Source organism: Pinus tabuliformis, chromosome X, assembly GCF_031772625.1.
Source record: "Pinus tabuliformis cultivar Carrire ecotype Pingquan chromosome X, CPIR1, whole genome shotgun sequence".
Classification (NCBI taxonomy): Eukaryota; Viridiplantae; Streptophyta; class Pinopsida; order Pinales; family Pinaceae; genus Pinus; species Pinus tabuliformis.
This window is the reverse complement of record NC_142308.1, coordinates 954,700,048-954,772,136: the sequence shown is the minus strand read 5'-3', so window position 1 is coordinate 954,772,136 and position 72,089 is coordinate 954,700,048.

Below are 72,089 nucleotides of genomic sequence, written 5' to 3'. Positions count from 1 at the left end.
TCTTCTCCAAATTTCAAAATTTTCCCTAAATTTTAGATAGGTTGAACTATATAACCATGAATTTCTAAAATACATGCCTTTATATGCTCTAATAGGAATTTGATTCAAATATTTGAACTATCATCCCATTATCACTAGTTTTAAAATATTTTCCCCAATTACTCTCCTTGAGGAACTCTATTAAACATTTACTCTATAAATTGGAGCTTCTTCATTTGTATAGAAAAATGTTTGGCCCAAACGACCCTAGTGATGTAACATGTAGCTTGGGTACCAATTCGTAATGTATCCAAGCACCCTTATACACTATTGAGGTAGTGGAATATACCAAATTTCTTCCTACTAACTTCAAAGTATCTATGATATCAAATTTTCACATGCCCCACCATTTAGTTGGGTGGAAATTTTCATTCTTATAACTATGATACCATTATATCCTCATTGTCTTATCATTATATGGATTAATGCATGCAAATAAGATAATGTAGCCTCATGTAGACATAATCGCTCATTCATATAACAATAACACCATAAATACAAATACCAACTTAAACATACAAAATGATATTCAATTAATAGCATAGGCATCATTAAATTCATCATAATTAAAATAAATCATGAACACTTATCTTCATGGGAATCTATCGCCAATTAGTTATATACAAAGAACATTCCACCCTCGTGCTAAGGCTATGTGTCTATAAGGATAAACTCTTCCTATAGAAAGCTCTTGTAGGATCCAAAGATGTAGGCTGACATTTTCAACCCTATATGTATTTTTTTCTAAATATATTACACTAGTTTATGTAAACAATTTCCAATACACCACTTCCCATTCCTTACATATAATCAATAAGTTATAGACTAACTTTGATAATAATATGAAATGATAGTAACGACTTCCAGTATTCTGCCTTCCATCCATTTATATATGGCTAAGAATTTATTATATAAACATTGTATGATAACATTATGAGTTTATACATGAACATTAGTCCTTAGAATATATGCATTGAAGATAACATAATGTTTACGTCAATAAATCACCTTAAAGTACCGTTCACCCTAGTGAGTGTAGAATCTTCGCAATGTAGGTTGGTCATGATACTGGTTCCTAGCTTGAAGTTACTCCAATGACCAATCCTTTTGCAATTCCCAATGAACTAGATTGAATTTGATGACCCACTTAGTTTTCAACCCTACTATTGTCATGATACTCTTCTTCCCTTTGTCCCCCCCCTCCCCCGAGTCACAGTGGGGTTGTAGGAAGGAGAAGAGATCAATACTAGCTTATAGGAATTGGGCCATAGCTCCGATCTCTCCAAACCAATAACTTCCTACCAACCATACTATAAAACAAGTACTCAATATCTAAGTTTCATAATCCCAAGATTACATTATCACAAGTTCCCACAAGAATATATATAATTTCATTACGACTCTAATCCAGCATTAGGGAGCTAAAAGATTCCCCCTTCATAAGAGTGTGTTCCTTTTATAGAGTATTTTAGGTGAGGATTAGATGTGACACTTGTTTTCACATACAAAAATGCTTAATTCCATAAATTTTATTATTCACCAAGGCATATGTCTTCTCCACAAATTGTCTCTCATGTAATTTCCCATTATTTTATTGAAAATAAAGATTTTCTCTCACCCAAGAGTCGCATGTTCCTAAATTTACTCCTAGTTGCTCCCTTATGCCCTTTTCCCCTTAACTTTTGTAATTTATTTTAGTTAACTCGTTATCTAGCATGATTCCAAGTTAGTATTAGCTACTTCCCTACATTTTTCCATCTTAAAATTAGTTTCCTTTTCAAGGATTCTCTCAACTAGGCGAGGCTCTGATAATTTTAATTTCTTTGAGCTATTTATTCAAATATTTTAATTTTTTCACATGTATATTTATATTTCAGTTGTTAGGTCCCTATAATAATAGTGTAGCCACCATATTATTATTGTATGCACCATAAAAACCCACTTATAACGTTATTGTTGTGCCCTTACATTATTATTGTTATGTAGGCCCTAATTATATTTCGACCCTTTAAATTCCTATATATACCAAAGAGGGCTTGTCATTTGAATCATCAAAGAATTTTCCATTTATGTGATGTAAAAGGAGGTTTCCCCCTCAAAGTGGATTATCATCAAGTCATTTATCTATATTTTATTTTCTTTCTGTTCTATTTTGATATGGATACATAAAATTTTGTATAAGAGCTCTTGATCCTAGGGTTTTGCTACTTCAAACGGGTCATCATGGATTTTTCATTATAATTTTTTTCGTATGAAGCTTCAGACAGTGAAATTGTTACCACATGGATGTGAAATCTTGATGAACATTTGGTTAAAATTTCAAACCTTGGTTTGTTATATTTTTGGAGGTATGTCCTATTAGAGTCAGTTAGTTTATTAGTAGTCAAATGTCTTCGAAAATTCATAATTTTGCTGTCATGGAAAAGGTCAAACTCATAAAAATTTTCACTATCATGAGTTCGACTAGCTGCTACTTGGAAAGCCATCATGAACTTGGTCATCACTTAGTCATAAAACTTTTAATCATTAATGGGAAGGGGTGTTTGAGTTTTTGAGAGGCGTCATTATGATTTTTGAGTCAGGGTTTTGAGGGTTTGTTAGGGTGTTCACCTGAACATGTGTTTACAGTCAAAGGAATGATGCCTAAGTAGCATGGTCACAAATATCACAATCTTCACCCTCTTCTAATATAACTTATTTCCCTCATTTCCTATTCCCTATTTTTTTCCTTAGCCCTACTAATCCTATTCCCTTATCCTCTTATTCTTTCCAACTTTCCCTATTCATGGTATCCTTTATTCCTATTTTAGGCCTAAATCCCCTTTTATCCTAAGCCTAAGTCCCCTTTTACCCTAGGCCTAAATTTGCTTGCTAAGACATCATTTCGTATGATGAGTAAACCTCACCCACATACACCATACATAAACGTTGGTCATCATACCCACATCATTTTCCTAGATCTTGTCATGCTCCCAAATTCAAATATGATTGCTTTTCAGGTGGAGTTCCGATTACACACCATGTTTAATTACATTAGCAGAGATTAGGAATCATTTTCAAATCGCTTCAGGAGGCCACCATTTTCATTGTTTTTGATCACAGGCGAATGTATTGGTTCATTGTGTAGGAGATCTGAAGACTAGTTACACATTGAAGGCAAATTACAAAGAATTTCAGAAATTGTGTTGCATTGTTTCTATGCAGAGCGCTACACAACCATTGCGCAGTGTGTCCCTAATCTACCAGAGCTCACACAAATCAGTCTCAACATTATGGGAGGTAGGATTCAGTTACCTAGTCTGTGAATTTATTGTTCAACACTTTGATTAAGCATAGTAAAGCTCTTGTTGCATTTTCTTTAAAAAACTTCACTACGCACACCCTGCCTGTCAACCACACATACAGTCAAATTTCTAGCTTGAAGTCGTGTCTTGTTAATGAGAAAAGATATCCATCATGCAACTTTGAGTGGTCAAGGAAATTTGTAAAGTGAAATAGAGTGTTTTCTTACTCTTCTTGAACATTAGAAACCTACTCTGTCATCACTATCTAATACTGCTGTTTAGTGAAGTTTGCATTGTCACAGTTGTTGAGTCTTTCAATCTCTGACCTGTACACATAACCTCTCATAAAGTTTGAATTGAACTTTTCAGGTGTTAGGGTTAATGGCTCCCACTACTAGTAGAAAAGGAGGGGATATTGTACGCATTGAGCCCAACACCCTAAACCTAATTAACTCCTCCCCAGCCATTAAGGTCACTTTCGAGAATGCTGGTTGCATTTCATTCTGTCAGAAAGTCCAGAAAGTGGTTCATAATACAAGATTGGCTAGCCTCTTCACCCTGAACCTCCATGATAACAAAGTCAAATTAGGGAATGTGGAAATAATTGTCACAGAAAAACTCATTGCAGATGCCACAAGTCTCCCATAGCAGGTGAAAAATGTTTCAAAGGATATGAGATTTATATTTCAACTTTCAAATAGTTTGTCGAGCCTAAGTTCAGTGATAAGTTTTCTACAACTTTCCCCACCATCTACCTCTAGGACCATTACAATGAACTGTTAAAAGTTATCCATAGGTATTTCACGTGTGAGGGTAGATTCAACAGGGTGTACCAGCATCATTTGAGACTTCTATGACACTTCACAGGGAAAAAAAAAACCTATGAACTTACCCTTCTTCTTATTCAAAACTATGGAAAGGATGGTAACCATATGTCTAGTATTTTTCATTTCTCCCTCATTAAAATTTTGGTCAAGTTTGCAGTTGATAAGAAGAAGATTCATTGGTTTGAATTTCTATCTAGCATTGGTTTACTACCTCATACATAGTCTTCATCACTAAAAATTTGTGAGGAGGAAGAGGTTCATGAAACACATGGGAAGAAGGTTACTCACATAGTGAAAGAGACCAAGATAGTTGAAGAAAAGGATGAAAAACCCAACAAAAGGTTCACAGGTAAACTTGGCAAGCAGGGTAAGAAGCAGATTTCGAAAGGCAAAGAGAAAACTCAAGAAACCAAGGTTCAGGTGGCATCATCTCAGACCACCAAGTTTCAGGTTAAGGTAGAAGAAATAGTCAAGAATGAAGAGTTCTTGTTGAGGCCTAGGACTAGGTCAAGGGCTAGGAAGAATGCTGAGGGGTAAGACCCTCAGGCAGTTGTTGAAATTTTTGAGGATAAAAGGGAAGAAAAACAAGAGGACAATAAAGAAGAAGAAGTGAAGCAAGATGAACCAATCCAGTATGAACAAGGAGAGGACCCAAAGAAATATGATAAAGATACCATACAATATGAGGAATAAGAACCTAAGATGATCATGATGAAATAAGCCCTTTCCAAATATCAAATGAAGATAACATCCTTGAAGAAGAAAAACATAGAATTGAAACAAACACCTCAACGAGCAACTGAGAGTGTAGAGATACCTCCCAAAACTGTTGCTAAAGGTAAAGGTAAACATGTCTCATTTGCTAAATAGGCCAAAGAGATTGGAGTGGAGTCTAGTGGGCCCAAAACTAGAGCAGCCAAGTCAAAACTTAGTTATGTGCAACAAATGAAAAAGGTGGCTCAAGCACCTGGTAAGCCACTTTTTGACTGGTGGAAAGAGTATCAGAGATATCCAGAAGAAATCGAGGAGAGTCAAGAGTAGGTTAAGAGGTTCAGGAAAGATAATCAGAATTACAAGAGATCTATGCAACATATTCTTGAGAACTGTGACGTTTGTGAGGCATCCAAAGCCCTTGATGGAGGTAATTTTTTTTGAAATGGTCCATTCCTATAAGAAGACAGTGTAAAAACCTCTATGTCAAGAATGTAGTATTGAATGAAAAGTTGAGGAGCATGAAAAAGAGTTTGGACAAGGCATGGGGATTGGTTATGAAGTATAAGGAGGTAGCCAAAGCACCTTCATCTGGAAGAGTGCCAAGGTTGAGATCTAAGGCTATGACTGAAGCAAAAACTACCCTGCCACTACCCACTGAGAAAAATGACCTCACACCTCAAGCTTCCACTAGCAAGACCTTTAGCAAAAGGAAGAGGAGATAATAGGTCCTTGCTTGAATTCTGAAATTTTGTTTTTTTTGTTTTTGTTTTTGTTTTTTGTTTTTGTTTTTGTTTTTGTTTTGTTTTGTTTCGAATTCAAGTTGCAGATGTTGTTTTGATCAGGGTAATGGTATGGTTCTGATGTTTGGGGTCGCTTATAGTAGCATGATAGAGTTTTTTAAAGACTAGAGGCCACTTAAGAGGCAGTTTTGGAAAATGTACTACACAGACCCTACCTACACACTTGCACAGGTATTGGGAAGAAGGTAATTGTCACGGTTTAAAGGTATGAACATGTAGCAGGTGTGGAAGCCAACTCATACCTTCAGTTTCCAGCCACTTGCCATCTTTGGAAGCAAAAAGTGCCATCATAGTTGCTACGTAGCTGCTACGCAACCATCGCACAATCAATAATCAACTTTTATACCTTTTATTGTTTCATTTCATGATGATGTTCTTCAAAGATAGGATTGCTTTCACAAAGTTTAGTTTTTGTATTAAGATAAATCCAAAGATACTTTTATGTTTTTGGTTTTTGAGGAAAAGGAATTAAACAACAACTTTCCTCTTTTTGGTTTTGGATTGATCCACTGTTTGGATCAATGATGCAGTGAATCTAGACACTTATTATGTTTTGTCTATGGTCTATTTAAACTGGTAAATACATATGAAATAGGTTGTTGTTGGTTTCAATATTGCTCTAAGCTATTGTAGTCATATGTTGTGATCTTTATTAATGAATATGCTTTGATGCTGAAGATATTCCAGTTACATTGCAAAGATTATTGTGGTATGAATGCTTCAAAATTGTTATTCTCTAGTTTATCTGTAATCTTATTTATGTTTTCTTCCTAGTCTGCTTTAAAGGTGTAATGGAACAACTATACTAGAATTCATTTCATATGCTCTTGTTTAGCTGCACCGAAATATTTTAGTTGCAAATGGAATGTTTATGCCTTTGAATGCTCAGTTTCTTTCCTCTTGTTAATCATTCATTGAAGTTGCAGTAACGAAAATGTCATTTGTTCTGCTATTGTAGATGAGTGTTTTGTTTTCATATTCCACTATACTACAAACTGTTTACCCATTTCGAAGTTGTACTAGTCAAGCCTTTGTATATGAAGTTGGTTGGGAAATGCATAGGCATGATGAATCAGGGAGGTCATGATCACATGCATTAGTTTTTTTAGAATCCTTTACCAACCCCCAATCAAGAAATCAAACACTTTTCAGATCTGGTCTCTGCTAGAGTTTGTGCTTCAAAGTTTTTATCTCTAAGTTTTCTGAGTGAGGGAGCCCCCTTAGGTTGAAGAAGACCAATCTATCAACCAAAAGATGTCAGTGGTTACCATCATGCTCCTTTTCCTTCAGCCTAAAAGGAAATCATGGAGTGCTAACATGTCCAATGAAGTTAGGGTTTTGGTATGCTCCAGAATTTAGTCTCGGACAAGTTTCTTGGGGAAAATCATCATAAATTTCTCTTCAAGCATCAAATTTGAATTCTGTAAAAAGTGGCAGAAATTGCATGGACTGCAGTTTTTCAGGTATGGGTTTTAGGGCCGAAGGTTGAAACAATGATATGTGGCATCCCATACAAATTTGATCTACTGAACTAGTCCATAATAAAGTCATTGTGGGAGATTTGGCATAAATTTACCTTGAAGAATCCAATCTCAGTATCACTTGTGGTGTTGGGAAGAAGACACACATATATACCTTAGGATGAAATTTCAGACCTTGGGAAGATAAAATTGCAGAGATACAGTAGTTTCAAGGTCAGCCATATCAAAAAACTCAAAATCAAGCTCTTAAAAGGTGTGAATTTTTAAATTTTCATATTGTTTGTTTGAAAAGTCAATTTTAAGTGATCCAAATAGCACAATGAAGCATATATATCATTAATCAGTTCCAAAATTCCTCCAAAAGAAACAAATTCTACACCCATTAAGTCCTCAGAAATATCTATTATGATGCATGAAGAAGAGGAATAAATGCAACATGATATATCAAAATTATGAGACCAAGTGCAACAAATTTCACTCTCATAAAGATAAACCAAAGATGAATTTAAAGTGATGATGAATGTTTTAAAATAAGACATAAAATGGGAGTCACATGGAAGGTTTAAAAGCAGATATGGAAGGTATGAAGGATGGTTTAAAAGTAGAAATGGAAGGTTTGAAGGAAGGTTTGATAAAGTTGCTACAAGAAATGTGTCCTAATGGTGACAAGGCATTCCATGAAACTCATGATGAGGCAAAAAGGAATGTGAATCATGATTTTAGAGACTCTAACTTTGGGTTAAAGACCAACCATAATCCAAAGATTGATATGAGGATTTTTTATGGCAAGGATCTAGTAACATGGATACTAGAGATGGAGCAGTGCTTTGATATACATGATGTGAAACACACACAAAAGGTATGCATTGCATCTTTATATTTAGAACCCAATTAGTTTGTATGGTATCAATGGATTTGTTCTTGTATAACACTTGTCACTTGGGAAATTTTTACGGAAGAATTGATATCACATTATGAGGATACAAAGAGCAACGCCTTCTTTAGCCAAGTGATAAATCTCAAGCAAAAGGGTTTAGTCGGGGAGCACATTGAGGACTTCCAAAGATTGAATATCAAGATAAATAATATTCCAAAGGAGCATCTGACTGATGTCTTCGTAGGGAATTTAAAGGATACAATTCAACATGGGCCTTTGGGAACCTAAGTCATGCAGAATGCATTCAAGGTGGAAAGAAAAGTTGAAAGCAAAATTATGGAAACAAGGAGGTCTACTACTCACAACTATAAAGATGGAAGTGTTGTTGCTCCTAACCTTCCACAACCTTCAAGATTGATGCCACAAAAATTGGAGGAAAAAAGTAAAAGAGGGCTTTCTTATAGTTGTGATAGAAAATATGCTAAAGGTCATAAGTGTGATGAGAAGAAATTATTTTACATAGATTGTGAAGAAGAGGAAGAAAAGGAACAAGAAACATAAAAAGAAGAAGATATACACCAGGAACCATGCCCATGGTTGAAAAATAAGAAATGAATCCAACCATATTTTGTAATACATTGGCAAGAATTACCACTCCTAAAACTCTCAAGATAGAAGGATATATCAATATTAAAAGTGTAATAGTATTGGTTGATTCATGTAGTAACCATAATTTTATTCATTGTAAGTTAGCCAAGGATTTGAATTTCTTTCTGTATCCAACACCAGAGTATCAAGTGATGGTGGCAGATGGATGACTATAAATTGCTTAGGGAAGTGCCATAATATCAATCTAACAATGTGGGAATATGTATTGAACTTTACATTGTGTGCCATTCCTATGTGTGGTGTTGATGTTGTATTGGGAGTTCATTGGTTATAATATTTGTGGAAGATAGATTTTAACTATCAAGAAATTTTCTAAAATTTTTCTGGGAAGAAAAGGAGATTGAATTAAGGGGTATCATAGGGAAAATTGGGAATATAATTAGCTCTAATGGCATGAGAAATCTTTTGAATAAGGAACGAGGGGTAATTTCACAATTATTCTCTCTAGATGTTCAAAAATATAAATCATCTATTTCTCCAGATCTCCGAAAAGTCCTAGAAAATCATTCCAAGGTATTTGAGACTCCCAAAGGTCTTCCACCTATTCACAATCGTGCTATTCACTTGATTCGAGGAAGTGTTCCTCCAATCTTACATATATCCCTATGCCCAAAAGAGTGAAATTGAACGTATGGTTGCAGAAATGCTAGAGGCAGATATAATGCAACCTAGTAAAAGTTATTTATCTTCTCCAGTAGTATTGGTACACAAGAAGGATGGATCATGGTGTATGTGTCTGAATTATATGCAGCTAAATGAGCTCACTATTAAAGATAATTTCCCATTCCTGTCATTGATGAATGTTTGGATGAACTACAAGGAGCAATTTACTTAAGTAGGTTGGATATTTATTCAGGATATCATAAAATTAGAATGAAGACATAAGACATTCAGAAAACAACATTAAGATCTCATGAAGGTCATTATGAATTTTTGGTCATGTCTTTTGGCCTTATTAACGGACCTTCCACATTTCAAGGTTTAATGAATTCCACTTTCAAAACCTTCCTTCGAAAATATGAGTTAGTATTTTTTGATGATATACTAATTTGCTGAAAGCCTTGGAAAGATCATGTTCAACATGTTGATAAGGTGCTCAAACTATTGAAGGAGAAACAATTATATGAAAAACCCTCCAAGTGTTTCTTTGGGTTACAGGAAGTGGAATATTTGGGTCATACTATATCTCATGAGGGTGTTAAGGTAGACCTTAACAAAATCAAATCCATAAAGGAATGGAAAATCCCCACAACCTTAAGGCACCTTCGAGGATTTCTCATGTTAATAGGGTATTATCACAAGTTTGTTAAAGATTATGGGAAAATAGTAGCACCTATAACAACATTACATAATAAAGATGCATTCTTTTGGACTCCAAAAGAAACTAAGGCCTTTGAATATATTAAAGAGACAATGCATCGAGCATTAGCCTTAACTACACCAAACTTCACAAAAACATTTATTGTGGAATGTGATGCCTCAAGAAATGGAATGGTGTTATTTTAATGTAGGAAGGAAGACCTATTTCTTTCGAAAGTTTTCCAATCAAGGGAAAATATTTATACAACTTTTTTATGAGAAGGAAATATTGGAAATAATACATTCCATGAATCAATAGCGCCCTTTCTTAATGGGAATACACTTCAAGGTAAAAAAAAATCATGATAGCCTTAAATACTTCTTGGAACAAAGATTATCTTTACAAAAGAAACAAAAATGGGTCACAAAGATGTTGGGTTATGAATTTGAAATCATCTACACAAAGGGGAAACAAAATTTTATGCACTCTCATGAAGGGATGAGAATGTGGAGGAATTGATATGTTTCATTTCTATTATCCAACACGATTAGATAACTAAAGCGAGGGATGAATGGAAGAATGACGAAGAGGTGTGGACATGCATTCAAAAGTTGAAGTAAGATCTGAGTGCATCTCATATATTTATCGAGAAAAATGATTCATTGTGGTACAAAGATCATTTATATCTATGTAGGAACTCCTAGCTCAAACAAAATGTTCTTTTGGAATTGCACGCTTCTCCTATAGGAGGGAACTTAGGATTTTTAAAAACTTACCACGGGTTCAAGAAGGAATTCTTTTGAGATGGCCTTAAATATGATATTCAAAATTTTGTGGTAGAATGTTTGGTTTTCCAACAAAATAAATCTGAGACAATTAAGACCTCAGGTTTTTTTACAACCAATAGCCATTCCAAGTCAGCATTGGGAGGAGGTCTTAATGGATTTTATTACAAGTTTACAAAAGTTCGAAGAAAATAATATCATCATGGTGGTAGTTGATAGACTTACTATGTATGCACACTTTTTTGCACTATCTCATCCTTTCAAAGCTAGTATAGTCACTACTTCATTTGCGGAAACAATTGAAAAGCTATATGGAAACCTAAAGATTATTGGAAGTGATAGAGATCCCATTTTCATTGGAAATTTTTGGACAAAATTATTTTATTCTCTTGGTACTCAATTAGCTCATAGCTCATATTATCATTGTAAATCTATTGAGAAAACTAAGATGTTGGAAACATTTGAGCACTACTAGGGGGGGGGATCAATAGTGTGACTTATTATAAATTTTTATCTTTTATTACTTCTCAACTAAATCACACACTTGTAATTGCAACAACTCACAATATGTTAGTAGCATATGATTAAATAATAAACATGTAAACATATAAGCAACATATAGTAAGAGAAAACCATCAAATCACAACCGCAAAAATCATCATCACGCATGAGACACAATATTTCTGGTGGAAACCCTTATGGGAGAAAAACCACCCTTGTTGATGTTTCTCTTCTCTGAATATCTATTATGTCAAGAAATTTGTCTTTTACATAGTTATTTGACTCCGATCATCATGGAGATTCGACCTCATATACAATATTCCAACACCAATCAACCAGGAGACTCGATTCTACTTATCAACTCAAAAGAATCTATTCTCTATTCATGGATCTATGGAATACCATCCACTGAAGGCCACCATAATCAACGATCCCCACCCAGCTCCGATTGGACTATCCAACTCTGATTGGCTGGAGAATTTTTTTCTATCACTGAAGCTTCGATATCATTGCTCCACTCTCATGAAGTCATTTCTCCTACACACTATGTGGAACTCATTTCATCTATTTTCAAATTGGATGCAAGATGCTCCGCTCAACAAGAATCCAGTTTTGCAATCCAAGTTTCAGCAATAAGACACCATCAATAAACCAAACAAAAATACTACCACAAACATGCTCCCAACACAAGAAAAATAGTGTCTCAAATGAAACCATCCATAATACAATCAACCAGTAGCATAAAATATACTCCATATCCTCCAAATAAACTTTGCTATAGTGGCCACAAATATGATCTGAAAACTGATGTTCTGCTTCAGAATTATGCTACAAAACTACCATCTACACTCATACATTAAAGGTTCTACACTCAATTGATTCTGAAGAATTCCTTCTCTATGCAGCCTTCACTCATTCACTCTCACATTGAGCCAACCATCACACAACTCCAAAGTGGTGTATATCAAATATGCTGGGAAAAATTCATCTTTGGGATGGGATCAAAGGTGCACAAAGTTGACAAAATTAAGCCATCATCATCACTACTTGTGCAAAGTCGAATTACTTCGGAAGTGCGCGAGGAATGTAGAGAAAATTTTGTTTTAAGCCACAGTCGTAGGCACACCACTAGATGATTTTGGCTATAGTATTTTGGATAAGCCTGTGAAAATTTTACTGGAGCCTTTCAATCACATGAATAAGCCTAGATGGGAGAAACTAGGGTAGAGCATAAAGAAAAAAATGGAACTTTAGTTTAGAACCTCTGCCATATTTTGGATCACCTTCTCCAACATCTAAACTCTCTTCCAAACCTCTTCCAAGTCCCGTGACATCTCTGTAAATAGGCAAAACATGTCTCCCAAGTGCCACTGTCCAAAAACAAGGTTGGCAAGAGTGCCAACAAGTCCTTCACTCACCTCAAACACCTACACAAGCTACAACACCTTTGAGCATACTTACAACACACTATAGCACATCTCCATAATCATCATAGGGTCAAGACACCACTGAAACAAGGTCATCTCCATGAACACAAGCATGAATACCTAGATGAAAACCTAGTATGCCAACTCATCAAGTGTGTCATCATCTCCATCACATCTAGATCTGCATCATCCATCTGCAGCAACAACCTCTACCTGTTGCAACATCAACAATGCCTCCATTCAATGCATAACAAGGCAGCAACATCAATACACATTCCAACACAAGACAACTCAAGGCAACATGTCCATGAACACCATGCTACCAAAAAGCTACATCAATTCCATCATCCAACCATGAGTGTGAAATCATATGGTTGACATCAATGCCAACATAATCATCTCAATGCCAACTCAACTAGCTACAACAACGCTAGAAGGAGGGCATCCAAACATCAACTAGACTACATAGGGTTAACATAAATGCCAACATGAGCTAGTTGCCATCTTGAACCAATGCCAACATCAACTAGCTGGAAGCATGCGAACCATAATTCAAACAATCTCCCCCTTTGGCATTGATAGCGACCACACACAAACTCTATACCAACATCCTCTATCACTCCCCTTTTGACATCAATGGAAAAGGTTCAAGTCCATCTGATAAGGTAGTAAACTTGAAGCACAAATACTGGATCAACTAACGTGGCTGAAAAGTAATGCATATCAAACAATAACCATACTCTCCACATTAGCAACAAGCAAAACATATAACCAATCAACATTTAGAGCAACATATTCAATCAAACACCTCTAGTAGCAACAACAATATGCCAACATGAGGCAACCGTACAAGCATTAATGAACAACAATATGCACAGATATCCTCATGAAGCACCAACCAAAACTTTTCCATAGCAACTACATAGCATCAACATCAATGGCCACCAAAAACCATCATAACATAGCATGAGGCACACCATGAACACTTCCAAGCGGACCATAATGCCAACAATGTATGGTTGAAGTAAACAAGAGAAAACAATGCCCCCCCTGAACCCATGCCATCTCTAAAATCATCTCCAACCTGCAATGAATCACTTCTGCTACAAACAATGATTCCTTTTGACAAATAGAAGCACCATATAGACTAAGACTCCATAATACCATGGCAAAATGACATATAAAATTGTATATGCATGGCTATAACAACGACATAAGACATGATGCATGCTCTTATATGACCATAACATTACCTCATTACTCATGAATAGATGACCCAAACATAACACAATACAAGTACGTAATGTCATGATCATTTTTACATGGATATTACAATGAATTACATATCTTCTATGATCATCTCATATGGACCAATGACCCAAAAATATGACATAACATGATTGTTACAATATCATTAGCCCATACATGTGGCTAGAAAATAACTCCATGAAAATCCTCCATAACATGCCTATCAACATAATGACTCAAACCACTAATGACTGGACCCTCTACCAACATAAAATGATGAATCAATGATAAGTACATGGTTGTAATAAACCGCATACAACAACCTATACATGGTTGGTCCATGTCTCAAATCATGATATGTATGTCATTGCCACAATGTCCTCATGATGGGGTGGTTGAAAAATGATCAATAAATGTTGCAACAAGGTTGATATACATGTATTTTCCACTCATACACAATAAATACATTAGTGGTGTTATAGGCCATTTTGTCACCTCTGGTCAATAGAGCTACAAACTGGAAAATGACAATCATGAGGGATAGGATGAGAATGGTTTCATTTTTACACAAGAAAAGCATGGGAAACTATGCTTGAAATTGGTTTCATTTTTACATAAGATTGAAACAGAGAAAAAATATGCTTGAAATAAGTTTGCATGCCCCTAACATAATGATACAATTTGAGGTACATCGTGGAGAATGATCTGATACACTTATGTAGTTTCCCATGTTTCAAGCTTGTGTAAAAATGAAACCATTCTCATCCTATCCCTCATGATTTCCATTTTCATCAGCCTTTTTCTACCATATGAGCTTTGGTTTTTTCATTCCATCGTCACCATTTGCTTCGCTGATCATACAATTTCACTTGGTTGTTTTACCCTTTCTTGAGGGACAACTGTGATGAGTGGTCTTATTAGCCATCCTCTTGAGCTCTACGTGTTTTGAGAAGTTCCATCATGATGAGAACCAGTTGCTACCCTTTATACCACTTGTTCCTCCAGGAGGATTTCTCTTTCAATTCTTTTCAGACTCCCAAAATATGAAAAGATTGCCAAGCACTTGTCTTTTTGAACTCGTTAAAGTAAATGAAAATGTGTATACTCAGTATAAGTTTAACCCTTTTTCAAACTGATCTAGACTATTCACGAAAAAGGAATACCTTAGTCAAACATGGCTAAGAGGTTCTCCTAAGATTTTTTTTTTTGCCTTTTCAGACTCAAGAGACTATCTATGAAAATGAACCTTTGGAGTTTTCTTTTTCGCCTCTTTTTCAAACTATCTAAACACGAAAAAGGATTTGAGTTATACCTTCACTAGACTCATAAAAACATCAAACGTCAATGGACTCATCAAGCATGACAGGACCGAACCACTCCTTCTCAGGTTTCGTTAAAAATACTCGGAGGGATTCATCCAAATGATAAACTTGCAGATCAAGCATATGTTATCCTCCTCAAGATTGTTAAAAAATAAAGAGTTACTGACCATAAATGGTTGGGGAAATTGGGAAAATAGGGTACTCAACCTATTAATAGTAGCTAGTTTCTATTAAACACCACACTCTTCCACTTCATCTCTGTGGTTGTTGGGTTGGGAAATTTGTTTGTCTTTTGGTTCATCACACCATTTCAAAGCCTCCATTTTCAGTTTTCGGTCAACGTTGCCAACTCCATTCAGTGTCACCGACGTGTTCAAGAGAAGTCATTCAGTTGATTTCATGTCTATCGTTCATGAACCAATTCCACATCAAAGTTATTTTGTCTCAAATCATGTTGTTTTGTGTTGTTGATGGGTGATATATTAAGGCCCTCCTGCGACAGGTCGATTCCTGTCGAAATCAGCTCATTCTCCAGGAAGTTGAGTTAGAAACTCTTCCTTCAGTACTGTTGGCCCGTTAATATGTCATTATTATTATCACTTTTTAACACCTATTTCATCCATTTCTACTCTTCTTTATCATGTCATTTATCATGGTTTATCATATAATTCCATCTTATAATTATTTATGCTCTTATGGATAAATATTATTTCTTCTTCTTTATTTTAATAAATTGATCATTATGCATGATTTTACCAATGATGGTTTATTAATAAATTTGTTGTAACATCACTCACCATTTTAGCCTCCAAGATATTTTCCAGATTGAAGATTTGATCTCCAGCTCATCACTAAATGTGCCAACTCAGAAATTTGCTAGAATAAGCAGTGACAATTTTTTATTGAATGGTTCGGACAAATGGAGAAGAATATGGAAAATACAAAACATGGGTTTTGTCCAGAACAGACCAAATTAGTTTTGTAGTAAGCCATTTTTTCAAATTCGTTCTGTATTAAGAGAAACGGAAGGTTCTCTGAAGACATTTTTCTCATATTCGCTGTTGTGGCCGTTTTCTAAATTATCTCAGTTGCAATACCAAATTCGACCTATTCCTGTTGAATGCTGATGGGAAGAGATTTCAGATATGATCTTGTTTATCAATTTATTGAGAACAATCCAATTTTGTAATGAGAATCATATTGTAATCATATCTATTGTAACTTCTCTCTGCTCTTTGTGTATTTAAATGAGAACAGAGATCAGAGAAGGGGATTCATGATGGATGATTAGAGAGAGAATTAGATGGATCATTATATTAGAGATAGATAGGATATGATAGGAGGAATGGGAGAATTAATATTGAAATTGTAACTTTCATCATCGACTCTCGTTGTTGAAGCAGAGCACAAACTTGCTGTAGCGATTATGAAATGATGAATATATAAAAACAGTTGCAGTTCCTTCGCATCTCCTGAAGTAATCATGTAGTATTCACCGGTGGCTAAGGGCCTGGCCCTGGTAGATCCACTTGCTATTTGTACCATTACTTTACAATTCCAGTCGTGTGATGGTTTGATTTACTTTTCATTTCCTTGAATTGAATTGCTTTACAATTTCTTTTTCCTTTACATTTCCTTGAAATCGTTTTATGGCATAAAACTGTAATTGAATAGCGTTGCCATTTTCTTCCATCATAACAAGATTATTATTCATTACAACTTAAATTGTTATGCTGTTCATTTTGGTTATAAAGCTTCGCTATTCACTTCAGATTCTGTCGTGCATTATAGGTTGCTGCTTATTTAGTATTGTTTCTCATTTCTATTAATTTCGTAGTGCTGTTCATTTCCATTTAGTATTGCTGTTCATTTAGCTTTGTGGTTCATTTCCATTTAGCGTTGTTGTTCATCTTCAATAATTTAGTATTACTGTTCCTTTCCATTAATATTTCATTTCTGTAAGATGAGCTTTGTTGTTCAATTCATTTCTGCTAAAGTTAAGCTTTGCTGTTCAGTTTTTCAATAGACTTAGTCGCTGTTCTTTTCTGCAAGGATTTGATTTCATCTTTTAATTGATATTGCAGCAAGTGTGTTTTAGTAAGCATTTCCAATTGAATTGCCATTTCCAGTTATTTTCTTTAGTGTGGATTGAAAGATCAACAACTGTAAAGAACATTGACTATCGTTGTCTAAGTTCTCATATTGGAGATCTTTCCTATGATTGATTTTCATTTGCATCAATTTACAAGGGAGAGAGTTATCATTATTGAGTCCTCGACTGATGATTGTTTGAGTGAATGATTTAGTTACAGAACATTTTAGTCTCTTGTTGTTCCAATTAGATTTTGTTTCCAGCATTCATTTATCTTTGCATTTTAAAGCACTATACTGCAAAACATTACTCTTCAGCAAGTGACCGCCTCAGACTGAGTACACTCTTGAAATAAAAAATCGTCCCTGGGTTGACAATTAATGTGAAGATAATTAGGAGTTAAAAAGACACCTTTTATCACTCAATAATTTAGGTGTATTTTTTGTTGTTCCTTTTAAGGAACAACACTTTTTGCATGCATTTTTTCGTTGTTTCTTTTAAGGAACAACACTTTTTTTGGGTGTACTTTTTGTTGTTCCTTTTAAGGAACATCACTTTTTTACAAGCATTTTTTTGCTGTTCCTTTTAAGGAACAACACTGTTTTTGGGTGTATTTTTTGCTGTTCCTTTTAAGGAACAACACTTTTTGCTGTTCTTTTTAAGGAACAACACTTTTTCGCATGTATTTTTTTGTTGTTCCTCTTAAGGAACAACATTTTTTTGGGGTGTATTTTTTGTTGTTCCGTTTAAGGAACATCACTTTTTCGCATGCATTTTTTGTTGTTCCTTAAGAGGAACAACACTTTTTTTGGGTGTATTTTTTGTTGTTCCTTTTAAGGAACAACACTTTTCCGCATGCATTTTTTTGCTATTCCTTTTAAGGAACAACACTTTTTTTGGGTGTATTTTTTTGCTGTTCCCTATAGGGAACAACACTTTTTCACGTGCATTTTTTCGTTGTTCCCTACAGGGAACAACACTTTTTCATGTGTATTTTTGCTGTTGGCGTGCATTTCCTTTGTTGTTCCCTACAAGGAACAACACTTTTTTGAGTGTTTTTGTTGTTCCTTCAAAGGAGCAACACTTTGGGAGTATTTTCAAGAACAACTCTTCCTTCTTCTTGTGGGATTATTCCTAGTTTATCTCAACCACATTTTACTGATTCCTTTTCATGGCATGAAGTACACTACTTTTATGAGGATAAGAATTATGGATTCTATTGAAGCGAATTAATATCATTCACATTATGATCTTTAACATGACAACTCCTTGATGATAGATTATTTTCAAAAGGGACACAATTATTTATATAATACTTTATTGAATCGTTTTCTATTGTACATGATACTGATTGATCATCTTAATACCATGTTGGTTCCACCCTTCCTAGTTATAATCTTCTCTGTCTGTATTAAATGAGATTATGGGTATATTTTTTTTCTATTGACATGTTCAACTTCTTCCACCATCCCTGCTCTTAAGGAGTACTGAGCCTCCCTCTTTTTATCATAAAAATGTGTAATAACAACAAAATTTTGTTCGCAGATGGAGGATAGGGGGTCTCATTATGGCCACCACACCAGGGTTATGATCCATTGGATAGCGAAATTATCCTTGGAACAGGAGGTCTCATCACGAGCCGACCTGATCACTTTTGCTACATCCTAGTGAATGGCAGTGTGGTTATCTGGTTACCACGCGAGTACACTGATCTCTTCTGTAGAAGAACACTGGAACTCTCCATTTATAAATTGAGGATCTTGGCTCATATGGGTTAAAAAGCAACCCTGCCGAGGCTATGGACGCCTGTTGGCATCAGAGGATTTGCTTATGGTATTGAAGTTATATCTTATCATCAATTATTACTATAATACCCTTTTCTTATTTTCTCTTTTTATCGGAGAAGTTATTTCCTCAATTTTTTTCCCTGTTTTGAACCTTTACGCATGAGAAATTATTTTCAGATCAATCGCATCATTTTCAACTAGAATACCGTCAGCAAAGCATCTTTTTGGCATATTGTTGTCCTTTTTCTTTTTTGCATAACTTATCATCAATCCAAAGCGTCCTATCTCTTATTCATAGCTATGTTTACACACTCTGCTCTCATTATAACCATACCTCTTTCCGTCCTATTATTGATATGTGTACTTTGCTTCATTTACTGTTGTATTGTTCATTCCCTTGCCTTGTCGTCAGCATAACACCTTTCATAGGCTTTATGGTAATGGAATCCCTTTTCCAATTGGAAGGGGAATGTATGCATTATGGGATAGCATGCGATATTATTACTGCACTCTGCCATAACTTGTTGATTTGACAAAATATTAGTATTGCATGTATACAAAAGCTTTTCTGATTGAAATTTTGCATGCATTTTATCTGTTGCTATTCAAAACTAACATTGTGGATTCAAGAACATTGTATGCAAAATAGTGATTTGTTTACAAGAGAACAACAAGTATTGGGGGGGGGACTCTATTCGAAACATGACCACACTATTGCAACTAACAGAAGAGGCTCGAGCAACTCGCGAACGCGAACAATTGTTCAGACATGATGTGCTTCCCTAGATTCCACTTTTTGCATCACTTTCAGCATCAACTCAGCCTACATCAGCTTCAACAAATGCCCGTCCATACATGTCATTCTACATTTTTTTCTAGAGGTAAAACTTGAGGTAAAATAGCATAATTTTCTAATTTATTACGAATTTAGGAGAATTTGATGAAAATCCATTGAGCATTATTTATCATCATTCATTCCACAGTTTTACCACTTCCCATTTTTCAGAGACATATCATCTTTCAGTTTGGGGGAGTGTTTCTTTCATTCATTTCTTTCTTATGACCATGTCATTAATATTCTTTATCATCCATTGATATTCTTATTCATTCTCAACACCTCCCTTATTCCTTGTTGTTTTACGCCAAGCATAGAATTCAACAGATAGTAGCGACCACCTCAATTTGTTTTCTAGCATTGCATGAGGACATGCTAATTCTTCAGTTTGGGGGAGGAATTGCTACGCATGATATATGTTTTCTACTTTCTTTCTCATTTAAGGCATACAATTTCATTTTTATACAGTGCATAAATTGATTTCCATATATTTTTAAAACTATGAACTCAATTCTTGTGATTCCTGGAAAACACAAACGTATCATTAAAATACACAAACCCAGATAATTTCAAGTTAAATTAGTTCATAAAATTTCGAAAATCATGCACTATCACCTACAACCATTTTTTTTATATCTCATGATCCGTGCATCAAAACGATCTGATTTTTGGATCATAGAAGCATTAATATATTATAAATCTACTTGCAAAATTTCAGCAAAATCTAGTTTGTAGTTTTTGAGAAAATGGTTAATGAAGTTTGTTGTTACTTATATCATATTTTGCTGCAACTTCATATACACATAAGTTGAACGTCAATGAAAAAATTGTTACGCCTTCATCAACATTACTAAAATTGAATATTCATTATTTGAGGAAGAATTCATTTGTTCCATCCATTTCATGAGTTGGGATGAACAATTTTTTATTGCTTGGTTAACACAGAGTCTTTGGGTTGCATGAGGACATGCAATATATTCAGTTTTGGGTTGCATGAGGACATGCAATATATTCAGTTTGGGGGTATGTTGGGCCGTTAATATGTCATTATTATTATCACTTTTTAACACCTATTTCATCCATTTCTACTCTTCTTTATCATGTCATTTATCATGGTTTATCATATAATTTCATCTTATAATTATTTATGCTCTTATGGATAAATGTTATTTCTTCTCCTTTATTTTTAATAAATTGATCATTATGCATGATTTTACCAATGATGGTTTATTAATAAATTGTTTGTAACATCACTCACCATTTTAGCCTCCAAGATATTTTCTAGATTGAAGATTTGATCTCCAGCTCATCACTAAATGTGCCAACTCAGAAATTCGCTGGAATAAGCAGTGACAGTTTTGTATTGAATGGTTTAGGCAAATGGAGAAGAATCTGGAAAATATGAAACATGGGTTTTGTCCAGAACAGACCAAATTAGTTTTGTAGTAAGCCGTTTTCCCAAATTCGTTCCGTATTAAGAGAAACGGAAGTTATCTGAAGACGTTTTTCTCAAATTCATTGTTGTGGCCATTTTCCAAATTATCTCAGTTGCAATACCAAATTTGACCTATTCCTGTTGAACGCTAATGGGAAGAGATTTCAGATATGATATTGTTTATCAATTTGTTGAGAACAATCCAATTTTGTAATGAGAATCATATTGTAATTATATCTATTGTAACTTCTCTCTCTGCTCTCTGTGTATTTAAATGAGAATAGAGATCAGAGAAGGGGATTCATGATGGATGATTAGAGAGAGAATTAGATGGATCATTAGATTAGAGATAGATAGGATAGGATAGGAGGAATGGGAGAATTACTATTGAAAGTGTAACTTTCATCATCGACTCTCGCTGCTGAAGCAGAGCACGAACTTGCTATAACAATGATGCAATGATGAATATATAAAAACAATTGCAGTTCCTTCGCATCTCCTGAAGTAATCCTGTGGTATTCACCAGCGGCTAAGCGCCCGGACCTGGTGGATCCACTTGCTATTTGTACCATTACTTTACAATTCCAGTCCAATGATGGTTTGATTTATTTTTAATTTCCTTGAATTGCATTGCTTTACAATTTCCTGTTCCTTTACATTTCCTTGAAATCGTTTTATGGCATAAAATTGTAATTGAATCGCATTGCCATTTTCTTCCATCATAACAAGATTATTATTCATTACAACTTAAATTGTTATGCTGTTCATTTTGGTTATAAAGCTTCGCTGTTCACTTCAGATTCTGCCATGCATTACAGGTTGCTGCTTATTTAGTATTGCTGCTCATTTCTATTAATTTCGTAGTGTTGTTCATTTAGCTTTGCGGTTCATTTCCATTTAGCATTGTTGTTCATCTTCAATAATTTAGTATTACTGTTCCTTTCCATTAATATTTCATTTCTGTAGGATGACCTTTGATGTTCAATTCATTTCCGCTAAAGTTAAGATTTGCTGTTTAGTTTTTCAATAGACTTAGTCGTTGTTATTTTTTGCAAGGATTTGATTTCATCTTTTAATTGATATTGCAACAAGTGCGTTTCAGTAAGAATTTCCAATTGAATTTCCTTTTCCAGTTATTTGCTTTAGTGTGGATTGAAAGATCAACAACCGTAAAGAACATTGACTATAGCTATCTAAGTTCTCATATTGGAGATCTTGCCTATGATTGATTTTCATTTGCATCAGTTTACAAGGGAGAGAGTTATCATTACTGAGTCCTCGACTGATGATTGGTTGAGTGAATGATTTAGTTACAGAAAATTTCATTCTCTTGTTGTTCCAATTAGATTTTGTTTCCAACATTCATTTATCTTTGCATTTTAAAGCACTATACTGCAAAACATTACTCTTGAGCAAGTGACCGCCTCAAACTAAGTACACTCTTGAAATAAAAAAATCACCCCTGGGTTGAAAATTAATGTGAAGATGATTAGGAGTTAAAAAGACACCTTTTATCACTCAACAAGTACCTTGGGACTTGCAATCATCAAAGGCAAGTTTCCTCACTCTTGGTGATAGGTTTTCATCATTGGCCTTCGACTAGAAGATTCTATGTGGTGTTCGACTTCAACTCATTCATTCACACCATATGGATTGTACTGCAGTAACTTGATTTTCATTAACATCATTGATGGTTTCTATCGCATATGTTAATGAATTACATCATTGGACGATAATCAGGCGATGTATTCCATGTTCGACTTCAACTCCTTTATTTGCATGGATAGACTTGTATGTTGGACGATCGAGTGAACGAGATAGAAGAACTCAGATCTAGTTCCATCCATCCGGGGATGCGATTTTAGGATTAATGCAAGATTACAAATCATGATGGCTATGATCATATGCTCAGTCATCCAATCATGGGTCCACCCTTTGTCATCAGTGGACATGTCTTCTTGATCATTGTACATGTAATGTTAGCTTATGTGTTGAGTATGGGTATGCCTCCATTATCAAAGATATCATGATGAAAATGTATTGTAACAGATGATGATATGACCAGTTGATATTGATCTAAACTTTTCACAAGATAAAACACTTCAGTCATTAGTTGTTGTTTTTGACTTTGTGCTTTAGGGGGGAATCTGTTATAGGCCATTTTTTCACATCTGGTCAATCGACCTACAAACGGGATCCATCAACATCCATGAACACCTTTTCATCATCCCTACACAAAGCCCTATGCATGACTCTCTCAAATCCTTAAGTTTCTAACCTTGACTGCTTCATTCTAGTGCTTTTAAGGTCTAGCGCACCCTGGCCCTTTAGGGACTTGTGTTCAGCAACAAGTTGCTCAGTTCTGCACTTGCTCTGTCCAGAGCAGGTTATCCCTTGTTGTGTGTGCACTGATTCTAGAAATTTAGGAAAAATAAAAAGAATCATGAATATTCCTCTTCCAAAAGCTTCCAGGATTTGTTACAACCATTCACCTTTGATAAGAACTTTGAATCCTATCTCACCTTGCCTTGGATATTTCACCTCTTATCCCTTGACCTCATCCTTCCATCAAGAGTGGAACTCAAGCATAGATTGGTAAATGGATAAGAATTCCTAAACTACCATCCTCTCCTATATATTTACTGCCATCCACAAGCTAGAGGTTTGATTTTGGAGACTACTCATACCCTTATGATGCTGCTTTGATCATAAGAGAGTTATCATTCCCATGCATTAGGATGACTTTGAGGTGTACATTATGGCAAGGAAGGACAAGTCAACTTGGGGAGATATTCACAAGATCAAATTCCACTTTTGGTTGTAAACACTCTCCCTTCCATATTAATACAAAGAGTATACCATTTTCCTATATGCATTATGCTATGTTTACATTCATATATTTCAATGCTATGTTGATCCATTGAATAGAGTGATTGGATAATGCTACATAGATGTCGTAGATATTTAGCTTGTGTTGATTGTTTGTGTAGGTTCTAATTATAGCAATCATAACTATGATTGGAGCTTACAAGCCAAGAGGAGAGAAGATCTTGTGATAGATCACAAGTAAGCATATTTCCATTCTCCAATTTCTCTAAGGAGAACTTTATAGTCTTTGATTTCTATTGTTCTAGACTAGGCCACTAGTTCTAGGGAAGATAATTTTGTTCGCAGTCATAGATTCTGTATAACAAGTGGAAAAATTAATGAGTGAAAAGAAATAAACATAAAGGAAAAAGCCTGGAAAACACAAATCCACCTGAGCATGATATAACTCATATGAAGTGATTCAGCTGATCTGAAAATGCATGGAAGAAATGGATCAAAAACTCATGCTGCTAGAACTCCTCAAGCTACCAATGTGCCTCCTGAGACCATGCTAGTCTCATACATTCTATTGCAGTAAAATAGATCTAAAATGTAGGAATGGCCTGGAGTAGGGGATGATATCTTCTACTCCGAATCTGATGAGGAAGAGTACTCTCTTGGTCTCTCCTTACTCTTCACTCTTCCCTTCTACGCATACACATTATTTGGTGTCTTGACTCCCTTAGAAATCACTCTCTTTGATACTTCTCTATGGATGATGCAACTTTTGGAGTTGAAAATCTCTTCCTTACTTCCATCAACCCTTTACCTCACACTTAAGATATTATGATTTAGGCCTTCAATTAGCCAAACATTGTCTGCATTGGTCCTCTTCTCACTAAGATTGGCTTTACTGCTTCCTAACACTCTTGCTGATTGATTACCTTCAAACACAACACGATCACTTTTGGTTCTATTGACAAAATGAAATTTTATCTTATCTCCTGACATATGGTGTGAGCATCCGCTATCAATATACCACATTTCATCCTCATCAAGTGAACAAAATGCAATGCCACATCTTCCTAGTTGTTGCTCCTTTTTCCATGTGTTCTTTAGTTGGTTGCTTGGTTGTGCATTCTCTTTTGTCTGTTGCTTTTGAAATGAAAGCCTTAAGGATTTAGGTGTTTTAAAATCCTTGGCCATGTGCCCAAAATTACGAACACATAGCACTCTATATGACCAAGATATGTAGCCAAAGGATCTGATCTTTTGCTTCTCATACTAGACCTCCATCTTCTCACGCTAGATCTACAATCAGTGGCTTTATTCCCAAACAAGTTACATGAAAAATAATATCCATTAAATGAACTTGTATACCTGAAAGTGGATCCTCCTCTTGGTTGATCATACTGCTACATAGATGTGTTCATTCTCCTCCTCCAAGCAGCTTCCACATGGCCAAAACATGATAGTTGAAGCACTCAAGCTCATCCATCAAGGGGGCAAAGGATTTTGACTTCTCCTCTGAAAACTGCTACCTTCAACCATAGGAGTAAATGGTCTTTTAGATGTGAAAGGTCCTTTTGGTTTTCCACTTTGTTTTTTTTGGTAAATTTGTTTTCTCTCTCCTTATTTCTATTTTTGGTCACATTCTTTATTGTAGGCTTATTTGGTTCTTCTTTGTTTTTCTTTCCTACATCCAATATTGTCTCACCTTTTTTAAGATTGCTACCATATTTTAGTCACTACTATGGTGCTCTTCACTTTCTCCAACAACTGGTCTTTTTCTTCAAGTTGCTTCCTTAATTTGTTAATCACACCCTCAAGCGCTTCAACATATTCCCTTCTATCACTTTTCTTGTTGCAATTGACTTCTTCGATCCTTTTTTATTCTGCCAGCTGTGCCCTCGAGGTAGTGATCTCTTCCTTAATACGTTTCTCATTTCCATCACAAACTTGAAATTTCTTGTCATTTTCCTTGCATACATTTGTTAGTCTACCATTCTCACTAGAAAATTATTCAATAACAACCATGTTATGTTCATATTCAGGCGTAAGGAGAATATAACTGTGATCATCATCTTTTTCACTACCATATCTGAATCATTATCACCACTACTATTAAAAAAATAATCAAAAGTAAATCATTGTGGATTATACGTTCAGATATGTTGTCTTCTTGCACAACTGGTTTAACTGGAGCTTCAGTATTCATGGATCTCTTCTTCTTCTTGCTAATCTTGCTCACTATTGCTGCAACTTGCTGTGAATAACATATTCAATCTATGCCAAACCTCTTTGGCAGATTTCAAATCTCCAACTTTCTCTAAGTCTGCATTATGGAGATTTTTGAAAATAATTCGCCTTGCTTAAGCACTTTTCTTCTTCACTTTAGATGAAGGCGAATCTCCATCAAATCCTTCACAAACCAATCTCCACAAGTTAGATCCACAAGAAAATATTGTATATTTCACACTATCTTTCCATACCTTGAAATTTGCAACAGTAAGAATATGTATTCCTTGAGAACTCATTTTGAAAAAAATGCAAATTCATGCCAACAAACCCCAGATCTACTCTCCAGTGATCAAGCTGCAACCGAAAGCCCCGCTTTGATACCAATTTTTAAAAACCTTTGAGAACTACTGAGTGGAGGGGGGTGAATCAGTAGTGTGACTTATTATTAATATTTTCCTTTTATTACTTCTCAACTGAATCACACACTTGTTTTTGCAACAACTCACAATATGTTAGTAGCATATGAGTAAACAATAAACATGTAAACATATAAGCATCACATACTAAATAAAACCATCAATGCACAACCACAAAAATCATCATCACACATGAGACACAAGATTTCTGGTGGAAACCCTTCCGGGAGAAAAATGACCCTTGTTGTTTTTTCTCTGCTCTGAATCTCTATTATTTCAAGCAATTTGTCTTTTACATAGTTAGCTGAATTCGATCATCCTGGAGACTCAACCTCATATACAATAGGAAAACACCAATTAACTAGGAGACTCGATTCTACTGATCAGTTCGGAAGACTTTGTTCTCTCATGGATCTACGAATTACTATTTGTTGAAGGCCACCACGATCAATGATCCTCGCCAAACTTCGATTGGACTATCCAACTCAGATTGGATGGAGAAATTGTTCCTTTCACTAAATATTCTATATTATTTCTCCACTCTCATGAAGTCACTGCTTCTCTATACTATGTGGACCTCATTTCATCTATTTTCAAACTGGATCCAAGACTCTCTAGTCAACAATAATTTAGATGTGCAATCCAAGTCTCAACAACAAGACAACATCAATAAACCAAACAAAAATACACCACATACATGCTCTCAACACAAGAAAAATAGTGGCTCAAATGAAACCATCCATAATACAATCAACCATCAACATAAACTCTACTCCATATCCTCCAAATAAACGAGACTTCTACAGTAGCCACAAATCTGATCTGAAGGTTGATGTTTTGCTTTAGAATTCTGCTACAAAACTGCCATCTACACTTATACATTGAAGGTTCTATACTCTCAACTAATTTTGAAGCATTACTTCTTTATGCAGCCTTCACTCATTCACTCTCACACTGAACCAACCATCACACAACTCCAAAGTGGTGTATATAAAATGTGTTAGGCGAAATTGATCTTTGGGTTGGGATAAAAGGTGTACAAAGTTGTTGAAATCAAGCCATCATCATCACTAATTGTGCAATTAAGGTGTTCACACCCACTAGAGGACTCTTTCAACCCGTTTCAACCTTTCTCAATTAGTATAGAACCTTCTAGTATTTTCCAAGTCAAATTACTCTGAAGGTGCGTGAGGAATGCGGAGAATTTTTTTTTTAAGCCACAATTGCAAGAAAAACACTAGTTGATTTTGACTATAGTCGCATGGATAAGCCTGTGAAAATTCGACTGGATCCTTTTAGTCACCTTCATGGGAGTGAATGGGGTAGAGAATAAGGAAAAACAATGGAACTTTAGTTTAGAACCTCTGCCACTTGTTGGATCACCATCTCTAACATCTAAGCTCACTTACAAACCTCTTCCAAGTCCCGTGACATCTCTGCAAACATGCCAAACATGTCTCCCAAGTGCCACTACCAAGTTGACCTAAAAGGCTAGAAAACAAGGTTGGAAAGAGTGTCAATAAGTCCTCCACTCACCTCAAACACCTACACAAGATTCAATTCCTCTGAACATACGTGCAACACACTGTATCACATCTCTATCATCATCATAGGGTCAACACACTATTGCAACAAGGTCATCCCCATGAACATAAGCATGAAGACCTAGATGAAAACCTAGTATGCCAACTCGTCAAGTGTGCCATCATCTCCATCACATGTAGATCTATATCATCCACCTATAGTAACAACCTCTACCTTTAGTAGCATGTTCAACAATGCCTCCATTCAATGCATAGAAAGGCATCAACATCAATAATATGCCAACACAAGGCAACTCAAGGCAACACATCCATGAAAACCATGCTACTAACCAGCTACATTAATTGCATCATCTGACCATGAATATAACATCATATGGATGACATCAATGCCAACACAATAATCTCAATTCCAACTCAACTAGATGCAACCATGCTACAAGAAGGGTATCCAAACATCAACTAGAATACATAGGGTTAACATCAATGCCAACATGAGCTAGTTGCCATCATGAACCGATGCCAACGTTAGCTAGCTAAAACCATGCACACCAATATAATGTAGTGAAGAAATTTTTGGAATGATATCTTTATTTCTTTGTATATGATAAAAAAAACACAATGGGTCAAATAGTTACCACTAGTAGAACCAAAATTGGAACCTGAAGAAATCATGGAACTAGAACTATAGAAGTGGTTACCACAATTGGAACTTGAAGAAATCACGAAAATAAGAATCTAAAAACTATGGAATCAATCACTTCCAGAGTATCTCATTAATTGGAAGAACTTACCTATTAAAGATTTCACATGGGAGGATGAGTATTTTATACATAAGCCTCCATAACTACTCAAACGTTGAGGACAAAACTTATTTAAAGGAGAGGGGCATGTTACATTCTGATAATACTAGTGTAGCCCCCATATTTTTATTATTATGCCCCATAGAAACCCACTATTGTTATTGATGTGCCCTTACATTATTATTGTTATGTAGGCACTAATTATATTTTAACCCTTTAAACTCCTATATATAGCAAGGAGGTCTTGTCATTTGAAACATCCAAGAATTGTTCATTTATGTGATGTACAAGGAGGTTTCTCCCTTGATGTGGCTTATTATCAAGTCGTTGATGTATATTTTATTATGTTTTTGTGTTATTTTAATCTTGATACATAAAAAAAGTTCACTCCAGCTTACATCAATTGAGTTTTAAGTTAATCCCCCTTGTTAAACATGATATATATATATATATATACACACACACACTTAGCTCTAACTTACACTACTCACCCTTCTAAGTATTATTCTACTAACTTTATCCAAGCCATTTCTTTCATTTATTAGGCTTGTCATTAAGTTTAGTTTTAAAATTTAGCACTCATTAACTTTAGATTAACAAGATACTCAAATAACTTAGTTTCTTTTCACTTTTATCTTTCATAACATATCAATATTTAAGAATCTTATTAATTAACCCCAATCAACATATTTCCTTATCCTCCATCTGGTGCCATGGGTGCTAACTTTCATTTCCTCTAATAATGTTATGTTCCAAGGGCGCCATGGGTTACCCTTCCAACACCTTTGATTTCATATTTTCTTATCCTCCATACAGATCCAAGGATTCTGACTCTTGTTCCCTTCAAGAAACTCATGTTTCAATGGTGTAATGGGTTTCCCTTCAAAAATTTGTGATCTCAACAGGGGAAAGAATTACTGGAAAAATGGAAACTCAATAGTGCCATTGCTTCCCTTGTTTATAGTTGTTGGAAACAATGATAATACTGAGGTGGGGAGGGGGGGGGGGTGTGAATCAGTATTAGGGCTAATTTTAAAATTTTATGCCTATTTCAAACAATTTTCTTATTCAATCTTGACACCCATCCATATAATCAACATCAATATGTAATATGGAAGCAACATGAAATCAACATACAAGCATACACACCATGAGTATCATACACATGAGACATAAGGTTTTTCACGTGGAAACCATTTCGGGAAAAAACCACCAAGCTCGTTGTTGTTATTGATGTGAAATAAGAGCACCTACTCCATTACATCAATCTGTTTTGTGAGCACCCACTCACAGGAAGCACCAACTCCCTTTGATTTTTTTTCTAGCACCGAGTAGCAGGAAGCACCAACTCCCTCTAGTTGTAGACACCTATCCAGCTTACCAGAAGCAATATGTTAGGCACCAACCTCACAAATTTGTTGCAAGCACCAACTTGTAGCTCCTTGGATTTTTGCAATCCAACTTGCAGTAGGAACCAACCACGAAGCCTTCTCAAGCACCCACTAGAGATGGAAGCATCAACTTCCTATATGCAGGCACCAACCCACACTCAAATAGGAACTATATGTTCACTGTAATTGGTAGCCACTCTACCCAATCTCAACTTTGTTCTTTTGTCACTCTCCTCACTTTGCAACAACCCACTGATCTTCTCAACAACAGTCACTCATCATTGTCCATGCAACGCTCTGATCTCTTCTCTTCATTAGTAGTCACTCATCTCTCGACCTCTTGCTCTCCACAGAATAGGCTCAACTCTCGACCTTCTTTCTCTACATAGGCACCTTCGGTCTTCCTCTCAGAACAAGCACTTTCGGCCTTTCTCACACAGCATAAACAACTTCGGCCTTGCTCACAAAACACAAGCAACTTTGAACTAACACAAAACGCACAGGAAACTTCCGCCTTTCTCATAGTAGCGTAGGTCTCTGGGTCTCTTACCTCTGCATAGGCACTCTTGGTCTCTATCTGCAAAATAGACTCTCACTCATCCTCACACAACATGGCACACACTCAAATCTTTTCCACTTAGATCACTGGCCACTATGTTTCTTTTAACTCTTTTCTCATTTGAGCTCCTAGGTTTTGTTCCTTTGTTCCCCCCCGATTGATGCTGCCACTCTGTCATGTATTCAAACTGCATGAGTGTACCTTGACATAGCTCTACAATTATGTTGTTGTGTTTGACTTGGCCTTTGCCACTGTAATAACCATGAGAATGGGCACATGACTGTTTCTCCATACTGAGAATGAATTCTCAGTCCACTTGCACACTCCAACTAGGCACAATCCTCTCTCTGAACAACACTCATGTCACTTAGGCTCTCCATGCTTCTTCATGGTTTCACATGGCTTGGATGTACTTTGGAATGGATTTTCTGTGGACTCAGGCATGGCCTTCCTTGCTACTATAGCATCTCTTGTTAGTTCCTGGTCATAGTGCAGAAAGCAGGGATGGTCCTCACAGTCCTTATTTACCACAACCATTTGTGCACGCGAAGCAGTAGATTTCTTCCTTCAAGCACTCAAATTAATTTATGCTTCCAATGTTGTCCTCTGTTTCTTATTGCAGAGTCCTCCATAAAATTATCCTTTTTCAATTACCAACTCCTTTGTGCCTTCATTCAATATGGCAACCACCAACCCATACACCTTTAACTCCCTATACCATGCTTATCGGAGAAATTCCACCTCATGCTTCACTGATAATCCTCAGTCCCTTGTGCATTTCTCCTTTGGAATTTATTTTATTATATGACTGGGACAATGACTATCAAATTAATACCACATCAGAGCCTCTTCTATATTGTAACTTAACGCGATATTCTGATTTTGTCCTGGCTCCTTTTGCTTAGCTCCCTATCGAATCTCCACCATAACACCGCTGCATGTGACCGTCGGTATAACACTTAGGTGCTAAGTCCTTTAGCATCCTACCGGGGGCCTTTCTCCTCATGTTATTGTTCTATTCCCTTGATTTTATGGGCTCCATGTCCAAGCACCAACCACATTGGAAGCCCCCTTATCAACCTTTTTCAATTGCCAACTGTTATAAAGTGACGACATCATCAATCCTCCAATCGTTGACTTCCAATATGATGTCATCACTTCCATGTGGTGAATGCTTAGAGGTGACACGTGTGTCTCGGTTATGGCCCATTAGGCTACCCAATATGGTTGAATATGCCTGTCACGCGTCCTTTCGTACCGCCATGTCATGCTGACATTAGCTGCCACTTGTCTCTTATCGGATCCAACCAGACGCTACCATGTGTCCTTATCAGAGCCAATCACATGTTTCCATGTGTTCTTATCATATTCAATCATATGCCACCATGTGTCTTGCTAGAAGAGAGAGAAAAGGGCCCGCACACCTTTGGTTTTGCGATGAAAGACTTTATTAATCCTTATTCGCGTTCCCCGATGGTTTTTAACGTTATCGACACTTTACCCATATCACAACTTTTCAAAGGGTTCACACTTGAAAAGTTCTGATATTGTGATACGTCGATCTCCAATGTCTCTAGACCTTCGATTTCCAATACACCAATGTGTCGATCTTCGATTTCTAATATACTAAACTGTGACGTTGTGATGCGCTGGTATGCCTGACCTCCGATATGTGTTCGCCGATTGGCTGATCTCTGGGGTTGCGATCGCCGATATGGATGATGCTCTAATTTTGTGATCATCGATATCTCTGGATCTCTGATATGTGATCTCTGATAAATCGTACCTTCGATATTCCATCCTAAGGCTTCAATCCTTGAACTTCAGTAGACCATATCTTTTGATCCATGAGTCCATTGTTGGACTTCCACATATCGTTGGAAGTATTGTTCAGAGCATTATCCAATGGGGAGGGTCCAATGTAGGCTTTGATTTCATATTCTACCTCTAATATGGCTCCAAACGCTTTGCCACTCTTCTGCTCCTTGACTCTTCGGAAAACTGAAATCACACCCACCATGGTGGTCCTTTGCACGAGGTCTACAACTATCATGGACTTCCATCTGGTCCATCACTGTAATCATCATTTTATGGCTTCTCCAATAAGCCTGCTACTGTGATGATTTTCTACGTGAAGCCTACAACTACCATGGTATTCCTCCCAAACGCCCAACCATCATTTTATGGCTTTTCCACTAAGCCTGATGCTATGATGATTCTCTACTTAAATCTTGCAGCTATCATAGGAATCCTTCTGAGCCATGAATAACCATGGGATTCCTCTTGGGCCATCACTTCCAACATCTGCTGCGAAAAGTATCCAAGCTAGTCTAGTTGACATTAATTTCAACGCTCCTGCCAACAATTAGGCAATTCCAACTGCCCAACACATCTCCCTAGCATGACTATTGTCATCAATGCCAACACACTTGCATATGCCTTCACTAGGCCACTGGCCATCCAAACAATGCCAATTATCCAACAATCTCCCCCTTTGGCATTGACGGAAACACTCCATCCTTCTCTTCATATGATGGTCAAACCTCATGTTGCTTCCACACATCGCATGGCATGAGACACCAATGGTCTACTTTCTTCTACACAAGACATCACAACTTATCCACAACTTCTTTCCCCCTTTGACATCAATGGAAAGGGGCTACAAGATACCTTTCTCTCCCCATGCACTCACTTGGCTGTGAAGACCACAGTCTAGTTGTTGAGATGTGCATTCTGCCTTGCAGAAATCTCTACCAGGACTTTCGCTGCTGCTACTCCATAAACTGGGCATATTTGATATGCTGCCCCCAAACATATACTGCCTCTTCTTTTCCCTTATAGTTTTGAACACCTTATGGCTGCTTGATGATACCCACTAATGCATCTTTTGTATAAAAATATTGATACCCATTAAACTATCCATGGTATTGTTGTTGCTGCAAATACCAATTAATGATGATGCATTTCAGCTCACACTTCTTCACTACTGCTGCTTCTTCCAAGATTGTGCTCACATTTTTTAGCATCTCCACTTATCCCCTTGAGATCATTCTCATACAATAGGGACTGCTTCTTATACCAATTTCACTAAAGGAAATGATACAAGTGGACTAATGTACTAGGCAAACTCTAATATTTCTTTTCTAAAAATAAATGTCCATTTCCACACAAGGTTACTCAACATGAGCCCAATACAACCAATTGACATAGAAATACCAATTGAGGGTTAAGGGAGATGGAAATCTTGCACCAATAGTGTTTCATGAACACAAGACTTCTATGCATAATCAAACTTACAACTTAAATTAAATAAGGGTATTTCTCAAACTTACAACTTAAATTAAATAAGGGTATTTCACCAAAGATGCAACCCTTTCATTTGCTCAACAATCTTCCTTTTTGAGGCTGTCAATTGTTTCATGTTGCTGCTTATCAAAGAAGCTCCCCCTGAGCCAATGCTCTTTGATCTCCTGAAAATACTTTCTTACCTCTATGTGGGGACTGATTCTATCGACCTAAATTGACTGTGAGCTTCCTATCATTTCACACTTCCACTGCAGCCCATCTTCTTCCCACAACATAAGATATTGTTGTGTACTCCTCATGTTGGTTGTAATCCTAATTTTCAATGTTGATACATTCAAAATAAATCAATTTATTCTTGTAATCAGTAAGAAAACACAACGATACCTTCACAATCAAATGCACCTTTCTGTTTATTCCTTTTGGCTTCCTACATCTGACTTATTCAGCCTCCATTGAGGCCATTATGTTCCTTCATTGAAGAGAAACAAAGAATCTAATCCCCCTAAGCAGATCATCCTCCTCCTCCCTCTAGATCTTCAATGGTCGAGTCCTTATAGAAGCATTGCTCCCCAAATTCTTCCTTTTCCTTGTTTGGGATTCTTCTTGGCTGCACATGGGTAGATGAACCTTCTCTTTTACCTCCTCTTTCTTCACCCAAATCCTTTTGATGCCTTTCTACCTTATAGAGAGGTCCATCACATGGGTAAGAGGATCATTCTCCCTATTTCTTCCTCCTCTTTTCATCTTGCTCTCTTGACACAGAGCACTAAAGACAAGTCTGTATTTCTCAACTCCATTCTTTCTCCTTGTCTTTAATTCCAAAGTTGTTGCATTCACATGCATATGCTGAGAACTATTCCATTTCTTCTCGTTTCTGCAGCTAGCTCTCTTGTGCCCAAATTTGACACAATTGTAGCATTTAATTTTGCCTAAGAGTGGGGCAGAGGAGTTACTATTTTTGAAAATGTTTTTGTCAAAACTCCTATCGTGGCTAGCATGCCTTCTTCTAGCCATTTTTTTCATTCTTGATTTACTGCTACCCAACACATTTTGTTTCCTTGCATGGCATCTATAGTCTATGGATTTATGTCCAAACTTATTGCAAGAAAAAAAGAAATCCATGAAAAGGATTTTGATGACAGAGGTTACCTTTTCTTTGTAGGATTTGTCCTTGAATAGGAAAAGACTTCTGTTGGCTCTTCATGTGCCTTCTATGACATCTTGTATTGCTATCATGCACTCTTTCTTGTAGCTTCCTCGACCTCTTCTGTTGCACTTTTGGTTATTTATTCTTAGCCTTCTACTGCTGCCTTTCCTTCTCTCGTTGCTACTGCTTTCCATGTTGTTGCTGCTGTCCAACAACCTTTCTTTCTTTATTGTTGTTGGAACCCTGAACTCCCTTTACTTGGGAAGTTGAACCTTCAACCTTTGCCTTATTGGAGCTAGGTTTTTCTTTGAAATCAAAACCAACGTTGATGAACAAGGATTCTTTCTTAACAAGAATCTCATCCAAGCTCTTTGTGCTCCCCTCAAGCTTCTGATATTGAGACAAATATATTTTTAACTTTTATAAGTCATGTCTCAATGAGACTACCTAATTTTGTAGTCTCCCATAGTAAGCTTCCTTCTCACTTAGTTGATGGGTTAACATCCCATTCACTCTGCTAGCCTCTTCTTGTTGAGAATTTAGTTCAACTAATGTCTTTCTCAACCTTTCATTCTCAAGCTTGTAAATTTTCAGTTACTCCTCTTGCTTGATATTTGCCTCTGATAGGTCCTTGATCTCCTTTATAGAAGAAATCAACTTCTTTCTAAAAAGGATCCTTTCGTTTAGATCCTTTTCTTCACTATCAGAGGTGCTAGATGAGTTATCACAGAGATCTGAGCCCATATTTGTGTCCATGGAGTCTTCATGTTTAAGGTTTATACCTTCATCATCACTACCTGAGGTATTCTCATTTACTCCTATAGATGAGCACACTTGGAATCTATCTTCATCTTGAGATGATCCCTTATTTTCTATTTCTACTAAAATGGGTATATCTTCATTAAAACTACTAGATACATGGATCTCTCTATCTTCAAGGGATTCACATGAACATCTAGATAATAAATGACCTATTTCTTTACACTTATCACGCAACAATAGCTTACCTTCTTTTAGCCAGATCTCCCTTTCGAGAATTCTTCATCACCACAAGGAGTGTGATGAGCAGAAACTGCTCCAATTTCTGGTTCATTGCTTGAGCAGCAGGGCTCCTCGGCCTCTCCTTGAGCCACATGGCTATCTCCACCATACAAACATTGTCGTTTGTTTAGCACTTTTGTTGCCGACTCACAATTCCTTACTTTATCAACATCTGACTTAGACAACCCTTTCATGATGACCTCCTTGGATTTCTCATTCTTCTCATTCTTTTCTCTATATGCTATGGAGAAACACATATCAACACCCACAGACATCAAATGGGATTCCATTCTAACCTTCCAGATTTCATGCTAGAGCTCATGGAATAATATGTATAGAAATAGAACTTCTTCTGCTGTTAGCCAAGGTCGATTATCCATTGTTTCCCTTTGATCTACCTTCTAGCGATTAAGCTATTCATGAAGGAACGTGGCTCTGATACCAATTTTTGGAAACAATGATAATACCGAGAGGGGGGGTGAATTAGTATTAGAGCTACTTTAAACTTTTATGCCTATTTCATACTATTTTCTTATTCAAGCTTGACACCCATCCATATAATTAGCAACAATATGTAATATGGAAGCAACATGAAATCAACATACGTCATACACACCATGAGTATCATACACATGAGACACAAGGTTTTTCACGTGGAAACCCTTTCACGAAAAAATCGCCAAGCTTGTTGTTGTTATTGATGTAAAATAAGAGAATCTACTCTATTACATCAATATGTTTTGTGAGCACCCACTCACAGGAAGCACCAACTCCCTTTGATTGTTTGCTAGCACCAACTAGCTGGAAGCATTAAATCCCTCTTTTTGTAGACACCTGTCCACCTTAATAGAAGCACCATGTGATGCACTGACCTCATGGATTTGTTGCAAGCACTAACTTACAACTTCTTGGTTTTTTTCAAGCCAACTTGCAGGAGGCACCAACCCCCAAGCATTCTCAAGCACCCAGTAGAGATGGAAGTACCAACTTCCTGTATGCAGGCACCAACCCACACTTAAATAGGAACTATATGTTTACTTTAAATGGCAGCCAATCTGCCTCATCTTAGCTTTGTTCTTTGCTCACTCTACTCACTCTGCATCATGCCACTAATCTTCTCAACAACGGTCACTCATAACTGTCCACGTAGATCTCTGATCTATGCTCTTCACCAACATTCACTCAGCTCTCGACATCTTTCTCTCCACAGCACAAGATCATCTCTCGACCTTCTTTCTCTGCACAGAACCTTTGGCCTTCCTCACAGCACATGCACTTTTGGCCTTTCTCACACAGCATAGGAAAATTCGGCCTTTCTCACACAATGCAGGTAACTTCGGCCTAACACACAACACACATGAAACTTTCACCTTTCTCACATCAGCATAGGTCTCGAAGTCTCTACCTTTGCATAGGCACTCTTTGCCTCTCTCTGCAAAATAGGCTCTCACTCATCCTCACACAGTAATGCACACTCTCAGAGCTTTTCCACTTAGCTCACTGGCCACTATGTTTCTTTTCACCCTTTTCTTGTCTGAGCTCCTGGGTTTTGTTCCTTTGTCCCCCCCCCCCCCCCCCGATTGGTGTTGCCACTTTGTCCTGTATTCACACTGCGTGAGTGTACCTCAACATAGATTTGCCATTCTATTGTTGTGTTTTACTTGGTCTCTGCTACTACATTAACCATGAGAATGGCACTTGACTTTCTCCATACTGAGAATGAATTCTCAGTCCACCCGCACACTCCAACTAGGCACAGTCCTCTATGTGAACAACACTCCTATAGACATTCTTTGAGGACATCATTATGATGATATAGACATTTTATGTATTTTGATTGGACATATATTTCATGATATTATGATATGTTACTTTCATTATGATGATGATGATGATGATGGTGTTGATTATGACATTTATATGTGATCATTTATGATTCTTACTAAATGATAATTATATCATTTTTATTAACCTTTTTTGACTATTTCCTAAGTGTGGCAGGAAAAGAGGACCATGGAAACAACCCATACCATAACAGTTTGAGTCACATTGTGGTTTATGTTTAAGTTTTGATATTTGATATTGATGCAGATAATGGGTATGCTTCTATGGATTATAATGATGGATGTTCTCACAGTTTTTTTGGCATTGGTAAGTGCTAACCAAATGACCCATATATGGGTAGTGAGTTTGTAAGTGAAGGAGACCAAACATCTTTGAAGGGGTATGATCAACATCCCTAGTCATATGTGCTAGCACTCCAGTTGTGGCTCAAGATGAAGTATGAGGGATACTTATCCTTGGAGTTACACGATGATGTGAGGGTTGAAACATGGGTATGGCTTCTCATGGGGCACTATTGATGGCCATGAATCAAGGGGAACCTTGACCCTTAGTAACGACAAAACTATTGTTGGACAGTTGGCATTGCCTGGATGGTCAGTGGCCTAGTGAAGGAATCTACAAGTGTGTTGGCATTGATGACAACAATCATGCTCGGGAGATGTGTTGGGCAGTTGGCATTGCCTAACTGTTGGCAGGAGTGTTGGGATTGATGTCAACTAGACTAGATTGGATGCTTATCACAATAGATGTTGGCAGTGATGGCCCAAGAGAAATCCCATGGTTGTTCATGGCTCATAAGGATTCCTATAATAGATGCAAGCTTTAAGTAGAGAATCATCATAGCAACAGGCTTAGTTGAAAAGCCATAAAATGGTGATTGGGTGATTGGGAGGAATCCCATGGTAGTTGTAGGCTTCATGTATAAAATCACCACAGTAGCAGGCTTATTGGAGAAGCCATAAATGATGATTACAATGATGGACAAGATGTAATTCCACGATAGTTACAGGCCTCATGCAAAGGACCACCATGGTGGGTGTGATTTTAGTTGTCCAAAGAGTCAAGGAGCATAAGAGTGGCAGAGAGTTTGGAGCCCTCTTAGAGGTAGTAGATGGAATCAAAGCCTACATCAGACCCTCCCCATTAGATAGTGCTATGAACAATATTTCCAATGATATGTGGAATTCCAACAATGGACTCCTGGATCAAAAGATATGGTATGTTGAATTTTAAGTATTAAAGCCTTAGAAAAGAATATCAGAGGTCTGATTTATCGGAGATCGCATATCGGAGGTCTAGAGATATCAGCAATCACAACATCAGAGCATCAACTATATTGGTGATCACAACCCCGGAGATCAGCCATATCGGTCATCGCATATCGGAGGTCGGGCATACCAGCCCATCGCAACATTGCAGTTTGGTGTATTGGAAATCGGAGATCAACACATTAGTGTATCGGTAATTATAGGTCCAGAGGCATCGAAGATCGACATATCGCAATTTCGTAACTTTTCAAGTGTGACCCCTTTAAAAATTTGCAATATAGGTAAAGCGTCAATAGCGTTAAAAACCGTCGGGGAGCACCGATAAGGATTAACAAAGGATTTCATCGCAAAACCAAATGTGTGCGGGCCCTTTTCTCTCTCCTCTAGCAAGACATGTGGTGGCATGTGATTGGCTCTGATAAGGGCACATGGTAGCATGTGATTGGCTCCGATAAGGACACTTGGTAGCATCTTGTTGGCTCCGATAAGGGACAAGTGGTTGCTGACGTCAACATGACGTGGCGGTACAGACACTTGGCAGGCATATTCAACCATATTGGGTGGCCTAATGGGCCATAATCAGTGACATGTGTCAGCTCTAAGGATTCGCCACGTGGAAGTTATGACATCATATCAAAAGTCAACGAGTGGAGGATTGAGGATGTCAACACTTTATAACAGTTGGCAATTGAAAAGGTCGATAAGGGGGCTTCCGATGTGGTTGGCGCTTGGTTGTGGAGCCAGAAAATCAAGGGCGCAAAGCAATAGCATGAGGAGAAAGGCCCATGGCAGGATGCTAAAGGACTTAGCACCTAAGTGCTATACCAATGGTCACAAGCAGTAGTCCTATGGTGAAGATTCGATAAGGAGATAAGTAGAAGGAGCCAAGACAAAATTGGAACTTCATGTTAAGTTACAATACATAAGAGGCTTTGATGTGGTATTAAGCTGATAGTCACCGACCCATTCATATAATAAAACAAATTCCAAAGGATCAAAGTGCAAGAGACTGAGGAGTATCGGTGTATAGAAATTCCCACTGTAGATCAACAGATTATGCAATATACTAAAACACAATACAAGATTTACTTCTACAACGCTTTGCGGAAGCTTAATCGAATTAAGCAAGATCAAGAGAACACATATAACTGAGAATGAGAAGCAATCACACATAACACAGAATAAATATCACGGAGAAAGTCTCAGCTTAAAACCCCAACTCTGTATTATCATACAAGTGGAAATATAGTCCGGATTACAAAAAGAATCAACTCACAAGCTATGCTATTCTCTCTGCAATCCCTCTGCTGCTCATAGACAGTCAAAGGCCTCTCCCAAACCTTCTCCTCTGCCATCCAAGCCTCCTATTTCTTTGTGCAATTTTCCTTGGGGTCCAATGCAGCCACTTGTGTGAATTGGCCTCTTCACACACTCACTAACCTCTGATCTAACTGCGCAATCCTGAAGGAGATAAATCCTTCTCCGTGGATGAGTTTCCTTTATAGGAAAAATCCATCCAACTGATAATACACTGTCCCTCCTCTGATCTCAACTGGGTCTTTGTCTGAACTGACATGTATGAGTTATTCATGAGAGAATAATCAATTATATGAAGAACATCAGTTACATGCATGCAAGCATTAACTAACTGAACTCACATTAATTCAACAAACTGTTTGAATTAATCTAACTGGACTTGACTCAGTTAACTGAGCCAACTAATTACAACTCATCCTTATCTCTTTAACTGATGGATAAATTCCTCAATTAATGGAGAAACTGTTGCATGTCCCCACACAGACTTCATGTTTGATTTTCCTTAACTAATTAACTCAAGATGAATTAATTAATTATTTTACAAACAACTGCTAAGATCAAATTCGAATTTTACTTCCTATTTTAGTCCAGGGACTGACTAAAAATAGGAATCCATCCCGAACTGCTAAAAATAGAATGTTATTTTTAGCACTTCCATTTTTCATTCCCTGTTGCTCAATCTAGTACTGGTACCCAAACTGTTATTTATAGTAGTGCTATTTTTAGCAATTCTATTTTTAGCATTTCTTGTTGCATTTTCAACACTCCCTCTCAACAAGAAAGGCTTCAACTTGAACCTAATCCTATACCTTTGGAATGTTCTGCATGCAACACTTCTACCAAGTGTGGTTTCTCCAGCAACTCTAGAAACAAAAAAAACTCCCAGCTGACCTCTCTGTTGGGCTAGAAACATACTTTGATGCTAAAGCTCCATCTACTACTGACAAGTGCTCCCTCTCTGACCTCTGAGTTACTGCAACAATCCATGCATCTCGCACCGTTGCACACCTCTCTGTGCCATCCTACACTGGTGCAACACTCCTGTGCCTCTCGCATTGCTGCAGCCTGCTAGCTCTACACTGTCTTGGGATTCCTGCACTGTAGCTCTCTTTGCCGCTCCACCCGCATCTGTCTCTACCCACTCAGTCAGTCCTTCTACTCCTCATCAGGGCTCCTATAGCAAAGTCAAATCAAAGAGGTTGGGTACCTCAAGGATCCTGCCCCTATTTCAGCCTCCGTGGGACGATCACTCCACATCGCCCCACCTCCTACTTAGAGGTATGGATGCATGTGATCCCTCTGCCCACCTGGCTTGAAATTTCCCCCTACTAGAGGTCTCTGTATGAGTGGATGTCTCTACTCGATCTCCTCTCAACTTCTCTAGTTGTGGCTGCTCCACAACCTCCTGAAGTTGCTTCACCAATCGTGGCTCCTCCACAATCGTTTGAGACTTCTTCTGGCGCTGCATGTTGAGAGATAATATACTCTCCCTCTCAACCACCAAGCCTCCATTAGTTGCCTTGCTCCTTAAGGCTTTGCATGCATCTTGAACCTCAAGAGCATACAGGTTCGTGACCCGTGAACCGATCTGCTTCACCTGTCTAATGATGATGTGTCTAAGGAAAACCTTTCCCTTACTGAAGACTACATCATAGCCTCTGTCTTCCAACATTGCGATCGACACCAAATTTCTCTTTAGTCCTGGTACATACTGGACATCAATCAAGGTAATACGAGCTCCATGCTCCCTCTGAAAAGCAACTTTGCCTACACCTGAGACACTATACTTTTCATCATTACCCATCGCTATGAGTATCTGGAGATCTTTCTCCTTCAAAGTACGGAACAAACTTTTGTCGCCGGTCATGTGGAAAGAAGCTACACTGTCAAGAAACCAACCACTTCCCACCATGGATGAAACCATGCATGCGAACAATGTGAAATCCAACTCGAACTGTGAAGCCAGTGCCTCACCTTCTGATCCTTCCACATATCCCTTCTTGGATTTCCTCAGTGGACACTTTGTAGAAAAATGGCCCACCTCATGACAACAAAAGCATCACACTTTTGATTTGTCCAACTTCTTCCCACCTTGGGAAGAACTGGATTAGGAAAGAGAATCCTTCTCCTTCCCCTTCTTCACCTTACTCGCTAAGGCACAGTTTTCTTCATCCTCCATGGATGAAGAACCATCTCTAATGCTTCTTCTGATCTCCTCCTGCATCAGATCTGACCAAAGTCGTTCCCAATCTAGCAGTTTGTCTCTTCCATTAACCGAGTCCTGGGAGCTATTCCAACTCCTAGGAACACTGAGGAGTGCAAGACTCACCATGCCATCATCAAATGTCACGATCCCTACACTTCCAAGCTCATCCTTGCATGTGGTGAGCTTGTTCAGATACGTGGAGATCGTGTCGCCCTTTTCACACTTGATCTTTTGAAGCTTGTCTTTCAGCGCCAGCTTCCTCTGATCACTGCTATTCTGATATAGATCTTTCAATGTTTTCCACATTGAAAACGGTGTCTCCTTCCCATGGAGGCTCGAGACAATGTGGTCTCGAACTCCCTCCAGGAGGATTCTCCTTGCTATAGCCACACATTTCTTCCATTCCGCCAGTTGAGTAGCATCAGTCGGCTTGGGGACTTCTTGATCAATGACGTCATTTAGACCATTATCCTCTAACACTGCCTCCATGCGAACCTTCCAGGCTATATAATTCGAGCCACCATCAAGGGCATACTAGAGTCTTAAACCACTGAACGCCATAGGTGAAATAGAGATGTGATAAGAACTCGATTTCTATATTCAGGAACCAAACTTCGAACTTCTCCCTTCTTGTATACTGTTCTTCCTTGATCACCTTTGCTCCGATACCATGTAGAAATTTTTCTACAAAACCTCGCTCTAATACCATGTAGAAATTCCCACTATAGATCAACATATTATGCAATATACTAAAACACAATACAAAATCTACTTCTACAACACTTTGTGGAAGCTTAATCGAATTGAGCGAGATCAAGAGAACACGTATACCTGAGAATGAGAAGAAATCACACATAACACAGAAGAAATATCACGGGGAAAGCCTCAGCCTAAAACCCCAACTCTGTATTATCATACAAGTGGAAATATAGTCTAGATTACAAAAAGAATCAGCCCACAAGCTATCCTATTCTCTTTACAATCCCTCTGTTGCTCATAGATAGTCAAAGGCCTCTCTCAAACCTTCTCCTCTGCACTCCAAGCCTCCTATTTCTTTGTGCAATTTTCCTTGGGGTCCAGTGTAGCCACTTGTGTGAATTGGCCTCTTCACATGCTCACTAACCTTTGATCTAACTGCGCAATCCTGAAGGAGATAAATCCTTATCCATGGATGAGTTTCCTTTGTAGGAAAAACCCATCCAAGTGATAGTACATTGTCCATCCTCTGATAACAAAGACCCAGTTGAGATCAGAGGATGGACAATGTACTATGAGAATGTGGACAATGTACTATCACTTGGATGGGTTTTTCCTACAAAGGAAACTCATCCATGGATAAGGATTTATCTCCTTCAGGATTGCGCAGTTAGATCAAAGGTTAGTGAGCATGTGAAGAGGCCAATTCACACAAGTGGCTACACTGGACCCCAAGGAAAATTGCACAAAGAAATAGGAGGCTTGGAGTGCAGAGGAGAAGGTTTGAGAGAGTCCTTTGACTATCTATGAGCAACAGAGGGATTGTAAAGAGAATAGGATAGCTTGTGGGCTGATTCTTTTTGTAATCTAGACTATATTTCCACTTGTATGATAATACAGAGTTGGGGTTTTAGGCTGAGGCTTTCCCCGTGATATTTCTTCTGTGTTATGTGTGATTTCTTCTCATTCTCAGGTATACGTGTTCTCTTGATCTCGCTCAATTCGATTAAGCTTCCACAAAGTGTTGTAGAAGTAGATTTTGTATTTTGTTTTAGTATATTGCATAATATGTTGATCTATAGTGGGAATTTCTACATGGTATTAGAGCGAGGTTTTGTAGAAAAATTTCTACATGGTATCGGAGCAAAGGTGATCAAGGAAGAACAGTATACAAGAAGGGAGAAGTTCGAAGTTTGGTTCCTGAATATAGAAATCGAGTTCTTATCACATCTCTATTTCACCTATGGCGTTCAGTGGTTTAAGACTCTAGTATGCCCTTAATGGTGGCTCAAATTATATAGCCTGGAAGGTTCGCATGGAGGCAGTGTTAGAGGATAATGGTCTAAAGGACGTCATTGATCAAGAAGTCCCCAAGCCGACTGATGCTACTCAACTGGCGGAATGGAAGAAATGTGTGGCTATAGCAAGGAGAATCCTCCTGGAGGGAGTTCGAGACCACATTGTCTCGAGCCTCCATGGGAAGGAGACACCGTTTTCAATGTGGAAAACATTGAAAGATCTATATCAGAATAGCAGTGATCAGAGGAAGCTGGCGCTGAAAGACAAGCTTCAAAAGATCAAGTGTGAAAAGGGCGACACGATCTCCACGTATCTGAACAAGCTCACCACATGCAAGGATGAGCTTGGAAGTGTAGGGATCGTGACATTTGATGATGGCATGGTGAGTCTTGCACTCCTCAGTGTTCCTAGGAGTTGGAATAGCTCCCAGGACTCGGTTAATGGAAGAGACAAACTGCTAGATTGGGAACGACTTTGGTCAGATCTGATGCAGGAGGAGATCAGAAGAAGCATTAGAGATGGTTCTTCATCCATGGAGGATGAAGAAAACTGTGCCTTAGCGAGTAAGGTGAAGAAGGGGAAGGAGAAGGATTCTCTTTCCTAATCCAGTTCTTCCCAAGGTGGGAAGAAGTTGGACAAATCAAAAGTGTGATGCTTTTGTTGTCATGAGGTGGGCCATTTTTCTACAAAGTGTCCACTGAGGAAATCCAAGAAGGGATATGTGGAAGGATCAGAAGGTGAGGCACTGGCTTCACAGTTCGAGTTGGATTTCACATTGTTTGCATGCATGGTTTCATCCATGGTGGGAAGTGGTTGGTTTCTTGACAGTGTAGCTTCTTTCCACATGACCGGCGACAAAAGTTTGTTCAGTACTTTGAAGGAGAAAGATCTCCAGATACTCATAGCGATGGGTAATGATGAAAAGTATAGTGTCTCAGGTGTAGGCAAAGTTGCTTTTCAGAGGGAGCATGGAGCTTGTATTACCTTGATTGATGTCCAGTATGTACCAGGACTAAAGAGAAATTTGGTGTCGATCGCAATGTTGGAAGACAGAGGCTATGATGTAGTCTTCAGTAAGGGAAAGGTTTTCCTTAGACACATCATCATTAGACAGGTGAAGCAGATCGGTTCACGGGTCACGAACCTGTATGCTCTTGAGGTTCAAGATGCATGCAAAGCCTTAAGGAGCAAGGCAACTAATGGAGGCTTGGTGGTTGAGAGGGAGAGTATATTATCTCTCAACATGCAGCGCCAGAAGAAGTCTCAAACGATTGTGGAGGAGCCACGATTGGTGAAGCAGCTTCAGGAGGTTGTGGAGCAGCCACAACTAGAGAAGTTGAGAGGAGATCGAGTAGAGACATCCACTCATACAGAGACCTCTAGTAGGGGGAAATTTCAAGCCAGGTGGGCAGAGGGATCACATGCATCCATACCTCTAAGTAGGAGGTGGGGCGATGTGGAGTGATCGTCCCACGGAGGCTGAAATAGGGGCAGGATCCTTGAGGTACCCAACCTCTTTGATTTGACTTTGCTATAGGAGCCCTGATGAGGAGTAGAAGGACTGACTGAGTGGGTAGAGACAGATGCGGGTGGAGCGGCAAAGAGAGCTACAGTGCAGGAATCCCAAGACAATGTAGAGCTAGCAGGCTGCAGCAATGCGAGAGGCACAGGAGTGTTGCACCAGTGTAGGATGGCACAGAGAGGTGTGCAACGGTGCGAGATGCATGGATTGTTGCAGTAAATCAGAGGTCAGAGAGGGAGCACTTGTCAGTAGTAGATGGAGCTTTAGCATCAAAGTATGTTTCTAGCCCAACAGAGAGGTCAACTGGGAGTTTTTTTTGTTTCTAGAGTTGCTGGAGAAACCACACTTGGTAGAAGTGTTGCATGCAGAACATTCCAAAGGTATAGGATTAGGTTCAAGTTGAAGCCTTTCTTGTTGAGAGGGAGTGTTGAAAATGCAACAAGAAATGCTAAAAATAGAATTGCTAAAAATAGCACTACTATAAATAACAGTTTGGGTACCAGTACTAGATTGAGCAACAGGGAATGAAAAATGGAAGTGCTAAAAATAACATTCTATTTTTAGCAGTTCGGGATGGATTCCTATTTTTAGTCAGTCCCTGGACTAAAATAGGAAGTAAAATTCGAATTTGATCTTAGCAGTTGTTTGTAAAATAATTAATTAATTCATCTTGAGTTAATTAGTTAAGGAAAATCAAACATGAAGTCTGTGTGGGGACATGCAACAGTTTCTCCATTAATTGAGGAATTTATCCATCAGTTAAAGAGATAAGGATGAGTTGTAATATTGAGTTGTAATTAGTTGGCTCAGTTAACTGAGTCAAGTCCAGTTAGATTAATTCAAACAGTTTGTTGAATTAATGTGAGTTCAGTTAGTTAATGCTTGCATGCATGTAACTGATGTTCTTCATATAACTGAATATTCTCTCATGAATAACTCATACATGTCAGTTCAGACAAAGACCCAGTTGAGATCAGAGGAGGGACAGTGTATTATCAGTTGGATGGATTTTTCCTATAAAGGAAACTCATCCACGGAGAAGGATTTATCTCCTTCAGGATTGCGCAGTTAGATCAGAGGTTAGTGAGTGTGTGAAGAGGCCAATTCACACAAGTGGCTGCATTGGACCCCAAGGAAAATTGCACAAAGAAATAGGAGGCTTGGATGGCAGAGGAGAAGGTTTGGGAGAGGCCTTTGACTGTCTATGAGCAGCAGAGGGATTGCAGAGAGAATAGGATAGCTTGCGAGTTGATTCTTTTTGTAATCCGGACTATATTTCCACTTGTATGATAATACAGAGTTGGGGTTTTAAGCTGAGACTTTCTCCGTGATATTTATTCTGTGTTATGTGTGATTGCTTCTCATTCTCAGTTATATGTGTTCTCTTGATCTTGCTTAATTCGATTAAGCTTCCGCAAAGCGTTGTAGAAGTAAATCTTGTATTGTGTTTTAGTATATTGCATAATCTGTTGATCTACAGTGGGAATTTCTATACACCGATACTCCTCAGTCTCTTGCACTTTGATCCTTTGGAATTTGTTTTATTATATGAATGGGTCGGTGACTATCAGCTTAATACCACATCAAAGCCTCTTATGTATTGTAACTTAACGTGAAGTTCCAATTTTGTCTTGGCTCCTTCTACTTATCTCCTTATCGAATCTTCACCATAGGACTACTGCTTGTGACCATTGGTATAGCACTTAGGTGCTAAGTCCTTTAGCATCCTGCCATGGGCCTTTCTCCTCATGCTATTGCTTTGCGCCCTTGATTTTCTGGCTCCACAACCAAGCGCCAACCACATCGGAAGCCCCCTTATCGACCTTTTCAATTGCCAACTGTTATAAAGTGTTGACATCCTCAATCCTCCACTCGTTGACTTTTGATATGATGTCATAACTTCCACGTGGCGAATCCTTAGAGCTGACACATGTCACTGATTATGGCCCATTAGGCCACCCAATATGGTTGAATATGCCTGCCAAGTGTCTGTACCGCCACGTCATGTTGACGTCAGCAACCACTTGTCCCTTATCGGAGCCAACAAGATGCTACCAAGTGTCCTTATCGGAGCCAATCACATGCTACCATGTGCCCTTATCAGAGCCAATCACATGCCACCACATGTCTTGCTAGAGGAGAGAGAAAAGGGCCCGCACACATTTGGTTTTGCGATGAAATCCTTTGTTAATCCTTATCGGTGCTCCCCGACGGTTTTTAACGCTATTGACGCTTTACCTATATTGAAAATTTTTAAAGGGGTCACACTTGAAAAGTTACGAAATTGCGATATGTCGATCTTCGTTGCCTCTGGACCTATAATTACCGATACACTAATGTGTTGATCTCTGATTTCCAATACACCAAACTGCAATGTTGCGATGGGCTGGTATGCCCGACCTCCGATATGTGATGACCGATATGGCTGATCTCCGGGGTTGTGATCACCAATATAGTTGATGCTCTGATGTTGTGATTGCTGATATCTCTAGACCTCCGATATGCGATCTCCGATAAATCAGACCTCTGATATTCTTTTCTAAGGCTTTAATACTTAAAATTCAACATACCATATCTTTTGATCCAGGAGTCCATTGTTGGAATTCCACATATCATTGGAAATATTGTTCATAGCACTATCTAATGGGGAGGGTCTGATGTAGGCTTTGATTCCATCTACTACCTCTAAGAGGGCTCCAAACTCTCTGCCACTCTTATGCTCCTTGACTCTTTGGACAACTAAAATCACACCCACCATGGTGGTCCTTTGCATGAGGCCTGTAACTATCGTGGAATTACATCTTGTCCATCATTGTAATCATCATTTATGGCTTCTCCAATAAGCCTGCTACTGTGGTGATTTTATACATGAAGCCTACAACTACCATGGGATTCCTCCCAATCACCATTTTATGGCTTTTCAACTAAGCCTGTTGCTATGATGATTCTCTACTTAAAGCTTGCATCTATTATAGGAATCCTTATGAGCCATGAACAACCATGGGATTTCTCTTGGGCCATCACTGCCAACATCTATTGTGATAAGCATCCAATCTAGTCTAGTTGACATCAATCCCAACACTCCTGCCAACAGTTAGGCAATGCCAACTGCCCAACACATCTCCCGAGCATGATTGTTGTCATCAATGCCAACACACTTGTAGATTCCTTCACTAGGCCACTGACCATCCAGGCAATGCCAACTGTCCAACAATAGTTTTGTCGTTACTAAGGGTCAAGGTTCCCCTTGATTCATGGCCATCAATAGTGCCCCATGAGAAGCCATACCCATGTTTCAACCCTCACATCATCGTGTAACTCCAAGGATAAGTATCCCTCATACTTCATCTTGAGCCACAACTGGAGTGCTAGCACATATGACTAGGGATGTTGATCATACCCCTTCAAAGATGTTTGGTCTCCTTCACTTACAAACTCACTACCCATATATGGGTCATTTGGTTAGCACTTACCAATGCCAAAAAAACTGTGAGAACATCCATCATTATAATCCATAGAAGCATACCCATTATCTGCATCAATATCAAATATCAAAACTTAAACATAAACCACAATGTGACTCAAACTGTTATGGTATGGGTTGTTTCCATGGTCCTCTTTTCCTGCCACACTTAGGAAATAGTCAAAAAAGGTTAATAAAAATGATATAATTATCATTTAGTAAGAATCATAAATGATCACATATAAATGTCATAATCAACACCATCATCATCATCATCATCATAATGAAAGTAACATATCATAATATCATGAAATATATGTCCAATCAAAATACATAAAATGTCTATATCATCATAATGATGTCCTCAAAGAATAATGTATAAGTCAAATGATGTGTCAAAGTCAAGATAGTGTAAATCTCATGTGTGACTAGAGAAGGGCACTACAATTCTAATCCTCTCACACTATCCAAATTCCTATTTATCACAATCTGATAACTCTCACAACAATCTTAACCCATTATCTTTCTTCCCCTTTCATGTTGCACAACCCAAGGAATGGGATCCCTTTCATTGTCACATAGTCCTTCAGGTTATCCCATTTCCTTCCTGGGATCCAACACATAATGACCAGGAAATCTTTCTAGTGGGGACTTCAGATATTCTCAATTCTCACTAATTTTTTCCAACAAAAATAATTCCTTGTGCACATGGGCATAATTCCTATATAGTATTCATAACAACCATACCCAACATTCTATTATAATCATAATATGGTAGCATACCCTCTCGGTCATCCTCAAGAACAGCGATTGATAATTTCTCCTACATAACCAAAATGCATGGAATATATTTGCATTCTAATAGCTCATCACATGTCTTCCTAAGAAGCCCATGTACCTCTCTTTGAAACTCAACTCAGGAAATCTTTCTAGTGGGAACTTTAGATATTCTCAATTCTCACTTTTCGAATGAAAAATAATTCCTCGTGCACATGGCCATAATTCCTATATAGTATTCATAACAACCATACCCAACATTCTATTATAATCATAATATGGTAGCATACCCTCCCGGTCATCCTCAAGAATAGCGATTGACAATTTCTCCTACATAACCAAAATGCATGGAATATATTTGCATTCTAACAGCTCACCACATGTCTTCCTAAGAAGCCCATGTACCTCTCTTTGAAACTCAGCCCAAGGTCAGTATGGCTAAGGATAATATGAGGTAAGTGATTTAGGCTTAAAATAAAATAATATTATTTCATTTTTAGCCTCATTTGAGCCCCCTAAGTCCCCTTTATTTCCTCTCTCATGGAATCATAGCCCCCATGTTTTCCATCCTTACTCTGCAACCTATGATATATTTTATTATCATAATACATTATTTACATATTACATCATTCGGCCCTTAGCATTATATACACATGTACATTTCTAATTCAAAGATCAAATGTGGAGTGTTAATACAATGGATATGTTAGTAAACTTTTGAATTGGGTTTTGTCAAATTAAAAGTAATGGGTAATATTATCCAAATATAATTCATAGGTAGGTATGAAGAAAAATATATTTCTAATCTATGTAAGTGTGATTAAAAGTAATGGGTAATATTATCCAAATATAATCCATAGGTAGGTATGAAGAAAAAGATATTTCTAATCTATGTAAGTGTGATTTTGATATTATAGTGGATTTTTCTTTTTTTTAATAAAATGAATTTTACAAAATGGATGAGAAAGATAGGGACTCATATCTTACTGGAATTTTTGAAAATAAAATAAAATTGAAGCAGAATTGTTGCAGTGATAAACCAAATGTTTTTTGGTTCCGTGAAAATTTCTTATGGATATTCCATATCCATAAAATCACAAAAGAGTTCCATATAAAGTTGTAGGAAATTTGATGACTATTGAGGAGAAAAAGCCCTGCAATGAAGAAATATGAGATTTGTTAAGAAAACTTGGTTGTATTGAAAATATTAGGAATTTGTTGGCATGGCTTACCTTTTATGTCAATCAATATTTTGATCAGCAATAAGGTAGGTCAACATGAGTATCAAATTATAAAAATATAAACAAAACATTGATCCTTATGCGATTTTCTTTTCCATATAAATAAGCATTACTTTATAAGATAATGATTGTAGTGTAGTTTCAAGTTTGATCTTAAATTTGGTATTGTTCGAAACTTGCTTCGTGGTACAACATCATCAATATAAATGGAAAGACAAAACATTTTATTCGATAAATTCCTCATCTAAATTTTGAAAAAAGGATGGAAGGCATTTCTTGTTCACTTACCTTCTCTAATAATTTATATTGATGATATTCTAGTTTGCACGGAGGATTTGAAAGGGCATAAGAGGCATTTAGAGTAATTCTAGGAATTTGTTCATAAAAATGGTTGGTTTTCTCACGTTTTGAAATGGAGATTGGTAAAACATAGAACAATGGAGATTGGTAAAACATAGAAGAATGGAGATTGGTAAAACATAGAACAAATTTCTTGGATTGAATATCAATTACGAATAGATAACCTCGCAACATGTTAGGTAGAATTTGAATAATTTTCTAGATATTCTTATGAACTAGACACAACTACAAATATTTATTGGTTATTTTAATTACATTGGATATTTTTATAAAGATCAATTGAAAGATATTGTTCTCTTACATCCAACACTAAAAACGTATGCAACACCATGACATCCCAAAATGACAAAATCATTCCAAAGAATTAAAGAAAAGGTAATCCATCAACTAGTTTGTTGCATGAAACAAGCCCGCAGCTCCCCAATTTATCATGAAATGGTTTAACAACCTCTTATGGATCCTTAAATATGGAATGTGTCTATTTTGTTTATAGGTTTTGGTGCAACGGAAATTGTTCTCCATTTAACTTGGTATCTGAGCATAGGTCACAATTTTGATACACACTTGACTCACATTGGGGGGGATTTTTGCATGAAACAAGTCAACGACTCCCCCGTGTACCACAACATGGTTTAATCGCCTCTTATGGATAGTTAAATTTGGTGATGCATATGTTTACCTACTCCTACGGGATTTTTTGTAACAATGATCGTGCTCTAATTAACAGGGTTTCATAGCAAGTGTCTTCAGAAGTAGTTTAACCATTGGAAGGAAGATCTTGAAGGGAACATGGTTAATTAGTAAGGATTGTACACAAATGAAGCAACATTATTGAATGGATCAAGTTTTGTTATCTTGAAGGTAAAAATGAAGTAACATCTAATGGCTCAAGACATATATCTATGGAAATTTGTGGTAGATGGATGGAAGAAAATTAAGTATAATATAGAAGCAATGAAAGCTATTTTGAGTGGACTATTAAAATCAGATTTAGATAAAGTGTGTTATTTTGAAGAAGAAAAAGAAATGTTATACAAGTTTCAATGCATATATGATGGAGATGATATTCACACAAAATATTAAATAAAGAAGTCATCTCAGAAAGAAGAAGTACACAAACACTTAATAAGATCAAAGTCCATGAAAAATCAAGTGATGAATTAGATATGAATGAAGCCTAAATTGAGAGGAGATTACAAAAGGGATCAAGAAAATGTGAGCGACTTGTTAAATTCTTCAAATGTGGAGAAATAGGTCATGGTTCTTCTAAGTTTTCAAATGATGAAACATACAATAGTGAGGATGAAAAGAAGAGTGATGGATATATATCTAAAATGAAAACCAAGAAGGCAACTCCTTCTAAACCATGGAAGCATTATTTAATCATAAGAGGGATCAGATATATTAAATGCATGAGAAGTCCACTCTATCTCAAGAGAATCAAGAAAGGGTGAAGGTAAGCGACCATTCTGTCGAAATTGTCATAAAGAAGGTAATTTCTCTTTCAAATTTCTGTATGCAATATGTGTAAGTATTGATGATGAAGAAGGTATCCTATTCATGAATACTTAAGTTGCTAAAAGTGAAGAAGATAAATAATAAGTGGAATCCACATTTAAGCCACTACTATTTCATAATTGTAGAAGAATAGGTCATCTTTTTTTAGACGTTCATATGCAAGTTTAGATAATAGTAGTGATAAAGAAGAACATGAAGATGAGAGAAAACCTTATGCGAATGAAAAAAAATATGTGGCTCACAAAAAGATAGTAATAGATTTAAATTTGATAACGAAAAAAAGAGAACCTCTACTCATTTCCATGGAGGCTCAATACACTGAGCCAAATATATCCATTTCAAAGGAAGAAGATATTCATGAGAAGGTACATTCCAAAAGAAAACATATATCTTCTTTAGAAGAGATTGGGAGGCTCCAATAACAAACAAAAGGTAGGAGCTATTGCAGGGTTATGAAAATAAGGATCATAAACTTAATGAAACAAAGAAAATGGTTGACATCCTTAAAACTCAATTACAGGAAGAAAGAAGAATGAAAGAAGTGGTGACCAACTAACTAGTTCAAAAGGGAAGACATTGTGAGAAACTAGAAGTTGGGGTTGTTTCCTTGAGAAATGATCTTGAAGAGGTGAATGATCAATTGAGGTTTGGAATAAGTATTGAAATTTTGGATAATATACTTAGTATGTTTAATGGAATATCCTAAGAGCTTTGTCAGCATGTTTAATGGAATCAACAATCAATCAAATAAAGTGAGAAACAAAGCCAAATATTAGTAGAATATTGACCAAACCAACCACACAAGTATACAGAAAGAAGGTGAGATTAACTAAAGAAAAATGGATCAATCCAACAGATAGAGATGGAGCAAGAAGGAAATAGAAGTTTGAACTTCCTCATGAAAGTAGTCAAAGAAAACTAGCTCCTTCAAAAGGATTAACTCGTCCAGTAAGACCCTTCAAACCAAGGTACTCAAATTTATTTAATGGATATTGTTTTATTTGTCTTAAATTTGTCCACAAAGAAAAACTATTGTAGATTAAGAAGCAATAAAGGCTCTTATCAGACCTCAGTGAGCACCCCTATCAGATCTAAAAAATTCTACAATAATGGAATCAAAAATTTCAATTCATTCGCTCTATTATTGGACTACATTGAATGTTTCAAGTGCAACAACTTTGATCATAAATATTGGATTAAGGTTTCAAGATCAAAGAATAAAAGAAGACATTATCAAAAGAAATCAAAGTATGAAGATATAGAAAAGGAAACAAGAACAATGAAGGAATGTAGTCTACCTTTATGTGTTCAAAATAAATATAAGAAATATTATATAAACAATGGGTATTCACATAATATGATGGGGGATAAAAGCATATTTCTCTCTATAAAGGAGGTCAAGGGTGGTAGTGCCATTCATGGAGATAATACATCAACCAAAGTAATGGGAAAAGGATTAGTTATCCTTGATAATTAAAATGCTAAAGTTGACGATGTTCTACTTGTTAAATGTTGAAAGCACAATATTTCGAGTGTAAGTCAAATCGTTGATAAAGGAAACAAAGTCACATTAGGCTCTAAAGGATGTAAAATAAGGAAGGGAGACTCCAGAAAATTAGTGACAAGAGCAACCAGGACTCCAAGCAATGTGTATTTACTGAAAGGAGGCAAAGATAGTCATTGTATGAAAACAACGGATGAGATATTGAAAGTAATACATCCCCCGCCTTAAGTTAGTAAAATGAAAAGTACACAACTACAGTCCATCACCCCTTTTCGTATTCACAAGGTGCACTGTAGAAGAAAAAATTGTTTCACATTACTGATACAAGAAACCAGGACTATAGACAATGCATATATCCCTAACCAAGGAGATGAATCAACAGATTAAGGTAAATGGAAATACAACCTCAGATAAACTAAGAGATGGAAATTACCATCAAGAAGATAGAAGTGCAAGATTGAAAGTTGCGAGAGAAGACATGAACCAGCTATCGAAATAAGAAGAAAGTGAAAAACTATGAAAAAATGTGCCAATAATAAAAATTGCATCAGCAAGTGTATGTCCATATAGAGTTGAATAAGACAATGATAGTAGAGTTTATTATTAAATAAGTTTGCAAGTTGGAGTAATTGGAATCACTTATAGATAAGTGAGCATAAGACATTATAGATTGAAGAAGTCACAATACCAATGAAGAAGAAGAGAGAGTTGATTGAGACAACATCAAAGGATGCTTGAGTTAAGTAAAAGAACAATAAAGGCACATCAAATGAGGAAAATAAAAGGAGTCATGCGCTCAGGGGGAGCATATCAAAGATAAGGTTCATGACAAGGGAATATTTATTCTTCAACCAAATCAAAGAAGTTACAATCAATCAAAGAATGACCTCATGCAAAAGAAAATAGAAGAAACATCCTATAGGAAAGAATAATTGCTCTTACAAGAAAATAACAAGGTAAATGAGAAGAATCATATGCTTAGGGGGAGTAGTATTTTGGTATTATAAATGTAAGAACCATTTTTGCTAACCCTCTTGTAAATGTCACTATGAATTGTAACTCAAGTAAATAATGTGGAAATGAAAATAATGACTAGGCTAGAGGAGTGGACACATATTCACGAGTTTTAGGAGGAGGAGTTGCTCGGGAAGTGATTAAACCTAGGCTACTTCACTTATTATGCTACAAATTCCTTAACTAAGTTTCATGGCCTACATAGTAGGCAGGGAGGTTGAGTATGGATTCACTGAAAGAAATAAAAACCCCATACTATCCCTATCCTCATAGGGTGTGTTGGTGGGTTAACACACAAGAGGAGGTAATTGGGTCAGTGGAAAAAAGGAGGTTGGCAGGAAGGAAGGGGATATAGCATGTGGGACATAGGAGTATGCATAGTGGTATGCCCATATAGACACACAAACAGTGTGAGGGAGACCACTCAAAGGCATAGAGAGAAAATGTGAGAGATCTAGCGGAAGAAGAAAAGGGCACAATGTATGTGCAAGGGTGTGAGCACATTGAGGAGCGTAGCATAGCATGAATAAAAGACAAGAGAAAGAGTAGGCGAAGACACCGTGTGCTTTGGAATCCTAGTTAGTAGGTGGAGACATTGTGGGATTTGGATTCTTATAATGTTTATTTGGTGGAGACGTTGTGTGCTATGGACTCTTGTTTAACAGGTGGAAACATTGTGGGCTCTAGATTCTTGTACTGTTTAGTTGATGGAGACATTGTGTGCTTTGGACTCTAGTTTAGCAGGTGGAGACACTTTGTGCTTGGGATTATTGTGTAATTTGGTTGACCTGTACTGGTCTGAAATTTATTTGAGCACTTAAATCCTCAAAATCTAAATCTAGCTCGAGAGTGGTTAGCTGAAATAATGATTTCCATGTAGCCAGCCCATCGTAGGGTGGAGATTTGAAGTCCCTCCCTTAATTGTCAGTTATTCAAGTTATAAAAATAAGTGTATATGCTTACATATGTGTTGCACTATAATTGTTGACTATTTTTTAATGTGTTATAGCAGTGAATGTGTCAGCATTATAGGACTATGATATTCTTGTTTGTCTATGATGAGATGCCTTATATGTATGCTCTCATGGTCATGAGGGGATTGGATGCCTTTGTATTTGATGATATATTCATGAAGTGCAGAGATATTTTCATGGTTATGAATTATTGTTTGATGCTCATCTAAACTATCACATTATGTGAATTCCATTGTTTGATATGTTATGGATGTCATGGATCTTTGGCCATTTAAGACTGTAAATTGTCTTTGCAATGTATGATATGTTAGTGGATTTAATAGTGTCGTTTGGGATCCATTATGTGGTATAATATGATGCTTCCATGTTTGAATTCACAGAGAATTGTTATCTGTGGCTTAGATTGTTTCAGTGCCTAATAGTAGGCATGTTGATGGGTCCATTGATTGTATTATGGCTATGTATAAGGTTTGGTATACCTAGAGGTAAGAGTTTATCTCTATAAAATGGGTGCTTCGAGTAAAAACCTACTTGAAGGAGAACCTTGGAAAAGTCTCTTGAATTTCTTAGAATTTATAATTCTAAGTATAGCATAAGAACAAACTTGTATCCAAGGTCAGATAAGTTATTGGTAGGAAGCGGTACTTGGGCCAGACGCACTTTAGGTATAGTGGATTTATTCAAGAATTTGGGAATTTGATTAGTTTACACTTGTTCATCTTCATGAATGGACCAGATTTGAAGTAATCCAAATATATTATGGAGAACATGAGAAGGAGGTAATATTCAGTGAGGGCTCCACTTTATCTAGTTTGGTAAATGAAACTAGGATATGGGTGATCTAGGTGTTGACGCACAATACAAATATTAGCAACAACATATGTTGAATGGGTCAAATATTTGTAGAAGATATGGGTTAATATCATAGTTCTAGAGCAGGGCTCATTTGGGAGATCGAAGGAATGAATTTGGATTTTGTATCTAGTATTCGAGGTGGGCTCAAACTGATGGAATTTTTGCATCAGTTGGGATTGGAATAGAGCCATATTTCATAGAATGTGTAGTATATCTAGGGTGGGGCTAGTATGGTGGTGATGTGGTGGATCAATCACATGAGGACCATTTACATCCTTTGGAGATATGGCATCTAGAAGTTTTGGGGTGCAGGAGATATTCCAAAGTAAAAATTCCATAAACACCTAGATTTCCCTTAGAACCAGATACAAAGGAAAGCATTGCATTGCACGACGAGGTCATTCCTTTAGGACCTGCGAGTTGTGTTGACATGGAAAGAATCATGACTGAAAACTATGGCTACGTGGATGCCACATAGGTGATATGGATGATGTGGAAAAGCCTTTTGGGTCTCAAGTGGTTTCCATGTAGTAGTATGTTGCTTATGTGGCAAGAGTTAATTAGTTGAATATTTAAAAGGGCATACCTTTCAATCTAGGAATCAGATTGAGGTGAAATTTATATCATCGAAAATATCTCAACAAGTTGAACGCAATGGTGGTGTTTGTTTTGGGTTTGGAAGAAGTTGAAAAAAGAAAGATTTTTGTAACCCCATATTCATAACGATGCCATGGAGGTCGAGTTAATTAAAATTAACATCTTACACAGCCCAAGGAAGTATGAGGGGATGGGAGGGGGAATTATAAAGTGTTATTAGAGTGCCCATGTTCAACACTCAAACTAAATTGGCCTAGGAGGGTAAAATTGGAACTTTGTTATAGAATGTGGTATTAAAGATGATTATTTGTTGCATGAAAATGTGTCATGATTGTAAAATATTGATTAGTGATTGTGCGTTATATGCATGTGTGTGTTGATATCAGAATTGTGATATGATAAAATTTGGCATGATATATTTCAGATATGATATTTTTTTTCCAACTCGCATACTGACCTAATATTTGATGTTTCAATTGGTTTCACACCAATGTGTTTATTAAAATTATGCCAAGGCAATGGGTAAAAATGTTTATTACTGTTTTTTATTTTTCTAACAGTTATATGTGTTTAACATCACATAAGAAGACACCAAGGAACAACAAGAAAGTAAAGGGATGAGTAGCAGAATGGTGTATTACAACACTGATGATCCTAGGATTGTCAGGAAGAAGAGTCAATTGGAAAGAGGAGAAAGGAAGACTCCCCTAATTGGACACCCTTATAAGTTTAAGAGATGAGCTAAGAAGTTGTAAGGCTAACAATGACAATATTTTCAGATCTCAGAAGAAGCAGGCATAAGTAAATGCAGTAATTCTACAAAGCTTATCGAACTTGCAAAGACAAAAGTAACATGAGCTTGGTGTGAGCTACCTAGGGAAGTATAAGTTTAGGAAAAGTCCACCAAGAATTTGGAAGCATGAATTGAGGACTAATGGTGTAGAAGGTAGTATATCTAAGAAAAATAATAGGTAGACAAGTGAAGATACAGTGAGAGAAGGAACTTTACTAAGTACCCTAGAGAGGAGAACAAGCAATCATGAGCAACTATGTAGTGTTGCAACCAAGAGACATCCTCGACAGAAAAGGAGAGAGAAATATTAGATGCCTGACTAATTTAAGAAGCCAAAACCTACTACATTTGATGGAGAAGTCAAAAATACTAAAGAAGTAGAAGCATAGTTATTGGGAATAAAAACGTATTTCAAGGTGCATGATTACTTTGAGAATATGAAGGCGAGAGTAGAAATTTCCAGCTTCAAAGGAAAGGTTGATATCTGGTGGCAAGACTTATGGAATGCCAAGAAAATTAGAGAGAAGGAGTTATATTGGAGAATATTTGACAAATACTTCTAGGAGAAGCACCTATTTGAAAGGTACTATGATAGAAAAGTCAACAAATTTCATGAGCAAAAAATGGGGAAATTGGCAGCTGATGAGTACAATAGATTCTTGGAACTGTTGATGTATGTTCCTTACATCAAGGATGAGAAGGTAAATATATAGATGCATATCAATGGATTTCCACAGTCTTTCAGAGTTATAATAGAGTTTGATGATCCAAAAACCCTGGAGGATACCATTTAAAAGGTGAAGTATTGTGATGAACTATCCAAGCATAAGACTGACTTCCAAACTGATTGAAAAGCAATATATAAGCCAAAATTTAGAAGAAACGGGAAGAAAATTATTGTAGGACATCAACCAAGTGGAAGGAATGTGAAGTTTACCACTCCTGTCAAGGGTGAGATTAAACACAAATATACCATTACTAATAGAGATTGTTTCTCTCAGCTTGCAGGAGAGGAAGATGACATGTTCAAAGGACCTATAAAGTGTTGGAATGATGGAGAAAATCACATGAAGAAAGATTATCCTTAATGACAGTGAAATGGTCCAAGGTTGTACAATGTGAAAGAAGCAGAGACAATGAATAACGTGGCTCATAACATGCTAAAAATATATGCCACGATGGAAAATGGGTAGGGTGATCACCAAACATTAGTGATAGAGATGGAAGGTACAATTGATAACTAGCTTGTTTCAATTTTAATTTACTCATGTTCTAATTTCACTTATGTTATCCTAGAAGTTGTAGATAAGCATGCATTGCAAAAGATAACCCATGAAAAGTAATAGTTAGTTCAACTAGACATGGGGGCTAAGAGGTGAGTTGAATATGTGGTGAATTCATTCCCATTAGTGATAAATGGCATGAAATTGTGCACAAAATTGAACCTATTTCCCTTATGTTCATATGACGTGCTAGTTAGCATGGACTGGCTGGCATGCCACAAGACTAAAATCAACTGCTACACCAAATCGATAGAATGTCTCAACAACAGAGGGGAAAGAATGACATTGCAAAGGATAAGGAAACTTGTGACTATTCAGAAAATATGAGTGATGTAGATGAAAAGATGCAGCTGGAAAGGATGTGAATTATATGTTGTCAAAATGAATAGTGAATCAAAGATTAACAGAGATGAAGTGGAAGATAATCCAATATTAAATAGTTCAACAATGTGTTTCTTGAGGAAATCCCAAGAATGCCACCAAGAAGAGAAATTGATTTATCAATTGAATTATTATCAAGATTGGAACTATTGTCGAGAGCTCTGTATTTCATGATACGCCAAAGCTAGTGGAATTGAAATTACAATTAAAGGAAATGTTGGAGAAGGGATACATCAAACCAAGTGGATTGCCCTGGGGAGATCTAGTGTTATTTGTAAAGAAAAAGGACGAAACATTATGATTGTGCATTGACTACAGACATTGAAACAAAGCCATGATAAAGAAAACGTATTGTTTTCCTAGGATTGATGAATTGTTTGATCAGCTGAGAGGAGCCACATAATTTTTGAAAATAGACTTGAGGTTTGGGTACCATCAAGTACAAATCAAGGATGAAGACATTCACAAGACAAATTTTATAATTACGTATGGGAATTACGAGTATGTGGTGGTACCAATTGGACTCTCCATTACTCCAACAACATTTATGTGTTTTATGAACAATGTTATCAATCCCATATTTGTACAAGTTTGTGTTGGTCTTTGTAGACAACATCTTGGTTTATTCTAAAACCAAGGAGGAACATGAAGAACATTTCGTAGAAGTTTTTCAATCGCTAAGAGAGCACAATCTTTATGCAAAATTTAGCAAATGTGATTTGTTCCAATCACAAGTTCAGTACTTGGGACATATCATTTCTAAGGAAGGAGTGGTATTATACCTTGAGAAGATCAAAACCATCACGGAGTGTCCTATTTCTCAAAATGTGGAAGAAGTTATATTCTTTATGGGATTGGTCAAGGATTACCAAACGTTCATTCAAAATTTCTCAAATCTTGGGAATGTAATCATAACATCACAAAGAAAAGGGATTAAATTCCAATGGACATCAGAATGTGCAACCAATTATGAGCAATTAAAACCTTTGTTCATGCATGCACCAATATTGAGAATAGAAAACACGAAAAAATATTTTGTGGTTTGCGTTGTGTAGGTTTTAAAATCTATAAAAAAAATTACCTGCAAATGAATTTTCAAAACAGAAAAATATACAATGGAAAGAACATAAAACAAATATGCATAGAGATTTTCCCTTGGATCCCAAAATGTTGATCAGTGGTTGTTATTGATGTCAACCCAAGTAGCACTAGGGGCTACCCCAATCTTGCATGGAAATTTTTACTTGACAACTTACTCTATTTTGAGTCAAGGATATTCTAAATGGATTCTACTCGTCGAGATGTTTCCATTGATATATGGCATGCCAAGTAATTCTTCACGATTTGAGAGATATTCATGTTTGAAGTTAGTAACCCCAGTTAATGGGCTAAAACCCTATGGGGTTGTGGCATGGCACTCATAATTGGTTGCGTTCATTGAATAGTAAATAATTAATAGAAATAAATTGCTCATAAAATCCCTCTAACGTTCACTTGTTGAGGACCCTCTCAACTCAATACATTCATATAAATAATGACCCTCATATCCTCCTCTAGTAGGGATTTTGTGGCTTCAAATAGGTCATTGTGGAATTTTCGCTATAATTTTTATTTTTATTTTTATTTTTATTTTATTTATTTATTATTATTATTATTATTATGATTATGATTTATTTTTTTTGTTAAGCTGAAATTAAAACCCATTTTATCTGAAATATTGATTAACCTTATGACTGAATTTTAGATATTGGTTCACTATATTTTTGGATATATGATCTGAGGAAGTTAGGGTTTTTGCAGGCTCCCGAATTCCATGTCAAACAGGTGACGTTGGGAAAATCGTCATAACTTCCTCTCTGAGAATTGGATTTAAATTTAGTAAATAGTCACATAAAGATGATGGAATTTAGTTTGTTTAGTAGCTTTTTCAGGGTCGAAGGTCGCAACACTGACACGTGGCACTTTGTACAAGATCGCTCTACTGAACCAGTCTATAATCAGGTCATCATGGGAGATTAGGAATAACTCTTTCTTGAAGAATCCAATATTGATCAGACCTATGTGGTTGGAGAGAGGACTCAGAGAGCTACCATAGGACAAAACTTCAGACACTGAAGATTCGTAATTACATAGATACAACAGATTCAATATCGAGCTCCTAGAAGGCAAGAAAAAGCATGCATTCAAGGATCACTGAGGTAAGGACCACGCATCAACAGTCAAGGGTAAGTCTCCTACATCAAGGTATGTATGATAAGTGTTAAAATTTTAAATATGAGTATCATCTCTAACATATGTTTTTTCAGGACAACGTAAGTACATACAAGGTCTCGGTTATACCTCTATGTCTCTATATGTCACAATTAGTTTTGATACCACATTTTGGATGTCATGTTCTTGATACTACACATTTGATGCTACATATTCTTGATGCTACACCGATGTTTTAAGTTCATGTTACTTTTCTTGTCATATTTGATAGAATGGTCTCTATTGTTGTACTTAGAACTTGGCCCATCACAAGTCTAGGGTATGTCATCAATTTTTATTGTATATATCTTTAGGTTAGTTTTGTATATAGTCTTGCATAGGGTCCAAGCCTATATCAAGAATGGGAGTCTTTGTCTACTGCTGCAACAAGTCGATAAAAAAGTGACAAGCACACTTCAGGTACGCATTGTAATTTTAATTTGTATTTATTCATTATTATGCACTTACATGTGTTTTGCAGGCAGAGGTAAATTGAAGGGTATTTTGTTTTGTTTTGGGATTGGTTTCGTCGGGAAAATTTTGCATGCAGGTAGAAGAAGATTCAAGTAAAACTTAAAGCAAGAATTCAAGAGCAGAAGTATCAAATCAAAGGAGGCATTGCAGCGAGACATCCTTTGAAGACATGAAAACCATCTGCATATTGTGAAGAAGTGTCAAGGCCAAGAGTCATCATTGTAAAGTTGTAAAAGAGTCATTTGTAAAAGTTTCATCATTGGAAGAGTCATTATTGTAAAAGAATTAATCTACCTAGAAGCGAAAAGGCATTGTTGGGAGTTATAGGAGTCTCTGTTGGGATGATGTCATGGTTGGGTTGCAGGGGATAGTGTGATTCAATGTTCGATAAAAATCATTGTAAATCATATTATATCATGGATCATTGTCCCTGGTATGGGAATCCACATTCTTGTCTCATTTCAGTCATTATAGGGTGGCAGGGAGGTGCTAGGAAGGTGCATGAAGCTGCCTACAGGTTGGAGCTTGTGAACACTTCAAGGTGGTAGGTTGGTCTAGGGTGTTGGGTCATCCATTCAGATGATTATTGAAGAAACCTAGGCGTTGGGGCGTCCTTCCAGTGGGAGCTGGAGAAGAATTATTTTCTAGAATTCTAGGAAGTTGTTGCTTTCATTTCAGTTGGGGCTGAAGATTAAAGAATTTATTAGAAAAGTGTTTGGTGGTTTTTGACCCGGAGGGAGTTTTCCACCTAAAATTTTTGTGCCTCCTATGTTATTTTATTTACTTTTATTACTGCATAAACATTAATAATAATTGAAGATTAATTAATTCTCTGAAAATATTTAAAAGTGCTAATTGCTAAGGAATACTGATTCATCCCCCCCTCTCAGTGTTTTCTAACAATTGGTATCAGAGCTTGGTTCCTTCAATAGCAGTATAACAACTGGAAGGAAATCATGGAGTATATTAAGAATAGAGTTCCTTTGTTCAATGGAAATAACTATGGACTTTGGAGTGCAAGAATGTAGGTTCATTTGTTGGCGCAAGGATACGAAGTAGGGAAATCATTGACAAAGGCTTCACATCGACCCAGGATGAACAAGGTAAGAAAAATATGGTATATGATGTAAAGGCTAAAGATCTTATTATCAGTGGGCTTATCAAATTTGTTTATATTGAGGTATTGAGTTGCAAAACAGCTAAAGAGGTATGGGGCAAGCTTGACTCAAAGGTGAAAGAAGCAAAAATTCAAATTTTCAGGGCAAAATTTGAGCAACTAAAAATGAGGGAAGATGAATCTATTGTTGCATACTTTAGCTTGTTGATGAAACAACAAGTACATTGGAAGGTTTGGGAGAACTTTTTGAAACGAAAATTGTTGTCTGAAAGATCCTCAGAACCTTGCCAGCAAGATTTAACCCTAAGGTATCTGTCTTGGAAGATAGATCGAATCTGACCAATCTCAACATAGATGAACTGCATGGAATTCTTACGGCATATGAAATGAGGATTGAAGTAGAGGATGACACATATTACTTAGAAACAACATTTGCCGCATCCAAGAAGAATAGTAAGGACAAGAAGATTCCAAAAGAAAAAACTTGCAATTGTAAGGATGAGGAAAAGGAATAAGATGAAGAAGAATTGTTAGCTAAAGAGTTTGCCTATTTCTTGTCGAAAATGAGAACATTTATGAGAAACTTTAAAGGTAAAATTCCATTAATATGTCTTGGTTGTGGCGAGGTTGGGCATTTTGCAGCCAAATGTCCTCACAAAAATGAGGTTGTCACGAAAGGAAATAAAAGTCCCAGGAATTTCAACAAGCAAGGCAAGAAGAAATGGTTTAAGAAAAGTTTCTTCTCCAAAGAAGATAGCTCCTCATCTGAAGAAGAATTCAATGGAAGAGTATTGTTTATGGCCAAGCACAATAAGCAAGAGGAACTTGACGAATAAGGAGACGAAGAAGAATAAATGACTGAGGTTGAATTTCAAAATGAAGTGATCAAGGTTATCAAAGAGCTGAAGGCCAAGAAGAAGCATGTCAACACTCTTGAATATGAATTAAAGACAGAAAGGGAACAGGTCCTAAATCTTAAAATCAAGGTTGAAGAATACAAACGAATTGAAGAATTTCTCAGGAAAGAATTAAAGGAAAGCAACAAGGAAAGAGAAGCATTGGACGTTGAAATTGTTTCTTTATGAAAGGAAGTGAAAAATGGAAAAACTCTTTAAAACTATGCCAACAGCTCAAAGACTTTGATGAAATCATCAGCAACCAGCAATCATGCAGCGACAAGACTGGTCTTGGTTACAAAGAAAAAATTGAAAAGGATTCAATTCCTTCTATGACAACTAAAGAAGATGGATATGCAAAATCTACCAAGTAGGTAGATCTCCCAACTAGATCGAGAGATCAAGACTCGCGGGAAGAACCTTGGAAGACAATTCCTCGAAGAAGATTTCCTCCCAAGTATCAACCTATCTTTTATGGTCACTGTTATTCATGTGGAAGGTTTGGACATAGAGCTTCAGAATGCCGCATGTATTTTTGGAATGAATATAATTCCAGGAGATCTCTCAGAAATGGATATTCTAGAACTCAACATAATATCCATAAATTTGATCATCTGAGAGATGATGTCAAATGTTACAAATGTAGCAATTTTGGACATATGGCTAGGGATTGTGAAGTTCCAAACAAGTACAACTATTATCGGCAAAACCCTAGAAGAAAATTTGCAGGATCACGAGATAAAAACCAAACGAAATCTTCTAGGAATAACATCAAATGTTACAAATGTCATAACTATGGACACATAGCTCATAACTACAAGTACAATATGGAATCAACCATGAATAAAAAGCTTGACGACGAGAATAAGAAGGTTTGGAAAGGAAAATAGGTACATGATGAACAAATACAAGATGACGAAGAAAATAAAGAAGGCAATAAGGTCCCAAAAAGTATGCTTTCACGATTTGTAATGGATTGTGAGGAATCAACAACTACTTCGGTTAATGACTCGAGTTAAGACGATCTGTTAAATGACACATTATTCTTAACAATTCAGCTTATCGACTCCTAGAAATTTGAAGATGAGGATTCTATGCAACAATATAGGACACAAGCCTACGATTGATAGAATGGTAGTTTGAACAATATGGTAGTTTCATTACATGTTTGGGGGGAGAATAATAGTTGACGTATTATAGATTCAAGAAATGAAGCACTGACAAGCAATCTCTATGTGAAAGTAGATCAAGAAAATCTAACAATTATCGAGATATCTCCGCAGGATAAAGGAATATTCATATATCAAATCAAGTACATCAAAGGAAATGCGCAATAAATTCAAGATGGAAGATTGCAAGCCTATCCTTACCCCATCGTAACATGTTACAAGAAGATTCGTCAATGGATGTGGACCAAAGGTTGTATAGATCCATGATTGGTGGTCTCTTATATGTGACAGTCCCCCTGCCAGATGTGATGCAAGCAGTTGGACAAGTAGCAAGATTCCAAGCAACACCAAAAGAATCTCATATTATTGTCGTCAAAGTAATTCTTCGGTATCTTAAGGGCACAACGTAACATGGTCTATGGTATCCCAAAGGAAATGATCTGGTAATCCAAGCTTATACAGATGCAGATTGGGCAGGAAGTGTTGATGATCATAACAGTACCAGTGGAGTAGCATTCTATCTAGGTGGTTGTCTTGTTTCATGGTTAAGTAAAAAGAAGTCTTCAATCCCGTTATCCATAGCAGAAGAAGAATATATCATGACAACAACTTGTTGTACACAAGTTCTTTGAATGAAGAAAACTTTGCAAGATCTTCAAGTCAAGTTTGATGAGCCTATTCCCATCTTTTCGGATAAAACCAGTGCCATCATTATCTCCAAGAGTCCTGTGATGCATTCCAAAACGAAGCACATTTTGATTAAATATCATTTTGTTAGAGAGTAGGTCGCCGAAAAGAATATCAAGCTTGAATATGTTGGCACAAAGGAACAAATTGCTGACATATTTAACAAACCATTACCTCGTGAAGCATTTGAGTATCGTTGCCAAAAGCTTGGGATTCTCCCAAGTTTTCATTAGACTCTTTCTCTTATCTACTCGAGTAGAAAGGGGGAGTGGAGGTGTGTACAGGTCTGCAGGATCGTTGTTTTTCAAGGGGAGTTACCCATTGCCATTGATGAAAAAGGGGGAGAGAAGTTAGTAGGAATAGGTTTCATGATTGGAGGGGGAGTACTTGTGTTTCCATCAATGCCAAAGGGGGAGATTGTTGATCAGTGGTTGCCATTGATGTCAACCCAAGCAGCACCATGGGCTACCCCGATCTTGCATGGGAATTTTGGCTTGACAACTTACTCTATTCTAAGTCAAGGATCCATTATATGGATTCTACTCGTCGAGATGTTTCCATTTATATATGGCATGCCAAGTAATTCTTCACAGTTTGAAAGATATTCATGTTTGAAGTTAGTAACCCCGGTTAGTGGGCTAAAACCCTATGGGGTTGTGGCATGGAACTAATAATTGGTTGTGGTCATTGAATAGTCAATAATTAATAATAAAAAATTGCTCCTAAAATCCATCCAATGTTTACTTATTGAGGACCCTCTCAACTCAAGACATTCATAAAGATAATGACCCTCATATCCTCCTCTAGTAGGGATTGTGTCGCTTCAAATAGGTCATTGTGGAATTCGCGCTATAAATTTTTTCTGTAAAGATTCAGAAGCTGAAATTAAAACCCATTTGAGAAAAAATCTTGATGCATCTCATGACCGAATTTCAGATCTTGGTTCACTATATTTTCAGAGATATGATCTGAGGTAGTTAGGGTTTTTGCAGGATACTGAATTCCATGTCAAACAGGGGATGTTGGGAAAATTGTCAGAAATTCCTCTCTGAGAATTGGATTAAAATTTAGTAAATATTCACATAACGAGGACAGACTTTAGTTTTTTGAGTATATTTTTCAGGGCCAAAGGTCGCAACAGTAACATGTGGCACTTTATACAATTTCACTCTACTGAACCAATCTATAATCAGGTCATTGTGGGAGATTGGGCATAAATATTTCTTGAATAATCCAATATTGAGTAGACCTATAGGGTTGGAAAGAGAACTCAGAGGGATACTATAGGACAAAATTTAGTACCCCAGAGATCCACAATTACATAGATACAACAGATTCAATATCGAGCTTCTAGAAGGAAAGAAAAAGCATGCATTCAAGGATCACTGCAGTAAGGACCACACATCAACAGTCAAGGGTAGGTCTCCTACAAAAAGGTATGTATGATTAGTGTTTACATTTGAAATATGAGTATCATCTCTGACATATTTTTTTTTAGGACAATGTAAGTACATACAAGGTTCAGTTATATCTCTATGTCTCTATATGTCACAGTTAGTTTTGATACCACATTTTAGATGTCCTATTCTTGATACTACACAATTGATGCTAAATATTCTTGATGCTATACCAATTTTGATAAATCTATATGTTGCTGTAAGTTCATGTTACTTGTCTTATCATAGTTGATAGAATGGTCTATGCAGTTGTACTTAGAACTTGGCCCATCACAAGCCTAGGGTATGTCATCAGTTTTTGTTGTATATATCTTTAGGTCAGTTTTGGATATAGTCTTGCATAGAGTCCAGGCCTATATCAAGAGTGGGAGTCTTTGTCTACTTCTGCAACAAGTCAACAACAAAAGTGACAAGCACACTTCAGGAACGCATTTTAATTTTAATTTGTATTTATTCATTATTATGCACTTACATGTGTTTTGCAAGCAGAGTTAAATTGAAGGGTATTTTGTTTTGTTTTGGGAATTGTTTCACCAGGAAAATTTTGCATGCAGGTAGAAGAAGATTCAAGTAAAACTTCAAGCAAGAATTAAAGAGATGAAGTATCAAATCAAAGGAGGCATTGCAGCGGGACATCCTTTGAAGACATGACAACCATATTCATATTGTGAAGAAGTGTAAAGGCCAAGAGTCATCATTGTAAAGTTGTAAAAGAGTCATTTGTAAAAGTCTCATCATTGGAAGAGTCATTATTGTAAAAGAATCAATCTATCTAGAGTCGAAAAGGCGTTGTTGGGAGGTATAGGAGTCTCTGTTGGGATGATGTCATGGTTGGGTTGCAAGTCATAGTGTGATCAGGTGTTCTATCAAAATCATTGTAAATCATATTGTATCGTGGATCATTGTCCTTGGTACGGGAATCCACACTCTTGTCTCATTTCAATCATTATAGGGTGGCAGGGAGGTGCTAGATAGGTGCATGAAGTCGCCTATAGGTTGAGCCTGTGAACACTTCAGGGTGGTAAGTTGGTCTAGGGTTTTGGGGCATCCATTCAGTTGATTACTGAAGAAACCAGGGTGTTGGGGCATCCTTCCCGTGGGAGCTGGAGAAGAATGCTTTTCTAGAATTCTAGGAAGTTGTTGCTTTCATTTCAATTGGGGCTAAAGATTAAATAGTCTATTAGAAAAGCATTAGGTGGTTTTTGACCTGGAGGGGGTGTTCCACCTAAACTTTTTGTGCTTCCTGTGTTATTTTATTTACTTTTATTAATGCATAAACATTAATAATAATTGAAGATTAACTAATGCTCTGAAAAGATTTAAAAGTGCTAATTGCTAAGGAATATTGATTCACTTCCCCCTCTCAATATTTTCCGACACAAAAACCAGGAGTACCAAATTGAGTTTTCATTATATTTGTTTCAATGTTACAATACATATATGTACATGTCGAAGCATTCATAAACCCAAATCCACTAACCTTGGATTAGATCGTTATTGTAGTTCCCTTGACCTAATCTACAAATACCATGGGAAAAAACGAATGTGCCCAAAAACCATGTGTGAAAACCATTCACAAAACCATGGGTAGATTTGCCCACCATTTTTGTGTACACCCCCCATCCTTGGGTCCGCCCAACTATTATAAGGTCCACATAAAATACAATGTTTTATCCGACGCTTCCCCGGACCCCATGATGGGTAGAAAGAATATAGCACACACCCAAAACATTGATGCTTGTAAATAAGGGATCTGTTGTGTCCCAATGCAAGAGGGGTAGGTGGTTTGTTATGAATCAAGGAAGTTGAATGAGCATGAGAGAAATTATGTCACTCGTGACTTGGAGCTTGTAGCAATAGCGCATGCATTGAAAGTGTGGAGGAACTACCTACTTGGTAGGAAGTTTATTTTAATGTTAGATCATGGAGGGTTGAGATATCTATTTGACCAACCCAAGTTGAATGCAAGACAAGGAAGGTGGCTAACCTTGATTAGTGACTTTGATTTTGAAATAAAATATTATATCAAAGGCAAGGAAAACAAAGTAGTAGTTGCACTTAACAAAAGGCTACAATGCGGAAATTAATGTGTACATTCAAAACTTCTCATGAAAGTTTCTAAATCACAAGACTTGAATCTACTCTACTGATTTGTGGAATTTAATTCATCATAAGAAATAAGAACCATAGACATGCAAAAGGAAACATCACACATGCACAAATATTCTATAGGGGAAAGCAATTGATTAAAACCCTTCTTATTTGTATTGCATTAATCAAAGAATATAGAAGAAATACATATGCTTGCTCAAGCTTGAGCATGCCCTACAAACGTATAGTCTATCTCTCTGCCTAACTTACTGACTCTAGCCAAAACTTAGCCAATTTTCAAGCCCTCCAAGATCTTATTTCCTCGTGTTGCTCCCTTGGGAAATTTCCCCTTTTTTTGA